Source organism: Prionailurus bengalensis, chromosome C1, assembly GCF_016509475.1.
Source record: "Prionailurus bengalensis isolate Pbe53 chromosome C1, Fcat_Pben_1.1_paternal_pri, whole genome shotgun sequence".
In the NCBI taxonomy this organism is placed as follows: domain Eukaryota; kingdom Metazoa; phylum Chordata; class Mammalia; order Carnivora; family Felidae; genus Prionailurus; species Prionailurus bengalensis.
Genome location: NC_057345.1, coordinates 102,572,737 through 102,644,567, shown reverse-complemented (window position 1 = coordinate 102,644,567; position 71,831 = coordinate 102,572,737). Strand labels below are relative to the sequence as shown.

The following is a 71,831-nucleotide window of genomic DNA, read 5'->3' as shown; positions in this document are numbered from 1 at the left end:
TTCATTTATTAGTTATAACAGGTTTTCTCAGTAGAGTCTTTAGGGTTTTTTAAATATTTATTTTGGAGAGATTGCAAGCAGGGGAGGGGCAAGAGAGGGGGTCAGAAGATCTGAAGTGGGCTCTGTGCTGACAGGCTGACAACAGTGAGCCTGATGTGGGGCTTGAACTCACAAACCCCAAGATCATGACATGAGCCAAATTTCGACACTCAACCAACTGAACCATCCAGGTGCCCCAGGGCTTATATATATATATATATATATATACCATATATATATATATATATATATATGATATATATATATGGTAAATATATATATTCTTCCTTACTGCTTTGGTTGACCTTTTTTCTTTTCTTGTCTGATTTCTGTGACTGGGACTTCCAGTACTACGTTGGATGAGAGTGGTTGAGAATGGGCATCCTTGTCTTATTCCTTATCTTAGAGAAAAAACTGAAAGCTTTTCAACATTGAGTGTGATGTTAGCTGTGGGTTGATCTATATGGCCTTTATTATGTTAAAGTATGTTCCTTCTATACCCACTTTGTTGTTTTTATCATAAATGGATGTTGAATAATTTCAAATGCTTTTTCTGCATCTATTGAGATATTCATATAATTTTATCTTTTATTTTATTAATGTGATGTATCACATTGATTGATTTGTGTATATTGAACCACACTTCCACCCCTACAATAAATCCCCTCTGATCATGGTAGATGATTCTTTTAATGTATTTTTTAAATTTTTTTTAATGTTTATTTATTTTTGAGGGAGAGACAGAGCATGAGTGGGGGAGGAGCAGAGAGAGAGGGAGACACAGAATCCGAAGCAGGGTCCAGGCTCTGAGCTATCAGCACAGAGCCCGACACGGGGCACGAACCCATGAACCATGAGATCATGACCGGAGCTGAAGTCAGGTGGCTTAACCAACTGAGCCACCCAGGCGCCCCTTAATGTATTTTCCAATTCAGTTTGCTAACATTTTGTTGAAGATTTTTTTGCTCTAGGCTCATCAGGGATATTGGTCTGTAATTTTCGTTTTTGTAATGTTTTTGGTTTTGGCATCGGGGTAATGCTGACCTCATAGCATGAATTTGGAAGCATTTCTTTATCATCCATTTTTTGGAAAAGTTTGAGAAGGTCAGGTATTAACTGGTCTTTAAATGTTTGGTAGAGTTTACGTCTGAAGCCATCTGGTTCTGGACTTTGGTTTGTTGAATCTTTTGTTTACCGATTCAATTTTGTTGTTAGTGATCAGGTTTTTTTAGATTTTCTATTATTTCATGATTCAGTTTTGAAAGATTGTATGTTTTTAGGAATTTGCATTTTTTCTAAGTAGTCCAATTTGTTGGCATATAATTTTTCGTAGTACTTTCTTATAATTCTTTGTGTTATTGTGGTGTTGGTTGTGACTTCTCTTTCATTCCTGATTTTATTTATCTGGGTTCTCTCTTTTTTTCTCGATGAGTCAAGGTGAAGTTTTATCAGTTTTGCTTATATTTTCAAAAAACTAGCTGCTAGTTTCATTGATCTTTTCTATCTCTCTCTCTTTTTTTAGTTTCTATTTTATTTATTTCTGTTCTTATATGTATTATTTCCTTCTTTCTACTAACTTTGGACTTTGTTTGCTCTTCTTTTTCTATTTCCTGTAAGTTAGATTATTTGAGATTTTTCTTGTTTCATGAGTTAGTCCTGTGTCACTGTAAACTTCCCTCTTTAGGACCACTGTGCCCCAAAGATTTTGGAATGTTGTGTTTCTATTTTCATTTGTCTGAAGGTATTTTGAAGTTTGCTTTTTGATTTTTTTATTGACTCATTGGTTGTTTAGTAACATGTTTGGCCTCGTTGAATTTCTGTCAGTTTTTTCTTATAGTTGATATCTAGTTTTATACCATTGTGATTGGAAAAGATGCTTGACATGATTTCAGTCTTTTAAAATTTATTGAGATTTGTTTTGTGGCCTGTCATGTGATCTATTTATCCTGGACAATGTTCTATGTGCAGCTGAAACCAGGAGATCATAAACCAGGAGATCATGACCTAGGCCGAGGTGGGGCAGTTAACAGATTGAGCCACCCAGGCGCCCCTCCTTATTGACTTTCTGATTGGAAAACTGTTTCCTTATTGATTTTTTGTCTGAATCATCTATCCATTGATGTAAATGGGGTGTTAGAGTCCCCTGTTATTATTATATTACTGTCAATTTCTCATTCTGTAGAATATCTGTTAATATACTTTATATATTTAGACGCTCCTACGTTGGATGCATAAATATTTCTGATTGCTATATCCTCTTGGTAGATTGATCACTTTATTGTTATGTGCTGCCCTCTTTCCTCTTGTTAGCATCTGTTTTAAACTCAATTTTGTTTGGGGTGCCTGGGTGGCTCTATCGGTTAAGCATCTGACTCTTGATTTCAGCCCAGGTCATGATCTCATGGTCATGATCTCATGGTCGTGAGATCAGGGCCCACTCTGGGCCCCATGCTGGGCCCCACATTGGACCCTACCTTGGGCCCTGCAATGCACTCTGTGCTGGGTGTGGAGCCTGCTTAAAATTCTCTCTCCCTCTTCCTCTGCCCCTCTTCTGCACGTGCTGTCACATGAACTCTCACTATCTGTCTCAAAAACAAGCAAACAAAAACAACACACACACACACACCATTATTTTGTCTAAGTATTGCTACCCTAGGGTTTTGTTTTGTTTTGCTTCCATTTGCGCAGAATATCTTTTTCCATCTCTTCACTTTTAGTCTGTATGTGTCTTTATATCTGAAGTGAATCTCCTGTAGTCAGCATATAGATGGGTCTTGGTTTTTTATTCATTTGGTCACCCTATGTCTTTGGATTGGGGCATTTACATTTAAAGTAATCATTGATAGGTATGTACTGCCTTTTTGTTCATTGTTTTATGATTGTTTTTGTGGTTCTGTTTATTTTTCTCTTGCTCTCTTCCTTTGTGGTTTGATAGCTTTCTTTAGTGTTATGCTGGCATTCCTTTCTCTTTATTTTTTGTATATCTATTATAGGTTTTTGGTTTGTGGTTACCATGAGGTTAACATATGACATCTATGAATATAGCAATTTATTTTACATTGATGTTTGTAAGTTCTCAAACACATTCTAAAAGCACTACATTTTTACCCCTCACTCTCTGTTTTATATATATGATGCCATATTTTACATATTATTATTTTGTGTGTTTCTTACCTAATTTTTGTAGATATAATTGATTTTACTACATGTTTTAACCTTCATACTAGCTTTATCAGTGATTGATCTATTACCTTTTCTATATGTTTGCTTTTATTAAATTGTTTCCTTTCATAATTTTCTTACTTCTAGTTATGGCCTTTTCTTTTCTGATGAAGGAGCTGGAGGCAGGCTGAGGGGCAAAGCACAAGCTAGTATTCACACCATGCCCTGCCCCCAGCTGGGACATATATGATATTCCTTGGACACTCCTGACAGCCCCAAAACAAGAAAGGACAAAAAAAAAATCTCTACCAGTTTAGAAGAAAAAGGCAATCCCTTCAATAGCCTAAAGTCCAGGAACTCCCCACTGTTTTAATGTTAATGCTTTGCTAAAGGGAAAGACAACATTAGCTTGACAATAGCTAGGCCTCCAGTAAGTCTTTGGCAGGTGGAAGTCTCTTTGGAAACTCCCTCTTGGCTTTATCTCCCCAGACTCCCCAGCTCTTCCTGCCCATGGATCCTGTCCCTGTGCTTTAATAAAATCACCTTTTTTTGCACCAAGGATGTCTTTAAGAATTCTTTCTTGGTGGTCAGCTCCAGACCCCATGAACTGCCCCCCCCCAATCACCCTAAAACTTCATCATTTTCCACATAAAGAAGTCCCTTTATTTATTTATTTATTTATTTATTTATTTATTTATTTTTAAGTTTATGTGTTTATTTTGAGTGGAGGGGTAGTGGGAAAGGGGCAGAGAAAGAGGGAGAGGGAGAGTATCCCAGGCAGGCTCCCCCCTGTCAGTGCAGAGCCTGATATGGGGCTCGAACTCACAAACTGTGAGATCATGACCTGAGCTGAAGAAATCAAGAGTCAGATGCTTAACCGACTGAGCCACCCAGGCACCCCAAGAAGTCCCTTTCATACTTCTTGTAAGGCTGCTTTAGTGGTGATAAGCTTCTTTAACTTTTGTCTTCGAAACTCTTTATCTCTCTTAATTCTGAATGAACCTTGCCAGGTAGGGTATTCTTGGTTGTAGGCTTTTTTTCCTTGCAGCATTTCAAATATATAATGCCCCTGTCTTCTGGCTTGCAAAGCTGCTGCTAACAAATCAGCTGATAGTCACATGAGGTTTCTCTTGTACATAACTGTTTCCTTTTTCTTGCTGCTTTTAAGATTCTCTCTTTATTTCTAGGTTTGACATTTTAATTATTATGTGTTTTGGTGTGGACCTCTTTGGGCTCATCTTGCTTCTGTGCTTCCTTGTCCTTCCTAGTTTGTTTCTTTCTCCAGGTTAGGGAAGTTTTCCGCTATTATTTCTTCAAATAAATTTTCTGCCTGTTTATCTCTGCCTTCTTCTCTGGAAACTTTATAATGCTTGATGCTGTCACAGAAATCCTTTAGCCTGTCCTCTTTTTTTTTTTTTATTTTTTTTATTTTGCTGTTCAGCTTGGTTGCTTTCTATTACCCTGTCTTCCAGACCACTGATCTATTCTTCTGCATCCTCTAATTTGTTGTCGATTCCCTCTAGTGTATTTTTAATTTCAATTATTGTATTCTTCAGCTCTGACTGCTGCTTTTTCATATTCTCTATCTTTTTGTTGATGTTCTCACAGACTTTATCCATTCTTCTCTCAAGTTCAGTGAACATCTTTATGACCATTACTTCGGACTCCTTCTCAGGTAGATTGCTTACCTCTGTTTCATTTATCTTTTTCTGTGGTTTTGTTCTGTTCTTTTGGAATGTATTACTTGGAACATATCTGTCTTCTCATTTTTGTCTGATTCTCTGTGTTTGTGTGTATGTCTTTGGTAGATCAGCTATGTCTTCTGATCTTGAAAGTCACAGTCGTATGTAGAAGGTGTCCTGTAGTGCCCTGTAGTGCCATAATGCCATACTCCTCATCACCAGAACCAGCTGTCCTCTGTGTGGGCTGCATGGGCCCACCTGTTATGGCTGAGCTGTGACCCTTGTAGGTACACTGGTGGGTGGGCTGGCCCTCAGCCTAGCTGTCTGTAATGACTGCCCCTGGTATGCAGGTGTGGAGTTAGCCAATCCCCCTTTGGGGCAGGAGTTGCTTTGGAGGGGTGCCTGTCCTGGCCAGAGTTGACTACTGGGTGTGGTGGGGCAGTAGTCACTTCAGGGCTGGGGATGCTGGTCCCGACTAAACCTGATCTGGTGTGACAGAATGGGAGCTTCTCTGGAGGGGCACCTGCAAGGGTTGATGGTTTGGGTGAGGTGAGTCCACAAAGGAGCACTGGGGTGGGGCAAGCAGCACTGGCAAGTAGATGGGGAGTGTCAAAACTGCCTCCCACATGTATCTAGGTATCTAGGTATCTGGGCGAGGGAGGGCAAGGAAAATGGCACCTCCCAGCACTTTGGTTCCTAGAGAGATCTCCTGCGGGTCCTTGACCCTCTGGCACATACCCTAAAATGGGTCAGTATGTATAGCCCTTTGTGTACAAGCTAGCACCTTTCAAACCGCAGCTTCTGTGCTGGGTCTTGGGCTGAGTGATAAAGTGTACTGGCTTTTTAAGGGTGAAGACTCAGTTTCCTAAAGCCCACTGCTCTCCAGGAGTTCAAGCCTTACTGATTTTCAAAGCCAGGCTCTATGGGGACTCGTCTTCCCAGTGCAGGCCCCCAGAGCTGGGGTGCCCACTGTGGGACTTGATACCCTTGTTCCTGCTGCTTGTGATGCCCCTCCCACCGTGGGTCACCGCACCAGGGCTTCGGTTTCTGACTGTGCCTCTTTCACCCTTCTCAATGTGGCCTTCTCTTTATGACTTCAGTTATGGGAGATCTGTTCTGCCAGTCTTCAGATCGTTTTCAGAGTGAGTTGCAATACGCGTAGCTGTTGCTTTGGTGTGTCCGTGGGAGGAAGTGAGTTCAGGATCCTCTTTTTAATATTGTAGATTTCTAGCAGATAACATTTCGTTGGGTCTCCTTTTTTGATTCACTCAGAATCTCTCTTTTTTAATTGGTTTGTTTAGACCACTTTTGCTTAAGGGGAGTGTTGATAATAGTTGGATTAATGCCTACCATATTACAAGAAATAACATGTGTTGGCAAGAATGTGGAGAAAACGGTGCAGCTGGTGAGACCGTAATGTTGGTGCAACCATTATGGAAAACAGTATGAGACCCCTCAAAAAATTAAAAGTAGAACTACCACATGATCCAGCAATTCCACTTCTGAGTATTTATCCAAAGAAAATGAAAACACTAACTTTAAAAAGATATGTGTGTCCCATGTTCACTAACTTTAAAAACACTAACTTTAAAAAGATATGTGTGTCTCATGTGTCCCATGAGCCAATATATGGAAACAATCTTAAGAATCCACTGGTGGATGAATGGATGAAGACATCGTGATACACACACATACACACACACACACACACACACACACACACACACATTGTTCAGCCACAAAAAAGAAGGGAATCTGGGGTGCCTGGGTGGCTCAGTCAGTTAAGCATCTGACTTCAGCTCAGGTCATGATCTCACAGCTTGTGGGTTCAAGCCCCACATCAGGCTTTGTGCTGACAGCTCAGAGCCTGGAGCCTGCTTTAGATTCTGTGTCTCCCTCTCTCTCTGCCCCTTCCCTACTCACACTCTGTCTCTCTCAAAAAATAAATAAACATTAAAAAAAAAGAAGGGAATCTTGCCATTTGTAATACCATGGATGGACCTCAAAGGCATTATCTAAATGAAATAAGTCAGACTGAGGGAGACAACTACTTCAAATCCTCTAATACGTGGAATCTAAATAACAAAAACAAAACAGCCAAGCTCATAGATACAGAGAACAGATTAGTGAGTACCAGAGGTGGGGGGAAAGGTGGGAGAAATGGGTGAAGGGGGTCCACAGGTTAAAAAAAAAAAGAATTAAGGAAGCAAAACCATAGACAGAAGATCAATAGTACAATAGCAGGTGAAAGAAATGACGGGGTCCTAGGTGGGAGCCAGTATGGAGAATTCGTCTAAGGAGCTAAACCATGCAAGTGTGGCTGAAATGCCAGAGCATGGAGACAGTGGAGTTAGATGAGATCGCAGAAGTAGCTGGGGCCAGAGCATGCACAAACTTGAGAGAATTTCGTCATAATGATTTTGGCTTTTCCCTAAGAGCAGAGTGAAGCCCCAAAGGGAATTTAAGTCATGCAGTGGCATGAGGAGAATTGCATTTTTAAAAGGTCACTCTGGATGCTATACAGAGAACAGATCAGATTAGATGCGATTTGATTGGAAAATCCAGAGAAAGAATTTTGAAAGTCTAAAAGATAGGATGGTAACCTGCGTTAAAGTCACGGTATGGAGGTGGAGAGAAGATCACGGGCTCAGGAGAGATAAAAGGAAAGATCACATCGCCCTCTTTCCAGACCACATCCCAGGCACACAGATCATGGTCCTACCGCCACTGTCTGGGTCATGATACCCCTGAAAGCCCATTGAACCTTCTGGTTCAAACTCACACCCCATATTCCATGCTGTGCTCAACTGATTTCATAAGAGGCAGGAGAAGAACAGCTGTGACATGTCATAATACGCATACTTTGCCCCCTGGAGCTGGCACACGGTGAGTGGTGTGAGGGTCCCTGATGGCCAGCAGGCCACACGTTTGAGGGAAAGGGCAGACACCTGCCTGATCTGCAGCACTCTCTCCCACTTGTCAGGACTATTACAGACGACCAGTCGGTCAGAACTTCTCGCAAACAGTTCCATGAAATGCCCCGTGTCCTTGAAAGAACGCATTAACCTTTTAAAATGCAGCACCCACAGCCCAACACAAAGTCCAGGGTGATAGTCCTCCAAATAATGATAATAAAGACAGAGTGGCAGGGATTATCTCGTATTAGCGGGACACCAGACAGGAAAGAGGAGAAAGAGCATGAAAACAGACGTTTTGTGGATTATGCTTAATATTTTAATTAATTGATTGATTAATTAATTAATTAATTAATTACTTTTCAATTTACACCCAAATTAGTTAGCATATAGTGCTACTATAATGAAGTCAGGAGTAGATTCCAGCTATTCATCCCCTGTGTATAACACCCAGCGCTCATCCCCACAAGTGTTCTCCCTAATGACCCTTACCCATTTACCCCATTCCCCCTCCCACAACCCCTCCAGCAACCCTCTGTTCTCTGTATTTGAGTCTCTTCTGTTTTGTCCCCCTCCCTGTTTTTATATTATTTTTGCTTCCCTTCCTTTGTGTTCATCTGTTTTGTATCTCAGTTTCCTCATGTAAGTAAGGTCACATGATGTTTGTCTGTCTCTGGCTAATTTCACTTAGCATAATACCCTCTCTCTCTATCTGCGTAGTTGCAAATGGCAAGATTTCATTCTTTTTGATTGCCGAGTATGCTTAATATTTTATACCATTCGTTACTGGTCTAAATTGGATTGCAGACTGTAACCTGCAAGCTAAGTCCAGCCCATCATCTGTCTTTTGAGTAACGTTTTATTGGAACACAGCCACGCCCATTTGTTCACGAGCTATGTCTATGGTTGCTTCCAGGCTACAGCAGCAGGGTTAAGTAGATACAAGACTGTATGGCCCACAAAGCCTAACATATTTACCATCTGGTCCTCTGGAGAGAAGTGTGCTGACCTTGGTCTATCTCTAAACAGAACTTGTTGAAGAGAGTAGTAGTCTTTTGTTAGGCAACTTTTATGCCCAGTTCGTGATGTCCATGCATATGGTTACTACTCATATGGCAACCTTTGAATACAAAGTCCATTTAGTACTAATAACAGGTGGAGATGGGATTGTGGCTTCTTCTTGAAGTCCAAAAAGTAGGCCAAGTGTTGCTCTCAGAGCACTTATTTTTGTGTGTTTGAATAGCCAAGGCTTTTACTTTAAAAAACAGATTATTAAATTAAGCGCTCTTTGAAATAATAATGAGCCAGGGAGAAAATTGTTTTTTGAAACTCAGAAAAGCCTTCTTTACCCCGACACTTGATAAACAAAGCTCTCAAAATTTCAAGCTCTGTCCAATTGCCTTTAGTTCCCCGCAAATGTACAGTCCTCTAACAGAAAATCTGTTAAATAGTAAGGAGCCCACTGTGGTCTGTGTCATTTCAAGTGACTATGTAATATCTGTTTAACACAAAAAACTTAGTTGTAATCATCCTGTTGCCCTAGGCAAATTGTCATTCCATTCCTACTCAACAGTCCAGTATAAAAATAGCTATGTGTGCATGTGTGTGGGTGCGTGTCTACATGTACACACATACCGTATTTATTGCCTCTGTTCTTTGTTCTTATTTTTGTCTTCCACTCTTTTCCTTCCTTTTGTGGTTTTAATTGAGCATCCATATTATTCCATTTCCTCAGCATATCAATTATATTTCTTGTTTTAGTGGTTGCTCTGATGTTTGTAATATACATTAACTTACGACTAATCCAACTCTACTTTCAAATAACCCCATACCATTTCATGGGTAGTGTGAGTACTTCACGATAACAAAATATTTCCAATTCCTCCCTCCTGTCTTTTTTGTCATTTCTGTCATTCATTTCACTTGTACACAAGCATATATATTAAAACAATGGGACACACTGTTACTATTGTTATTTTGAGCAAGCTCTTATCTATTAGATTTATTAAGAATAAGAAAAATGAAAGTTTTTATTTTACATTCACTTATTCCTTCTCTAATGCTCTTTCTTCCTTTGTGTAGGTCTGAGTTTCTGACCTATATTATTTTCCTTCTCTCTGAAGAACTTTTTAAAAAAGTAATCTCTATACCCAACATGGGGCTCGAACTCATGGCCTTGAGATGAAGTCTACCAACTGAGCCAGGCAGGCACCCCTGAGGAACTTTTTTAAAAACATTTTTTAAAGTTCATTTATTTATTTTGAGAGAGAGAGAGAACACAAGCGGGGAAGGGGCAGAGAAAGAAGGAGAGAGAGAATCTCAAGCAGGCTCAGTGCTATCAGCGCAGAGCCTGACATGGAGCTCAAACTCACGAATTGTGAGATCGTGACCTGAGCGGAAACCAAGATCCAAATGCTTAACTGACTGAGCTACCCAAGCGCTCCTTTTAAAACATTTTTTCCAGGGTGAGGCTCCTGGTAACAAATTCCTCAATTTTTGTTTGTCTGAGAAAGCCTTTATTTCTTTTTTACTTAGAAAAGATAATTTCACAGGGCATAGAATTCTATGTCAGTGCTTTATTTTTTCTCTCAACATTTTAAATATTTTACTCCACCCTCTTTTTGTTTGTATGGTTTTTTGTTTGTTTGTTTGTATGGTTTTTGAGGACAAGTTGGATGGAATTCTTATCTTTGTTCCTCTAGAGCTACTATTATGTGCCCCCACCCTGGCTTCTTTCAAGATTTTTCCTTTTAATCTTTGATTTTCAGAAACCGGAAGATAGTGTGCCTGCTGTTGTTCTCTGAGCTTTTTGGATCTGTGGTTTGGTGTCTGACATTAATTGGGAAGAAATCCTTAGCATGGCTTCAAATATTTCTTTCTTCCTTTTTCTCTTTCTTCTTTTTTCTGATAGTCCCATTACTCATACAGTATACCCTTTACAGCTGTCTCACCGTTTTTGGATATTCTGCTCTGGGTTCTTTTTTCAACATTTATTTCTCTTTGTTTTCTTGGTTTTGGAAGTTACTGTTGACATATCTTCAAGCACAGAGATTCTGTCCTCAGCCATGTCTAGTCTATTAATAAGCCCATCAAAGATGCTTTCCACATTGGTTAGTGTCTCTGAGCTCTAGAATTTCTTTTTGGTTCTTTCTTAGAATTTTCATTTCTCTGCTTATATAACCCATCTGTTCTTGCATGTTGTCCACTTTGCCATTAGAGTCCCTAGCATATTAACCATAGTTATTTTAACTTCCTGGTCTGATAGTTCCAACATCCCTGCCATATCTGAGTCTGGTTCTATCTCTTCAGATAGTATCTTTTGCCTTCAGTATGCCTTGAAATTTTTTTGTTCAAAAAAATTTTTTTTAATTTTTGAGAGACAGAGAGAGACAGAGCGTGAGCGGGGGGAGGGGTAGAGAGAGAGGGAGATAACATAATCCAAAGCAGGCTATAGGCTCTGAGCTATCAGCACAGAGCCCGATGCAGGGCTCAAACTCACAAACTGTGAGATCATGACCTGAGCTGAAGTTGGACACTTAACTAACTGAGCCACCCTGGGGCCCCAGAAATTTTTTTTGATTAAAGCCAGATATGATGTAATGATGGATGTGATAGGTAAAAGGACCTCTGGTAAATAGGCCTATAGTGATGCGGTGGTAAGGTATGTGTATGCGTGGGGGAGTGTTCTATAGTTCTGTGACTGGTCTCAATCTTTTGGTGGGCTCGTGCCCCTGAACTGTGACTTTTACTAGTGTTGTTCAGTCTCCTACCTTCCCCTTAACGTGGGGCAGGGTGGCTAGAGGAAGATAGAGTTGGGTATTTCGCACTTTCCAGGTTAGATAAGTTCTGATAAACCTTGGTAGGTTAGGATGTGGGAAAATGGTTTCTCGTGAGGGTAGGCTTGTTGAGAACATAATGTTCTGGCATATTGCAAAATGGTTGCTTTTTCCCTCCACCTGCTAGAAGCCCTAGGGGATTTTTCTCAGATGTTACTGTGAGAATCTGGTAGCGTTCCTACAGGTAGAACAAAAGTATGAGGGAAGGGACCTTTTTTTAACTCTTGGAATTGCCCACAGAGCCTCCAGCATTTCATCAATTACAGTTCAGGTTTTCCACCCCCAGTACTGATTTTCATGGAGGTTTCTGCTCAAATAAGTTGTGCTTCTCTGTATTTGCCTGTGTCTCTCCACTTTGGGGACAGCGGTTTTCCCTATGACCTCACTCTTCTAAGTTATCTAGGGGAATTGTTGATTTTTCAGTTTGTTCAGCTTTTTACTTGGCTAAAATGGAGTGGTGACTTCCAAGCTCCTTACACCCTGGACTGAGAATCAGAAGTCCCCCATATCATTTATTTTCACAGTGAGAATCCAAGAAGATTAGTATTATTTAATAGGTAAAGACAAAGACATTTTGAGTCTTACCAAACATCTTGAGGACAGTGGAGCCAGAGTCTGAGTCCAAGCAGCCTGGCCATGGAATGACCCTGAAGCTGATTCTCTTTATCAGGACACAATGCTTATCTCTTAGATACCCAGTATTCTGTTCAATTGTTCAAAGCTTTCCATTGGAGAAGGTTTATTTGCCTTCCTTACCCATCCATTTTGATGTAGGACATTTTGGGGGGTCAAGGAGTCCCTTGTGAGATTGAATATGCATCTCTTCAGATGACTATAGACATTCCTCTGTCCACGCTTCTGAGGCAATGAGAACAGCCTTTTGGTACTGTCTTTCTACTATCTTGCTCATTGCCCTTGGAATCTTGGATCTAGCTCTCTGAATCCAGAAGGAAAAGCAACCTAAAAAATAGCACACACGTGTCTGTGCAGTTATCACCAAGATGGATATACAGGGAGAACTTGTACTAGATTCTCTTGAAAAGGAAGCTACCTCCATTTTCTGCAGACCAAATTGCCTGAGTGCCATATGCCATTGTGATTTGTTTCGCTCTTCTCCCAAACCAATCTGGAATGACACAGCTAAGCCCCCAGTAGGTGATTTCAGGGTTAAAGAGATGATCTGGTCATCAGCACCAAGTGCCACTGTATCTGATGCTGAGTCCTAATGGGTGACAAGGGTGTGAGGGCTGAGGAATAGACCAGAGAGGAGCAAAATCTATCTGGGTGAGATCACATGCTACATGAAGTGGGTTATAACCATGTATAACATGGGTTATACACTTCTCTCATGAGTCTGCCTACAGCCTGCTCACCATAGAGTCCGTGTTCTTGGGAACCCTTGAATAATAGAATCTTTCTCAGACTTTAATCTCTTCAGGTGGTTTAGCTCTTTGGTACTTTATTGAAAAAGCCTGCATCTGTCCAGTAGGATTATATAATATGACGGAAGTAAAGATCTCTCTCATTTACTGGCAAAGGACTTCTATGGTCTTTCAAAACTTGTTTCCAGAGTCCTTAAATCTCTTGTGTCAAAACTCTCTTTATGCTACTTCTCCTGGAGGTCAGTGCACTGCCCAGAAAGACATTATTTTATGGGTTGGAAGATCCTGTAGTATCATAGGTCATGAACACAAATATTTTAGGCTTTTTTTGCTCCTCTGTTCTCTCATGTCTCTGGCCTTGGCTCTGTGAACTAAAAAAGTAAAAGAGTTTCCCAAGACCACTGGTAGCAGTAAATGAGTTGGGCTACACCAGGATCACCCCTGACCTATATCCCTGTTTGATATTGTGAAACTTACATCTTTTTCAAGGCACACGGTGCTACTCTGATCCGTGCGTTGAGGGTAATCTTGGCTTCCTGTCCCATAGTGAAACTGTGACTGCCAGGCAGTTGCCCCAAGACGTGCCACTTCCTTAGCGTGTCCCTAAACTTTCAGCACAAGCACCCCATCCTTGCTGTCAAATTAGGACTGCTCTTTGGCCTCAAACTGACCATCAGCACACCAGTGCAGGCGCCAGTTCAAAATTTTAACTGAATAAAAAGTTAGGGTCTAACACAAGGATCATGGTCAATTACCCTTTTTCTTTCCATTAATGACATTTAAATCAGCCGCTCAAGCCTCTTTTCAAAGACCACAATTCTGTAATGTACCTAGTACTCTTCTAAGTATTATAACTACATTTGCTTTAGTTTCTTTTTTTTTTTTAAGTTTTTATTTATTTTTGAGAGAGAGAGATAGTGCATGTGGGAGAGGGACAGAGAGAGAGGGAGACAGAGGATCCAAAGTGGTTTCTGCGCTGGCAGCAGTGGTCCCGATGTGGGGCTCGAACCCACGAACCACGAGATCATGACCTGAGCCGAAGTCAGGAGCTTAATTGACTGAGCCACTTAGGCACCCCACACTTGCTTTACTTTCCTTCTTTCATCTGGTTGGCCTGTCTTGCCCTGTTTGACAGACAGTACGATTTTTGTTGAGGGAATCTTTTCTAGGGATAGCTCTTCTGTCGAGAGTACAAAATTTCATAGTTATTTCATAGAGATATAGACAGTGTGCAAAACATCTGCTAGTAATTTCAATAACTGAAATAACTAGCAGATTATTTTGAATACCTAGCATATTATATTGATCTGCCTTTAAGATCTTTTATTCTGAGAAGAATCAAAGGGGTTGGTGATATGGGAGTCTGGGTGTTCATGTCCCTTGACTCTGGGTTCTGAATACAGCCCAGGGCAGGACTGTCTATTAACACATAGTTTATTTCCTTTCTAAATATGTAGGTGGCACATGTCTCATATATGTGGGTTAAGCAACAGCTATAGCATTAGGAGTTATGATCAGGGAGGTTGCTATGGGACCACTCTCTCTTTCAGTGTGTTCCCTGCCATCTAATGCTCCCTTGACTGGGCTCTTGGGTACGTGGGAGAAGTTGGGCAAAAGTGGGACTGTACTATGGCATGAGTTCTTGCAGAAATGTGTCCAGCCCAGAAATGAAGGGAAACTTTCCATGTCTTCCGGATTAGGTAGTGACCCATTCAGCTTGGTTCTGTCCTAACACACTGTCTTCCTTGGGGAGTGCCATCGTTCTCCAGATGTGACAATGCAGTTTGATCCAGCTTCTCCTTTCTGAATGAATTATTTTAAAAAAAATATGTACTCAAAGCCTGCTATGGCCTTGGGCATGGTTGGGGCTCTGGGAATGTCGTGGTGAGCAAGATGGATCCAAGTCCCTGTGCTGCTACAGATGAACAGTAAACACACAAACAAAGAATAAGTTAATGGCAGATTGCAGGGAGTGCTGAGAAAGGGAAGCCAGGGTGACATGGGTCAAATGGAGCTTGCTCTAGATAGGATAGTCATGGAAGTCTCACCTCATGGGGGAGGGGTGATATTTAAGCTGAGGTCTAAATGTCAAGAAAGATACAGCCATGGGAAGAGGATGGGGAAGAATATTTTATGCAGAGGGAAGAGTAAGTGTGAAAGTCCAGAGGCAGGGAAGAGTTTTGCTTGTTTAAGGAATAAGAGGGAGACAGTACGGCTGGGGCATGGTGAGCAAAGGGTAGAGTGCTGGAAGGGTCTGCAAGAACCAGACATGCAGTGCCCAGGGAAGAGCTGGGGATCAGTTTGCATTTCCACCAAATGAAATGGGAAGCCACAGAAAGGCTTTGAACAAGTGAGACAGAGGATTTGCTTGTACTTGAAAAACAATCTCTTTGGTTGTTGGATAGAGAACAGAATGTAAAAAAGGAGCAAGTGAGACCACAGAGAAATGAGTCTGGGGGCTATTTATTTACAACGTTGATTTCCATCCCTAACTTTCTTGAAGTCTACGATGTCAGTTCTTAGTGAGGTGCCCCTGCTTTAGGAGGCTATTTTAGCTGACTACTGGTGTGGGGAGTTACCCTGCGAGGGTATCTATTCATTTTTTTCATCTCTCCTTTCATTCATTTATCTTTAGTCTGTCCACCCATCCATCTGTCTACCCATCCATCCATCCATCTATCTTACAGGTATTCATCAAGATTCTGCCAAATGCCAAACCCAGTATCAAGTGTACAGCTTCTTGCCTGGAGCCATGTACAATCTACTTGTGGAAAAAGACATGCAACTAACTAACTAAATAAACAAACATATCGTATTGTAATAGGTGTTGTAATAGCAGAATGTGCGAAGTACAATAGGAAGAAATACCTAGAAAGTAGCCCATAGTAAGGATAGGTGACATTTGTGCAAGGTCTTGAAAGATGAATAGAAATTTGCCAAACAATAAAAGCTACCATTTCCTAAACTTCTACTGGCTGCTAAGCATTGCTCTGTAAGGTTGACACACATTATCTCATTTCTTTCTCTCGACCTCACCGGCTAGGTAGAGAGATTGAAAAAACTTTCCCATTGCAGAGCTGGTCAGTACCAGTCCTGACTGTTAAATCCAGGCCTGTGTGGCTCCAAAGCCTAGGTTTTTACCTGTATGGTTTCCTTATTATCTACACACAGGAGGAGGATTTTTGTGGGAGAACAGTTTATACATATAGCTCTTCTGTACAGAGTGTCAATTTACATAGTTGGTTCACAGAGTTATATAGAATACTCAAAAAAAAGAAATCTGCTAGCCATTTCAGTCATTATTGGCCCATGTTTTTAAGGTTTTTTTTTCTTTCAGAGGAGGAGTTCAGGCAAGAGCATATAACAAACAGTGAGGTAAAGGAGAGCGTGTCACCTTTGAGGAAGAGGAGGGGTCTGGGGCCTGAAGTACAAGGGATGGAGTGGTTGAAGGTGCAGGGGATGAGCCTCTGGGTAGGATAGGGGCAAGGCAGGAAGGCATCGCACACCATGCTGTGAGTTTGTCTTCTCTCTGTGGGCAACCTCAGCAGTCTGCTCATTGGCCTTCTTCCTTTACAGCCTGGAGAACTGGATCATGTCCTGATTGATCTCTGCAACTGACTGGCAACCTAAAAGAACAAAGCAGTTAAAAAGCTTATTTCTCTGTGGGGCACCTGGGTGGCTCAGTCGGGTGAGCATCCGACTCTTGGTTTCGACTCAGATCGTGATCCCAGGGTTGTGGGATCGAGCCCCGTGTGGGGCTCCACGCTGAGCATGGAATCTGCTTAAGATTCTCTCCCTCTGTAAAATAAAAAAAATTTTTTTAAAAAGGTAGATGAAGATACTGGATGAGTAATGTTATTCTGATTGCCTTGAGAATTATTTTGTGAGCCTGTGCCCGTGTCCTCTTTCAACACAGCCATGTCAAAATGGCACAGTAAAAATATGTAAACACCATTTTAGTATTTAAAAAATCAATTCATATGGGCCATAAATACACTTGACCTTTATCTGAGTGCTGATAAGGCTCATGGATATAGGAAGTATCTTTCAGGGAAAAGTATGAGTCAGAAATAAGAGATGGGATGAATATTTCATACAGCAGTTGCCTTCCAAGGGAAAGCTCTGCAAGATGAAACGTACTTCTTTAGTGGAGGAGCTTCATTAAAATGCAAAATTAGAACTGTAGATGAGATTAGACACAGGGAGTGAGTGAAGACAGTGACATCAGACAAGAAGCACGAGGAGCGGGGAGGAAGAGAGGGTAGCGTGTTGGTACAGACCGGGGAGTCGTGGCCTTGAGTAGAAGGGAAATCTCTGGTGATGATGAAGCAGAAGGACTTGAAGGCCGGGTTGTGTAATGATTAATTTAAGCTGTTTCCACATGGGCGATGTGTGTACCCTCACCTCTCAAAACACAGCTTTAGCATAATGTATCACCAAAATATCACCCATGGAAGGCTTTTCTCCCCCTAAAAAAGGAAACATAGGAAAAAGTTGGGTTTCACGCCTGGGTTGATTGTAGTGGACAGAAGTGTCAGGCATGGGATACATAAATAGCCCACAAACTGAACTCATACAGCAGAAGCAGGACCTCGGTGCCAGAGGCGGCTCTCCTGAGGATGGACAGTGGTCTTAAGAGCTTTGGGTTTCCCCAGAGCAGAGGATAGTGGGTCTCCACAGCAGGCAGACCTACTCAAGGAGCACAGAGATGCCAAAACAGAATCGCCGGTACGTATTGTAATAAAAATCATATGCAAACGATGTAAAAATGTCTCCATAGTTGCCTCAGAGTCATGCTGCGATTGCATTTTGGGACAGTTGGACACACAAGCTTTGGTAATGCTTCTGTACTTATCTCTCCTCAGATTGGGTTCTGGGTCTCATGCAGTACCAAGGGCACCGCCCTGCACTTGGCAGAGACTCCATGAAAGGTGGGGAGAGAATGCATATTTATAACTTTTTCCTGCTTTTTCATTACTGCAAATTAGGAGGCTATTTACACTAAAATGTTTCTGGCTACTTTAACCCGGAGTGAGTAATGACAAACAATAAACCTCAAGAAGGTTCATAGACTTTTTAATTCAGCCTCGCCGCCTTATGAAGGACGAGGCCTTAGTGAGGTCTGTGCAGCCTCGTGTTGGTGTGATTTATATGTGGACATTTTCCAAGACTGGTCCTGGTTCTAACCTTTCTGTAAGATAATTTCAGCAATTGGTCTCACGGTGAGAAAAACATGACCTAAAAAAATTTTTTTGTAGTTATTTATTTTTGACAGAGAGAGCAAGGGGGAGAGTGGCAGAGAGAGAGAGGGAGACACAGAATCTGAAAAAGGCTCCAGGCTCTGAGCTGTCAGCACAGAGCCCCAGGCGGGACTCAAACTCACGAAATGCGAGATCGTGACCTGAGCCGAAGTTGGACGCCTAGCTGACTGAGCCACCCAGGCACCCCAAAAAAGCGTGACTCTTAAACTTATTTTGCTATCAGTATAGGGTTCTCCTTCCGAGACTGTATGTTACAGGGTCATAAGGGAAAATATCGCACATCTCCAGGGGAATTGGGAGAGAGAAATCATATTAACTGATCCCTCCTGAGTGCCGGTTTTGTGTCAGGTGTCTCAACGCACATTGTGTGCGGAAGGGCTAGGGGGTGACAGAATCTAAGGGGGTTCACGCTGTGATTTTGCATTTTAGTGAGTTCTACCAAAATCCCTGCCCAAGATCCCTTCACCCCGGGGACTAGTCTGGGGGTCTTCTCTGGGGGAGGGACTCTTATGCAGAGGATGCCAATGGAAGCCCTTCTGCCTCAGTTTCTTATTCTTTCTCTTCTTCCTTCTTCCCTGTGCCACATTTGGTTGCGATTACTAATTTTTCTGTATCTACACTTAAAACCATACATTCTCATTGCGGAACAGTTAGAAGGAGGGGAATATAAACTGTCTGCCATAAACGTGCTCACAGTTTGGTGTCTTTCTTTGCCCCCTTTAAAAAAGGGTGCTCTCCACTCCATTTCAGAAGATTTTCCAGCCACCATTTCTAGCCCAGTGATTGTGAAGTGTAAACTTTGGGCAGAATAGAAGAGGTTTGTTATTGTGAATCCCCCCCAACAGGCTTCTTTCTGTTAAAAGAAGATCAGGCATCATTGGCAAGGATGGAAAAAAAAATTTGGGGGAGCAGTGGAAGTCATTTCAACCTCCCGGAATCTGTAGAAGCTCATGGGTCTTCCCATCTTTCACCCCCTTCCGTCCCAGGGGCAAAACACACCAATATGATATCTATTCACACTCGTGCCTCATGGGCTCATGCCCATGAGGAGGGATCTTGGTGACCCCATGTCATTTACTGACTTATCTTCATAGGCTTTGAATAGTATGATTCCAGTTCAAAGCTGATTTTTTTTTCTTGAATTAATCTGCTCAGCGGAAAGGAGGCTGGTGCTGGCGTTAATGCTGATCTAAGTTTTCTAATTTGTATCATTCAAGCCCAAAAGGTTGAGTCCGCAGCCCAAATGGGCACTACTAACACAACTTGTCTTGCTCGAGGGCAAGACACTTGTCTAAATATCAGACCAAAGCCAGACTTGAGAAGAACCTGGATGCCTTGCCTTGTGCCTGGCACACAACAGACGCTCCGTAACATTTATGGTAACAAGTTAATGAAAGAAAATGGTCTTGATTTCACATCAGAGCTCTTGATTGTTTCCTTAGCAAAGACAATCAAAGACAGAGCCTTTGGCCGTTGGCACTGGGTAGGTGGTTCTCTTCTGTGAGACCGTTCCAGGCATTTTAGGACATTTAGCACCTCTAGTCCCCCAGCACTAACTACCTGCAATACCCACCTTGCCATCTTGTGCCGACTAGAAAGAAAGAAACTAAAAACTCCAAACCAAATCTTTCTGAAGACAGCAGTCATCATCTTAGTTTAAAAACTACTATTTTATAGGTCACTGGGATCCCAGGCTCTGCTAAAAACTTGTACATTTCTATGAGCGCTGCTTTACAAGAACTTGGTTTTCGAGTGAAATCCACCCGCATGTAACTTCGAGACGTTCACGTTTGTCCAGCTGTGGTCACACAGGATGACACTTCTCCCTCTCCCCCCTTCTCTCCTCCTGTTGTATCTATCTCCCCAGTTCCTCCATGCCTCCTCCTGGACATAATTTCTCAACTCCTCACAGTTCATGAATATTACTTAAAAGATGATTCATAAACACACCCAACAAGCCTGATGTGACCTGAACAGGCCAGAGTATAATGGGACCCTCTTTCCCATAACCTGAAATTGCATCTGCTTTTGTAGCAAAGGTATCACGTTCTGCGTTTGTGCTCCATCTTTGGAACATCTCTTCCCTTCTCTCTCTTTTGGGTGGCCACTGGGCCGGGGAAAGCTAAGCCAGAAGGTGCCTGTTCCGTAGCCCTCATGCCTTCCGCTCCAAATCAGGAAAAGAATTGTAAAAGTTTGGGCACAAAAACGGACACTTAGATCACAGAACAGACTAGAGAACTGAGAAATAGACCCACAAACCTATGGCCAACTGATCTTTGACAAAGTAGGAAAGAATATCTGATGGAATAAAGACAGTCTCTTCAGCAAGTGGTCCTGGGAAAACTGGACAGCGACATGCGGAAAAATGAACTTGGACCACTTTCTTACACCATACACAAAAATAAACTCACAATGAATGAAAGACCAAAACGTAAGACAGGAAGCCATCAAAATCCTAGAGGAGAAAGAAAGCAAAAACCTCTTTGACCTTGGCCGCAGCAACTTCTTACTCAACATGTCTCCAGAGGCAAGAAAAACAAAAGCAAAAATGAACTATTGGGACCTCATGAAAATAAAAAGCTTCTGCACAGCGAAGGAAACCATCAGCAAAACTAAAAGGCGACCAACGGAATGGGAGAAGATATTTGCAAATGGCATATCAGATAAAGGGTTGGTATCCAAAATCTATAAAGAATTTATCAACTCAACACCCAAAAAACAAATAATCCGGTGAAGAAATGGGCAAAAGACACAAATAGATGCTTCTTCAAAGAAGACATCCAGATGGCTAACAGACACATAAAAACGGAGTCAACATCACTCACCGTCAGAGAAATACAAATCAAAACCACAATGAGATACCACCTCACACCTATCAGCATGGCTAACATTAACAACTCAGGCAACAACGGATGTTGGTGAGGATGCGGAGAAAGAGGATCTCTTTTGCACTGCTGGTGGGAATGCAAACTGGTGCAGCCACTCTGGAAAACAGTATGGAGGTTCCTCAAAAAGCTAAAAATAGAACTACCCTACGACCCAGAAATTGCACTACAAGGTATTTATCCAAAGGATATGGGTATGCTGTTTCAAAGGGACACATGCACCCCCATGTTTATAGCAGCACTATCAACAATAGCCAAAGTATGGAAAGAGCCCAAATGTCCATTGATGGATGAACAGATAAAGAAGATGTGGTATATATATATATATATATATATATATATACAATGGAGCATTACTCGGCAATCAAAAAGAATGAGATCTTGCTGTTTGCAACAACGTGGATGAAGCTAGAGTGTATTATGCTAAGTGAAATAAGTCAGTCAGAGAAAGACAGATATCATATGACTTCACTCATATGTGAAATTTAAGATACAAAACAGATGAACATAGGGAAGAGAAGCAAAAATAATGTAAAAACAGGGAGGGGGACAAAGCAGAAGAGACTCTTAAATACAGAGAACAAACTGAGGGTTGTTGGAGGGGATGTGGGTGGGAGGATGGGGTAAATGGGCAAGGGGCATTAGGGAGGACACTTGTGGGGGTGAGCACTGGGTGTTTTACACAGGGGATGAATCACTGGAATCTACTCCTGACATCATTATAGTAGCCCTATATGCTAACTAATTTGGGTGTAAATTGAAAATAAATAAATAAACAACAATAACAACAACAAAAATAATTGTAAAAAACTTACCTGTGAGGGCCATGGAAGTGTGGAACTCGTTTTTTATAATGTTCAAAAGTTCCTTAACACCATCTTCACCCTGCTCCCAAGAATGAGGGCGGGGGAGGGGGGGACACAAAAAGAAGCGTGAAGGAACATTCTGACCATGGGCTGAGTATCAGGTCTGGGTGTGCTCACAGCTGGGAGGGGGTTGCAGAACAGGGATGTCTGCGGAATTGGAACTATGCTGGGAATACGGGGCAGCAAAGAGGAAAAGATGGGGTGAGGGCGCCTGAGAATGTGTACCCTGTGGCAGAGGAGGCGTGGGGATCCAGGCAAGGGGGGACTGGCCCTCAGAAATCTGTGGCACCTTGAGAAACGGCTAAGCTTGGAGGGCAAACCACAGGAAAGTGTGGAAACAAACAAGAAGCCCAGTATCTTCTGGCTGGGTCTCACTTTGCCACTCTCACCTTGTAGGCAAGACCCCACAGGATTGGTCTCCCCAGAAACACACACTTAGCCCCAAGGGCCAGAGCCTTGAGCACATCGTTGCCAGTTCGGATCCCACCATCCAGGTACACTTCCATTTTCCCTTTCACAGCAGCCACCACTTCTGCCAAGGCGTCAATCTGAAAAAGAGACACGCAGGGCTGGAGGGAGTTCCGTTTTCACTCTTGGGGGTCATGGGACAGAGATGGCCCCTCACCGTGGCTTAGGAACAGGAAGTCCAAGTGTGGGTGAGGTCTACCAGTGTCTTCCCTTCCCATGCTCCAGCTGTGCTTCCCCTCCCCTCCCAGAGCAGTGCAGCTGTGTCCCCAAGCCCCGGGGACTTCCTACAGGCTCTCCTTCTTGCCATTTTCTGCCTTGACAGAGCACAGCTCCTCTCTAACTCGTTCAGCTGTCTGTAGCTTGGAAGAAACTCTTGGTTCCTCTTCACATCCTAAAGGAGACATTTCCATTTATGGTGTTCAGTTTAATGTTCTTTTTTTTTTTTATGTTTATTTATTTTGAGAGAGAGAGTATGTGTGAGGCAGAGGAGGGGCAGAGAGAGAGAGGGACAGAGGATCCAAAGCAGGCTCTGTACCAATGGCAGCGAGCCCGTCGCAGAGCTCAAACCCATGAACTGTGAGATCATGACCTGAGTCGAAGTCAGACGTTTAAACGACTGAGCCACCCAGGCGTCCCTTTCCTGTTCTTGTTTCTAAAGGACATTTTGACTTTTGATTTTCTTCTACCTTCTCTGTTTCTAGGGTGGCACAGGCAGGAGTGTTCTCCATCACTGAGGCAGTGGGTGTTGTTGGCAAAGAGAATGTGACCAGCTTTGGCCCAAGTGTCCGGACCCCAGGCTGTCTTGTGTAACTGGGCTACACCTTGTTCTCTGTACACCACACATGAACAACTTGTTCCTGGCTCCCGTGTGGGTTATCGGAGACATGGGGGGGTGGGGATGGAAAAGCAGCAGTACTGTAGAAGTAAGGAAAGGCAAAACTAAAGCAGCTTATCGGGGCGCCTGGGTGGCTTAGTTGGTTGAGCGGCCAACTTCGGCTCAGGTCACGATCTCGCAGTCTGTGAGTTCGAGCCCCGCATCAGGCTCTGTGCTGACAGCTCGGAGCCTGGAGCCCGTTTCAGATTCTGTGTCTCCCTCTCCCTGACCCTCCCCCATTCATGCTCTGTCTCTCTCTGTCTCAAAAATAAATAAATGCTAAAAAAATAAATAAAATAAAGCAGCTTATCACTTGGCCTGGCTTCTCCCCAGACTTTGTCTCCCACCTTGCCTCCTCAGTCCCTGGCCTCACCGACCCATGGTGCCCCAGACCGGGCTGCGCCCCTCAGTGCCTCTACGTCTAAGAGGAGGGGTAATGGGAGAGTCTGGGAGGAGGGTCCTTGAGGACAGCGTTCTGGAACTGCCTCTGGGCTCCTGTTCTGTGCCTCTTGAAGGGACAACTGGAGAGGAGGAGAAACTGGACGCTCGGGGGACTTCTGCTGCCAAAGGAATCAGTGGGAATTCTACCTCTATGAGATCCTTTGGCCTAGACTGAACAGAATATGAAATCAGGGAGGAAAGGACTTTGTACTCTAGTTTACAAGTGGAGAAGAACAGAATACATTTTATTTTTTTAAAAATTTATTTAATGTTTTTATTTATTTTTGAGACAGAGAGAGACAGAGCATGAGCAGGGGAGGGGCAGAGAGAGAGGGAGACACAGAATCCGAAGCAGGTTCCAGGCTCGGAGCTGTCAGCACAGAGCCCGACGCGGGGCTCGAACTCACGGACTGTGAGATCATGACCTGAGCCAAAGTTGGACGCTTAACCGACTGAGCCACCCAGGTGCCCTAACTGAATACATTTTAGACTTACATGTGCTAACTGGCAAGAATGCATGTCCAAATAAGGGGTATTTTTATAGCCCCAGTGTGGTATTATTTGGAATATTCCTATGATGTTGTGAAAAAGAGATAAATGTATCTGTGCAAACTCTTCCAATGAGCCGTATTGAACAATGGAGGTGAAGGAATTTGAGAACAAAGGAGTGAATTTGAGCCTCGGATACAGTATTGCTTTAGAGTTACTTTCAATAGGTCATGATAGGACATTCATTAGAGCCTTCTGGCTACAGCTAGCTTACCCTTTTCCCAAGTATCAGGAAGTAATACAAGGAGTGTTAGATATGGAACCTTCTAAAAATGGGAACTTCAAAGAGTCATACTCCTCACAGTGAGGCACTGGCCTCAGGCACAAAACTTAAGTGTGCCCAAACACTCAGATAAATAACATTTGAATGCAATATTTAAAAAATCAAATGGCAAACTTTGACCTGTGAACTGAAGGGCAGCGGATGTGTGTGTGTGTGTGTGTGTGCGTGTGTGCTTGTTTTTGTAAATAAAATTTACTGGATCTGGGGCCAGGTCAGTGGTGAGATGAGTGGAGGTAGGTTATGCAAATACAAAGACAGATCCTATCTTTATTTAAAATGTTGATATTTTAGGGACACCTGGGTGGCTCAGTCGGTTGAGTGTCTGACCTCGGCTCAGATCATAGTCTCATGGTGCATGGATTTGAGCCCCATGTTGGGCTCTGTGCTGACAGCTCGGAGCCTGGAGTCTGCTTCAGATTCAGTGTCTCCCTCTCTCTCTTGCCCCTCCCCTGCTCACTCTCTGTCTCTGTCTCTATCTCTCTCTCTCAAAAATAAACATTAAAAAAATGTTGATATTTTATTCACCATGGATTATTGGGCACTAATTTAAATGTTTTAAATAGTGCATTGAACTATTATTTATCTTACTAAGCTTTTCTGGCACCCTCTCAAATTTTGAGCCAGAAGTGGGTACTTCACTAGCTTCACACTAATCTCAGCACTGGCCCCCAATGACCTTGGTTTTGATTGTTCAGTCAGATGTCTTGGGAGAAGGACATGTGGATCAGCATGATGGGGAAGGAGAAATTCTCTCTCTGGCTCCTGCCTTTACCAACAGGCATTCTCTTTTGAGGAAGTGCAGTGAGAAGTGTAGCCTCTTTCACCACGTATTACTCAGTCCTCCCCAAGGAAGCAAGAGTGGCTAAATGATTCATGAGAGAGAGCCTACTGCATCGTATTTTATTAGAGTTATTTCAAGGGTGAACGTTCGACTCTATTTGCTGCTTGCTGGTGATGGGCTCTTTCTTGCTTTCTGTTCCTATCTATAGACACAATTGCGACTGCCCAGGACCTGCTATAATCTTTTGCAGCCTGTTCTGCCAGTTCCTGGGTGTGTGGGAGGAAACCTGTGGGCATTCTCACAGGAATTGGGTGAGAGAGCTAGCATGTGCTCTGCAGATCTACTTTCTCCAAGGGTCATAGGTCAAGATTTGGGATGAGAAGTAGGAGGCCCGACTATTCCCTTCAATCAGCTCTTACGGAGAGGCACGGCACACGGTGCCCCTTGCTCTCCATGTGGGCTTGCCATTCTGCGTCTGTTCTCTCTCAGTGAGAACCTGGAGGGTTCTCCCTTGGAAAGGAAGAAGGGGCAAGTGATTGGCACCTGAAACCTCCAAGCTTCACAAGCCTTGAAACGTACGGATTGGCTAATGAACCTTCTACATCTCCCGGAATTCATCTTCAAGACTGAGAGAGTGCTAAAGATTTAAGAACAGTGTTTGATGCTATTGTTTAAAATAGTGAAAGCTTGGAAGTCGTCGGATGTTCGATGATAGGCTGTTGGTTGTATAAATTGCCCATTCCTACTCTATACCATTAAAAATGAGAGAAACATATATATTGCACTGAAGTGATGCTCTTAACACATCGGTAAGTGAAAAGAGAAAAATTACAAAACCGTATGTAGCTTTTTAAACCCAAGATGCCATCTTTGCCTTAAGAAGTAGATGAAAACCATTACCAAAATATTGTCGCTAATGAGAGTGATGAAATTAGGGGTGATTTTTATCTTCTTCTTTTTGCATATGTATATTTTATAATTTAGCTGCAGTGAACATGTTTTATTTACATAATAAAAAGGCCTGAAAGAGAGAAAAAACCCTACTTCCCTTTCTTAAAATAAATCAAGTAGGAACAGAAGAATCTCTTGAAAAATATAAGTGATATATGTCCATGAAAGTAAATCAACAATTCATTCCCATTTAAAGATTCTTTCTCTGCCTGCCTCCTTTTCCTCCGTAATGGGCGTATATTCAAAAGATGGGGGGGGGGGGGGAATTACAGACTGTCACAGATTTTTAGAAGAGGGTTCGTATGGCATTTTTTAGTTTTACTGTAAAAGATGGTTATTTATTAGTTTAAGTGAGGCAGTGTTCCTTCCCAGGATGTGTGACATGAGAAAATATGTCCTTATACTCCATGCACACAGGCGGTCTTTGACTGAACACTTCTTCTAGAAGGTAGGAAACCTCAGCGCCTTTGGAACGTCTCTCCTATTGACATTTAACCACTAATTAACTGTGTGATCTTGGGTAAGTTACTCAACATCCTTAAGCTGCAGGATCCCCATCTGTAAAAGAGTGATAATGATCCTATTCTTGTAGGACCATTGTGAGATTTAGAGATGTCATATGTGAAGTTTGGAAAAAGAACCTGGTACACAGTAGGCTGTTAGTGATGAAAAGTCCTTGCAATTCACAGGTATATGCGGATACCTAGTAAGGGAGACGAGAGAGTGTAGGCCAAACTCCACAGGGTACCTTCCTGTGGGTACGCATGCACACACACACACACACACACACACGCCTCTGAAGTTACCCTACTTACAGAGGCAAGAACGTCATCTAGCTGCCTCCCACCATGGTTGGAAACAATGATGCCATGGACGTTGTGCTTCACGGCTAACTCTGCATCCTCTTTTGTCAAGATCCCTTTAAGGATAATGGGCAATCGAGTTATGCTCTGAAGCCAGGAGAGGTCATTCCAGCAGATGGATGAGTCAATGGGGGACATCTGGAAATAAGGCATTGAAGTTCTCTGTGGGGAAGAAATGAGAGCTTTGGTTTTTTTAATTTTTTTTTTTTGAGAGAGAGAGAAAGGGAGAGAGAGCAAGCGAGCATGGGGGAGGGGCAGAAAGAGGGAGACACAGAATCCTAAGCAGGCTCCAGGCTCTGAGCTGTCAGCACAGAGCCTGACGCGGGGCTCAAACTCATGAACCATGAGATCATGATCTGAGCCGAAGTCGGACGCTCAACCGACTAAGCCACCCAAGCGCCCCAAGAAAAGAGAACTTAGACCTGAGCTCCTTTAAGATTATTTGATCCATTCCAAAATGAGACAGTCAGATAGCCACCTTTCATTAGCCTTAAAAGAGGAGCCACAGAATCAACAACACTGCCGGCTCCTTTTCCTAACAAACTTTGTGCAAAAGAACTGCTATTTCAACTGCTTATTCATTAACCCTTAATTGTGTCCCTGATCAATAATTATGCTGGAATCTGCAGATACAAAGGCAAATAAGACATAATCCCTACTTTAAAAGAACTTAGAATATAGTAATGAGGTGGATAAGCAAAGGCACGTCTAGGCCTGTGTAACATGTTATGTTTGAGATAGGCACAAGGTTATAAGCACTAAGAAATACCTCAATAATCCTAAGTCAGATACTACCTCATATTTAACCTTGGCTTACCATGTGAATAAAATATCCATCAATCCCAATGTGTCTCTGAGATCTGATATAAGGGTTCCAGAAAATCCAAGGCTAATTTGTGGTGAATGAGTAGAACTGTTAACTCACTTGGCTCTGTATCACAGCCATTCACTAGCTGAAAAGCCCGGTATCATTATTGCTGATGCAGCCAAGGCATTCCAATGTTCCCATGATTTTCTGTATCTGGGGCACTCCGTTGCATCTGACTAGGATTTTTTTAAAAATGTTTATTCTTGAGAAAGAGAGAGAGAATCCCAAGCAGGCTCCACACTGTCAGTACACAGCCAAACGTGGGGCTTGAACCCACGAACCATGAGGTCACGATCTGAGTTGAAACCAAAAATCGGATGCTGAATTGACTGAGCCACCCAGGTCCCCCTGACTGTAGGGTTTTAATGGGGAAGTGGCCTTTGCAGTCACCTATTTCAGAGATTCCAAACAAGTGTGCTTTTGCAGCTCCAGGAATGAGTTCCAGGTGTAGAGAGATTCTGACCCTCAGTTCTTAAGGCAGCAGGGTGGGGCCTGGGCTGACTACACTCCATGGGCCAGTCACCCTGTCTACGAGCAGCCTCCTCAGGGGTTAGTTAAATGTGTCATCCAAAATTATCACTTTCTTTTTTTTAATTGTTAATGTTTATTTATTTTTGAGAGAGAGAGAGAGAGAGACGGAGTGTGAGAGAGAGAGGGCCAGAGAGCGAGAGAGAGAGAGAGAGAGACACAGAATCCAAAGCAGGCCCCAGGCTCCAGGCTCTGAGCTGTCGGCACAGAGTCCTATTCGGGGCTCCAACTCATGGACCCCGAGATCATGACCTGAGCCAAAATCAGACACTCAACTAACTGAGCCACCCAGGCGGCCCCCAAATTATTATTTTCTAAGTGTCCCATAAAGTAGAAAATGTAGGAAGAACTTATTTAATTTACTCTCCTATGCCATGAAGAAATCCTTTCCGATGCTTTCCTATTTCTTAGCGCCCAGCCCTGGCCTGACCACTTCTTTCTGGTGACAAGTGCATAGCGCCAGCAGTGAGGACATTGTGTGTTACGTTCTGTTCTCCTGGAAGCCCTGGACAGCAGGAAACGTGGCATCTGCAGCATCTGGCAAGAGCAGGCATTCCATGCACTTTTGTGGAAAGAGAGAAGGGAGGAAGGAGAAGAGGAAATCTGCCTCCTGTAATGCCTGCCCGTCAGATCTGGTATCTTTCCTACCTCCTTAGGCGAGTGAAGGTCTTTGAGCAGTAAGTTCAGCTTTAAGTCCAGTTGGTTTCGGATGTCATGTCGCCTGTTGCCCAGTTTGGGCACATCCACAGTGACGACCAGAGCTTTGAAACCCAGGGATTCCACCCTCTGGACCAGCTGTTTGCTGAGCTGCCGGTCTGGATGCACGTAGAGTTGGAACCACCGGAGGCCCCTGGGGGCAGTAGCAGCAATGTCCTCCAGGGCACAGGTGGCAAATGTGCTGGTGATGTAGCAGACCCCGGCTGCTTGGGCCGCTGCAAAGCAAACAGTACAGCTCAGGTGGGAGGGCAGGATTCTGGAAGGGGCTGAGAAGCCCTCCAAGTCTGTGCCGCTCTGACCAGCTTGCCCTGACAGTGAAGGTAAAGCTTGACTTCATTCTGCTTCCCGCTAGGGCAGGAGGGAGAGGGGGCCTTAGATCAGGCTGGGAGGCCCAATCCTGTCTGGGTCCCCTGCTGTATAACCTGTTTTCCAAACCCTGTTGTCCATGGTCGGTATTTCCAGTTGGAGGTGTCACTTAGTCCCCAGAACCATGTTGGACCTGCTACAGCTTTCAGATGGGAGAACGGGCTGCTCGTGAACTTGTTAAGGAAACAGAAGGGAACCAAGGGTGAGGAAATGTAATTCCAGTGGAGAAGGCTGAGCTTTGTCCTGGGAAAAGCATGCTATCTGAGTTAGAAAAATGTCGACTCCTCCCCTTCTTAGTTGTGTGGCCGTGGGTCTCATTTTCTTCGTCTGTAAAATGGGGGTGGGGGGGCTACTACTACCTCTCCTACAGAGCTGTTGGGATATTAAACAAGATACTAGACATGGAAGCATTTTTAAAATTACTAAGTGATGTGCTGTACATATGTTAGTGATGGGGTTGGCGAGGGTGGTGGTGACAGTGATTGTGACACTGCGGCATATTTCTCATTTCCTACTTTAATCATTGTTTTCAGTAGGATTCTCCAGCAGGTTAATGTCACTACCATTCAGCAGCCCACGGGCAGAGCATCTGGCCTAATCAAGATTTAATATTTTGGGGCACCTGGGTGGCTCAAGTCGGTTCAGCGGCCAACTCTTGATTTCAGCTCAGGTCACGATCCCACGGTTGGTGAGTTCGAGCCCCACATTGGACTTTGTGCTAACGACTCGAAGCCTGCTTGGGGTTCTCTTTCCTTCTCTCTGTCCCTCTCTTCCCTTCAAAATAGATGAGTGAGTAAATAAATAAATAAATAACTTTATAAAAAAGGTTTAATATTTTCAATCCCTAATGTCAACAGGAGATACCCACCCCATTCTTTTGCCCCACTCCAACAACAACACCACACATTCAAGCATGAGCTTTTGGGAAAGTAGTCCTTGTCCTGTGGGACATTCATATTTCAGCCTGGCCAGACTGGGTTCCTAACCAGACAGATGTCATTTGTGACTCTAGAATCCTTGGATTCATTACTTCCTCTATCACAGAGTCAAAGGAAAAGATCCCAGAGAGGCCCTGGGCAACCTGCAAATAAATTATTTCCTAGATTTGGCCTATAGTAAAGATTATAAAGGGAGTCATAAGACTATTTTTAGCCTCTCACCTCCCTTCTTCCTTCTCTTCTCTCTCTTTCTCTCTCTCTTTGGCAGAGAGGGATGAGAGAAGAGAATAAGGGGCTCCTAAGAAGAAGACACACCCAATAAAAGCCTTTTTGTCATATAAGATGATGAAATCAGTCAATGAGAAGGGAAGCACAACATTGGGGCAGGAACACCTGTCAGGGCCTTTGTTAGGACATCATGCCATGAATCCCTCCTCATCCGAAATCCAGAGACCATTCAGCTCCAGCCCTGACCCATGAGAGGTCAAAGAGAGCCCTGTCTTTGAAGTCACACTGAGAACCCCTTTCCCCACAGACTACGGTGGCCTGCACCCCTCCTTTGAAGGATGGCTTGCTCGATTTCCACATCCATTTATCCTTAGCCCCCTCTCTAACCACCCATTATTATGGAAATGGATGTTTTCTCACTCTTAGGTGAAATGTTATACAAACATAGCGTTAAGCATCCTTTTTCCCACACACTCCTAAATTGTGGCCAGATTGCTGTCCCTGAACTCCTTCTAAGAGAAATCCTGCTACTGCTCTGAAGGACACTTGCGTGCTTCGGGGCCCCCAGGGAAGGGAGCCTCAAGGTGTGGTTGGTTCATACCTCTGGCTGTGCTCATTTCTCCATCCGGCCAGACGAGGCAGTGGAAACCCGTGGGTGAGATGCAAATGGGGGCAGTGATTTCCTCCCCTTGGATTGTGGTCCGGGTGTCCACGTTTATCACATTTTTCAGGTACCGGGGACGGAGGCGGATTCTGTGCTCAGCAACAAAGAGTTTTCTGTTGGTGGGGTTATATGCAGGTGCTGCCTGGTGCCGGGCCTCCAGATTCCCATGCAGGAATACACCAGACTGGGACCCACCAGACTGGGACCCAAGAAACCTCTGGGGGTGGGGGGTCAGTGGGCTCATTAGGCCACATAGACCAACTTTCCTTCAGAAAGCCTTTCCCAACACCCTGGCCCACCTTAACCCCACTTTCTCTAAACCCCCAGTGCACCTATGGTTCATATTGCCTCTGACCTTGCTCTGGCACAGGTCTGTGTCTTTGAGTTTTGTCTGTCTGAGCAGACTCTCAGCACTTGGATGCTTTGGTTGATTTACCATACCTAGCAAGAATTAGAAAGGAAAAGAATAAGCAGGAAGGAGTTCGAGGATCTTCCCTCATGGGTTACAAACAAGCCTCTATAAAGTAAGAAAAGGTCACCGAAGGAGGACAAATCCCAGAGCACGATCATGGTGGAGGTATTGTTTTGTTTGTTTTTGTTTTTTGCTAGAGGCAATTCATTTGAATATTTGACTTGACTACTTCTTTAGCAGAAGGCGGGGAAATTCATAAATCATAAATATATAAAACACACTTTTAAGTCCAATAGATACTTGGCCTCAGGGTCCAAAAATGCTTGTTTTTCACAAAATATCATACACAAACGTAGAAAGGTTTGCTAGAAATACTGGTTGTACAAACTTGTGTTACTTCGTGAAACGGAAGTAGTAATCCAAATTTCATCATTGTCTCACGGAAGCAAAATGAGATAAAGCAAGGAAGGAGCCTAAAGGTAGTACTAAACAAGTATGAAAATACAGAACATCGTGTTCACCTTGTATCCCATTTTTCAGTTTTCTCCTTACCTCTCTACTACAGGGGTCAGCAAACTTTTTCTGTAAAGGGCCAGATAGTATTTTGGGTTTTGTGGACCATGCATCTGTCACAGTTATTCAGCTCTGCTGTTGTGATGCAACAGCAGCTGTGGCCAATACGTCGATGACAAATGTAATTTAAATGGTTGGTTCTAATAAAACTTTATAAACACCGAAATTTGAATTTCATATAATTTTTACATATCACAAATTATCATTCTTCTTTTGATTTTTTTCAACCATTTAAAGATGGGAAACAAAAATTCTTAGCTTGTGGACCATCCAAAATTAGGTGGTTGGGCCCAATGTGGCCTGTGGGTTCGTTGCTGCCCCGTGTTCTACCTGCTGCTGTTCTAGCCCAGTTCTTTTCCCTTGAAATCAACCTCCTTCCACCCCTAAGACTCTTTGGGTCTCCATATGTCCCATGGACATATTTCTCGATGTACAGTCTCTCCTTCCAGCCAGAAGTTTAGGAACTCAGGAGATTTAGGCTTACCCAGCCAGCTTCTCCTCTGGGCCCAGGTAACTGGGGACCCTGGACTCTTGTCCTATTTTGTCAGGTGGCAGAGTTGCTGGGATATAGAGGGAGGGTGACTCACGCTAGTTCTGCAGAGCCACTAAGATAAGTTTTCTCTCCATCCATCCTCTTCCCAACCACCTGCCCACTCCCCACCAAAAAAAAAAAAAAAAAAAAAAAAAAAAAATTAGCCTCTGACAAAGCCCAAAATGAATATATCTTGACTACTTTGTGTCCTCCGCTGGCAAAAAGCAGGGCTGCTATGCTCCAAGGACCTCTCAACTGGTGCACATGAACTTAACAATAGAAAGGATACAGAAGACCAGACCTTTTAAAGGCTGCAATGTTGTCATCGCGCGTGAAGCTGTCATCTGCTCCGCCTTCAATAAAATCCCAAGTTGACTTGGGCAGACGCTCCCGGGCAAAAGCCTGAAAGTCTGTCAAACAGGCCAAAGGCATTTCTGGACCTTCAGAAGAAAATCCAAAACCAAACAAAGACCCAGTCAGAATATGTCAGAAATAGAGGACAGGGTGAATGTGGGGGGCTCTGTATGGCCTGGTGCTATTTGGATTCAACATTAACTCCCTTGGATTCCTTCTTTCAATGAGGGTAACTGCCAAAGATGCCGATCCCCCTGCTTCTATTCTCCCACCCCCATTCCCAGCTGCTGATTGTCTGGCTTTCTAAATATCCCTCACGTCTGTCCCCTCGTCTCTACATCCGCCACCTCAGGTTCAGTTGAGGCCTTGCCATTTCTTGTAAGATTATTACAAAAGCTTCTTATCTTTGTCTCCTAGCCTCCAGATTCACTGTCTATCTTGTCTCCCTCCAGCTTCTGGGATCTTTCTGAAACACAAGTCTGATCAAGTGCCCCTATGATGGTGTTCACAGCTTTCTTGGACCAGCTCCTAACTGTCTCACCAACTTCATCTCTATGTGGCTTTTCCTTGTCATTTGAGTCACTATGAGCATTTCCTGAACTTGCCCAAGGGCTCTTTCCTACCTCTGTGCCTTTGGGAGAGGAGATCCATCAGCCTGGGGAAATTGGGGCTGAACTGATAACTATCACCTGGGAGTTCCCAGGCATCTCTGGGTGAACTAATTGCTTGGGGCTCTGCTTGACATCAGGGAGAAAGCTGACTGTTTTTGACTCCTTGGCTGGGTCACCGAACATGTTCGCTTTGAGACCAAGAAAACAACTATGTGACCTGCATTCAACCTATGTGACCCCCAATCTGCAGCAGACCTGGAACCCGGTGCTTCTGATAAACCCCTCACTCCCCTAAAAGAGGAAAGAAGGTAGGGTTTGAGGGTAAATCCCTCTAGTAGGGGCAAGGACAGGGGTAACTCTAGCTGCAGAGATGCTAAAGGCCCTGGTTGTGGTCAGAGACAGCATGTGGAGCTCCTTCATAAGAGGATTCCAGTAGGAAAGGCTGAGAAATCTGTACTTCATAGTCCTGGGCATCTCCTTGGCAGCTGGCAGTGGGGTAAAAGTTAACCAAAAAAGTCTGTGAGTAGAAATGGAATGACTTTTAAATCATTGACTGAGGGATAGGGATTGCCCCCAGGACCTAGGGCTTCAAACATGAATGGAGTGGTTCCTCTAGTGGACAAGGGGCCAAGGAGGCCAGATGAAATATGGAGTGTTGGAGATCTTGGTGGGGGCAGGGATGGGGCAGAACTGGCTGGAAGGCATCCAGGGCCACACCAGAATCTAGTCAAGTCAAACAGAGAAGTAGCCCCAAACATCTACCCAAGGGGCTAAGCAGAAAGAAGTTATGGCAGGCAGAAAACAAAGCCCCTGGGATGTGCAGTGGGTTCTGGATGGGGAGGATAGCAGCAGGAATTTGGAGCACAGCCATAGAGCTTTTTATAAGCAACACACTTTGTCAGTGGGTGGGCAGGGAGTTGTTGAGGTGCTGAGTTGAGTTTGATAAAGCACAGGAACCATATCTAATTTATCTCATCCCTGTCCGACCCTTCAAAGTCTCAGTGACTTTGGCCAAATGAATTAATCATTGTATTTATCCATCTGTATTGTGATCACTGATTTAAACCTCTCTGTGCACAAAAGAGTTAACATAACAGGCTCCAGAATTCTATCCCTCGAAAAGCCTGCTTGCAAAGTTAGACCTTGGTTGGAGTCTGGGAACTTGGATTTCAAGAAGGTTCCCAGTACTCCCTGATAAGAATGGCATGGCTCACTGTGTCTAAACTGTACAAACAACATGGTTTATGCTGAACATCTGCTTTCTCTCTGAGAGTCTAGAGTTTTGGCATGAGTTTGGCAGAGAATGTCAATATGACCAGCCCCCAACAAAAAGCCTCGGGCAATGAGTCTCTAAAATGAGCCTCCCTGGTGGTCAATGCTTCATGCATGTTGTCACAACTCACGGCTGGAGGAATTAAGTGCATCCTGTGTAATGCCACTGAGAGCAGACTCTTGTAAGCTTACACCTGTTTCCCTCTAGATTTTGCCCCATGAGCCTTTTCCCTTTGCTAATTTTGCTTCTCATTCCTTCTCTGTAATTAATCATAGCTTCAACTACATGTTATGTCTTATGAGTCTTCCTATCAAATCACTGGATTGGGACCCCCTCCCCCCACCAACATGCTTTGAATCCCCAGGCATTAGGATAGTATGTGACAGTGAGTTGCTGTTCATGAATGTTCATTACTTGAACTTAACATTCCCCTGTCTGTCCTTTCTCTGCCTTGTTGGATGAGAATTCTCCACCAGGTTTCTACTCCTGATGTCTCAACAAATCCCCCATATTCTATATATTACACACTCACAGAAATGCTCTTCTGCAGCTTTCTAGCATAAAACCCCAACAACACTTGAGTCTAATCCAAGAGAAATGGCTTGGACTCACTCAGAATTACTTGCCTGGAATAGTGGGAATTAAAGCATCTGGAAGCTGCTTGGAAAGAAAGAAATAAGGCAGCATCTTTATAGATACCAAACACTTTGTTATCACATTTCTGTTTGCTGTTTCTTTTTCTACTATTTTCTTTCTACTTCCCTGTGAAGTAGACAGAGAAGGTATTAGTGTCTTCATTTTACATTTGAAGAGAATGAGGCCTAGGATATGGAATAAATTCTAAAAGATCAGGCAGTAAATTATGACAAGGGAAGGGTCAGAGTCATGCCTTCCGGTAGCCCCTAAAGATAGACATTCTCCTTTTTTGCTTTCATGGTGCCGGGCAAAATAGTTGGTTCACATAAATTACTTGTTTTATTGAATTTACAATAATTTTGTAGGGTGAAATTTTTTACAGCTTAGTAAAGTACTGAGCCCATTATTTTTATTAGAGGTCCAATATAAGGCCTGTAGTTGAACAGAAGGGCAACTTCATTGTTCAAAGCTTTCCCCAAAGTTGGAAGAAAGACTTAGCACTCCATGTTTTTATGTATCTCCGTTTGATCAATACCAGACTTAAAGCCACCAGGAATTCAAGCGAGGATCCAGGTTATCTAATGGTTTTCTTGTATTCCCATTTTATTTGATCTCTGCTGCATTATCTTTTCTTCTTTTCTCCTCTATCCCAACTGCCCAAGAGGAAGAGAAAGCAGAGGAAGCATAAAGAGGGTAAAAGTCTTTGGTGTACTGACCAAGAACCTTAGCTCCTTGTAGTTCATGTAATTTCTTCAGGCTTTTTGTCTCTTGGTAGAAAATCATGAAGTACAACTAGCATATGAGTGATAAGAAAGCACAAATATAAAAGCAAGGACATTCAGTGGTACCCGTTGCTAATGACTTGAAGTTCAAACAGCTTTCCCTGACGGGGGAAGAAAGAATGACATAGACTATAACCAGTAGGCGTTTCAAGGCAGATAATTGCCATTTGATCTAACGCAGTTAGGTTAGATAAACAAGTTGTCTTTCTTTGAAGATTTTAAATGATTCATAATACATGTTGATGTCACTTGAGGATTCTGGGATATCAGAGCTTCTATTTGTGTGAGAAACCCCTAGGTGTTCTTTAAGAGATCTCGGGGCGGAACTCACAGGGCAGGTCATTGAGATATAAGGGAAGCCAAGTCTGCCTCTGAGGGCCCAGCTCCAGGTGCAAGTGCTTGATGCTGAAAGGTGGTGTCCTTCAAGACCCTCTGGCTTGGTCCTCAAGCCAGAACTTAAGCCAAGTTTTTCATTGGAATGGTAGAGATAGCATCAAGGCTACACTTTGGGGACCTTGCCTGAGAGATTACACCAGTCAAGGTTGGCTGAAAGTGCTTTAATCACTGTATATGAAGTGACAGCCTCAAGGAGAGTGGCTGCAAAGCCTACAGCCATCACCATAGCAACGGCAGCCCTGGGAGGGGAGCACAGGGCTGGGGCCACAGTGACGACAATGCCAGTAACTGAGGCACATGAGTCCCCAGGGAGTCCTCCAAATGGGGCAGAAAGGTCAGGGTATAGGAGTTGGAATTCTAGAAATATCTGGTCAGATATCAGAGTGTCCCTAACCCTGGAGTGGCCTAAGGAACCAAGACTTACATCTGCGTAGGAGTGAGGGGACACGGGGCCAGCCTAGTTGTTTCTGTCAGCCTGGGATCAGTTCTGGCCTTTCCCCTGAGCCCTCACACAGTATGAGTGAGGACACAGGACCCCTTCCAGGCCACAGTGGCCCAAACATCCTACTCCCCATGGTGGAACATGACTACAGGCCAGGAGAAGTTTAATCACTGAAAAGGAAAACCGGCTAATAGGAGTGGTTGCGGGGTGGTGGGCTGAAGAAGAGAGATGATTATTGCAAAAAACCGAACAGAGCAAAACAAAAGGCCACCATGACCTGGAAGGGGTCTGAGCTATTGTGACCTAATTAGGTCATTAGTGACTCACTGGCCCACCTCCCCAGGCCACAAGGACCACAGATCCTGCCTGGTGAGGATTAGTAGACAGAGCGGAGAGGGACTTCAGAGGGAGGAAGAAATGTGAGCAAGCTCATACCAGAGCAGAATTGAAAAACAACCTAGGTCTCCTATCTCCGCGCTCAGTGCCCTCGCAGTCCCTTCCGGATAGTCTGGCAGTGGTACCTGGAATTCACTTCTTATTTGAGAACTAGCTTCTCAGCCTAGACCTAAGCCTTCCAGAGACTGATCTACCCTGGATCGTTCCAGTTCCTCCTGTTCTCCTTCTGCCCCGGCTTGGTTAGCCCACAGCGGCCCGAAAGAGCTGAAGTTCGAGGTGTAGCACAAATCAGACTAGTGGCCAGGTCAGGGAACTAGTGTAGTGGCTGCAGCAGACTGAGACTAGGCCTGCTTTGGGGAGGTTACTGACACTTACTAGTGATATGATCGCCAGCAAGTTACTTCCTCTCCCTGGGCCTCAGTTCCTCATTTGAAAGCTGTAGGTTTTCATATGTTCCCATTTAATCTCTACCAGCTTTGAAGGCACCAGAAATTAAAGGTTGGGCTGAGGTCCTTGGGGTTTTCACATCCTGTGCTTCCCTGGCCCTTACATGCAAAGACCTGGTTTAGATGTGGCTGTTAACATTCTAGTTCACCATGTACTTCATAGCAGTGAAGTACAGGATGGAATGAGCCCATCATTAGGCTTGTTTCCTAACACCAAGTAGCTGGGTACTCACAGCCTTCCTTCCCTCTTGCCTCTCAGCCTTGATGCCTCTCTTTTTAGAAGCTGTTCTTCTAAATAGCTATCATAGCTATTTAGTAATATCTATCTTACTCCATATGTATACCTCTTCCTCCTTCCTCAGTGTATCCAAACCATTGGCTGATTTTTTTTCCCCAGGGAATCATTCTCACTTCTTCCCTTTCCCTGATCTTTCCCATTTCCTTGACGTTTTCTGTTTGCAAACCAAAAATAACTCCATCGTGGTCAATAAGATTAGTGCTACATAGTCCCTTGGATCATGAACAAAACAGTTTGGGGCACCTGGATGGCTTAGTCAGTTAAGCATCGAACTTTGGCTCAGGTCATGATCTCGCGGTTCGTGAGTTCAAGCCCCACGTCAGGCTCTGTGCTGACAGCCCAGAGCCTACTTTGGATTCTGTGTCTCCCTCTCTCTCTCTGCCCCTCCCTCACTTGATCTCTGTCTCTTTCTCTTTCAAAAAATAAACATTAAAAAAAATTTTTTTTAAGTTTAAAATTTTTGAAGTCACATTAGACCAAATAAAGAGCCTTCAAAGCCTTTGAAAACACCCTCTTCTTTCTCTAAGTAAGCTTGCTTTCCTTATTGCCATCATTTATGAAAAATAAAAGAAACTATTACATAATATTCTTAGTTTTCGGTTTTGGCCAATGACTAGCAATGCAACAGCATTGCTTTATACTCATTTGCATTGCAAATATGCCTATTTTCTGCTACTTTGCAAATCAAGTGGGTATTTCCAGTGACCTGGGAATCCAACCACTATTTTTTTTTAAATTTTTTTTCAATGTTTATTTATTTATTTGGGACAGAGAGAGACAGAGCATGAACGGTGGAGGGGCAGAGAGAGAGGGAGACACAGAATCAGAAACAGGCTCCAGGCTCTGAGCCATCAGCCCAGAGCCTGACGCGGGGCTCGAACTCACGGACCGCGAGATCGTGACCTGGCTGAAGTCGGACCCTTAACCGACTGCGCCACCCAGGCGCCCCTCCAACCACTATTTTAATAGCATTCTTTCTGTGGGAAAATATGTGTTGAGTCCCAAACAAATGACTTCCAAGTAGAGTTTTGGAGCACAGCCATGTTGTACGTTGTGTGCTTTCTATGGGGTGTTGGAGACTGTTGAGAGCACACGGGGAGACATTGATCCAAGTGCTCATACGGTGTTTTGAAAGGTTGGGGATTTTCTAATTCTGTTAAGCAGTGGGATCATTTGATTACACAAAGACCCTTGGAGACAGCATGATGGCTCCTTGATAATAAAATGTCGATCAAATTGCAACTGTTTATCACGTGCTTCATGATGTCATGCACTATATAGATTGTTTTATGTGCGTTAGTATTTCACCCCTTACGATAATTCCCTAACACAAATGTTGTTATTCCCATTTCATTGATGAGAGACCAGAAGCTCAGAGAGATTACTTAGTTAATACTTTGCCCAACATCACTCATGTGGTAATGTTCTGACTTCCATAGCCTGGAGCTTAAACATCATGAAGAGAAGCAAATGTGTACAGCCAAGTGTGGTTTATAGAGTGAGAGAGTTGGCATTTAAATGCCATAGGTATATGTAGCTTTGCTCCCTTCCCTCAACAAGATGCAATTCAAGTAAGAAAATTCCAAAAAAAAAGAAAAGAAAAGAAAATTTCATTATTTAGCTGGTCATAAACAATAACGAGTTAAGCAGTTAAGCAGTCTTACCAATCTAAATGCACTCTTACATATACTATTCCATTGGATGCTCACCATAACCCAGTGAGATCATGATAAGAGAGTAGATGTACAACAATCCCATTTTATAGATGAAAAAGTTAAAACCCAGGGGGCGCCTGGGTGGCGCAGTCGGTTAAGCGTCCGACTTCAGCCAGGTCACGATCTCCCGGTCCGGGAGTTCGAGCCCCGCGTCGGGCTCTGGGCTGATGGCTCAGAGCCTGGAGCCTGTTTCCGATTCTGTGTGTCCCTCTCTCTCTGGCCCTCCCCCGTTCATGCTCTGTCTCTCTCTGTCCCAAAAATAAATAAACGTTGAAAAAAAGTTAAAACCCAGAGGATCCAGGTGAATTACCTATGCTCACACAATGAGAAGAACAAAGTCTGACCATGAATCCTTTTGACTTGCCGTGGCTATAGTGGTGCTGCTGTGGAGTGTTAGTGGTGCCTTAGGAGACATTCAGGTCTCTGTCTTGCAGGGTTGGGAGAGCTGCATAAAGTAGGCTTGGCCACAGTTCCCACACAATCTAGGCTATCGGGAAACGTGTCCCGGATGGAGATCACTGCTCTCACCTTTTCATTTGTTCAAACAAGATGGAGGGTGCAAAACAGACAGATCTCAGAAACTACACAAATGATTACAATGAGCTCTGACCTCTACTCTTTTCACCATGGACTTGAAGTGTCGGAGGCACATTTCTGTCTGATGGTGGTAGTCCCTGGGAGGAGGTAGCAGGAGAGAGATGAGAAAGGACAAGGCCATTGGAAATGGGGAAAACCAGCTATGGAATGGCCCTGTCTCTCTTTGCCTTCCTCCTAGCACTCTCACTGGGGCAATGATCCTGGACTGGAATTCTGAAGGCCATTGCTTTCAGTTGCTCATGATGTTCCGAAAGGCATTCATAGTAGAAGGAGTCCATGGAGTCGAGAAGATAGACTTTCATAAGCTTTGAAACTTGGCCCACGGGGGCTCAAGCCTCAGCTCTGCTACTTGCTCACCGTGGTTCCATGACAAAGTTATTTGTGAAAGAAGAATATTAAGGCCTATCCCATAGGGCCCATATGAGGACTAAACACCACAGTCCGTGTCAAGTTCTTGTGCCGTCACAAGTGCCTTGTGTAGAGTAGTCATTAATAAATGGTAGATCCAAGTGCATTACTCTCCATGTTGACAGCATGTGCATTCTCATCTGAGGCTCTGGAGGTGAAAGTTGCTTCAGTTCTGTGACAGCATCATTTAAACCCTGTGTCATGTTTACTTATCAGTTCATCCAACAAGATTCACTGAGTACACACTGTCAGCCAGGAAGGCAGAGATGTTTACTACTCATCATATGTTCTCTGACATTTCCTTCCCAGTTGCTAAAAGAGAGACTAATTCTGGCCAGTGGGTTGGGGCGGAAGTGACATGTGTCAAATCTTGGGCCAGGAATTTAAGAACCGATGTATTGCCCCTTCATCTTTCTCTTCTTCTGCTACAACAATGTGGAGGCCCTGTTCCCCAGAAGACATAGCTATAAAATAAAGGCAGCTTGGGTCTCTGAAGCACCATTTGGACAGGAGTATCCCTGTAGATCAGTTGATTTTATATGAGCAAGACATAAATATTTATGTGCTAACCCACTAAGATTTCAGGGTTTATTCTCTATGACAGCACAACAAGCCTAACTAATATATCCAGGTGATGTGCTGAACAATAGAGATTGAAAAATGTACATGATGTCAATCTCTGCTCTCAAGAAGCTTACAGTTGAAGGAGACAGATTTCAATAGCTCATTCTTGGTTAGTTGCTATGGCATAGAGGGTAACAGGAGTCCTTTTCTGGGGGAAGGGTAACTATCCGGGGATTTAGGAATATTCCCATTTTTTTCTCAATAATATTTCTCAACGTCTCACAGATGATGTCCTACTACCATTTAGTTTAGACAAGCTCCAATTCTTGGCTATCCATAAAATGAGGATATGACTATCTTAATAGAGATCTTGTATGACTAAAAGGATCTTATAAAATGCAGAATAGCCTAGTGATTAAGAGTCAAGTTTTGGGAGTTTTGCTTCCTGTTTGGATGTAGAAGATCACAAAAAGCTATTTCTCCTCTGATTCTATTTCTAGACTCTCTAATTTGTTCCACTGATCCATTGGTCCATCTTTCTACCAATACCATGCTGACTTAATCACTGTTCTTGGGCAGTTCCCTCCAGATTGATCTATAGACTCCGTGTGACCCAATCACACTCCCAGAAGGCTCTGCATTGGAGGGAATTGGTATCTAGTTCCATGCAAGCTTATTTTTCAAAGAAACTACCCTGGTCCAGTTGTTTGAGAAGTTAACTTCTTTGCCTTTTAGAAGTGTTAGCCATGTCACTGGTTTCCTCTGCTGGTGGTCAGGAAGCAATGGTCAAGTTACAAAGTACATGCCCGAGGGCTGAGACTTTTCCCTCTTAAGGACACCCATAAATATTCCATTGAGTTAAGACTTAACTTTGCTAAACATATCCTTCTCTGTAGTGTCTTTGAGGCAAAGCCTTCCTTTGATAGTTCCCTGGAGTCCCTCTACCTACCTGTCTCTACACAGCCCCTTTTTGCTGGATCATTCACCTTGGAAACTCACAGTCAGCACCTATGATGCTCACATAGTCTCTGACCTCTCTCCTAGATCTCCTGCGACTTCGTCTCCTTCTCCTGTTGCAAGCACACAGAAGACACCCAGTAACAAACCTGAGATTAGCGTCTTCCAGTCCTTGGGAAGAGTGGTGTCCAGAGGAAGCTGGTGGGAGCCTGGCTTGCTGCTGGATGTGGTAGGGAGCAGTATGTCACTACCTATAACTCTATGAGTTCAGAAGAGGTTCAAGGCTACAAGTTAATCTTCCAGCTTGGAAGTAAATGAACAACTAGGCCAGACCAAGGTTAATTTTGAAATGAACTCTGGGGGCTTTGCAAGGTCACTTCCAATTTAAGTGAGTTCATTACAAAATTAATAGACTGCAAAATAAAATAGTTGCCTATTTGCTCCCAAGCCATGTATGTTCCCAATTCAAAGATGGTTCAGAAAAGGGAGCAGGTGATTTCAGGTGGAGAATTACAAAAGCCTCTGTGCTGTAAAGGAAAGGCTTGGTTGGGGAAGTTTACTGAAAGTCAGTAATTAAGTCCAATTAATAATTGTCCAGGTCCTTCCCTTTGGGCCAGTCCCCATCTCCTTGTCACATCTCCTTAGTACCGTAACAACAATGAACATTTAAGTGCTTACAATGTTGCTTGACATGTTGCCTGCATTATTTCACTTGATCCTCACCACAGTCATATGGGCAGATGTTTTTTTCCCCATTTTTTCAGAAGAGAAAATGAGGCTATTTAACTTGCCCTGTTATCCATAGTGAGCAGAGTTGGGATTTGACTCTAGCCTGCAGCCACCGTTCAGTGACACGTGGAAATTTCAGGCAATTCTGTGGACCAGGGCAGTGGGATTTGTCTGTCTTCTAGGGTCTTTTAGACCTCTTTTAGACCTCTTTTAGAGCAAAAAAATAACTTCCCTGCTGATTTGCTATACCTTGCCCACCGGCTCTTCCACACTAGATTTGCTTGGAGAGGAATTGCTATCAGTTGTCTTACCACCAGATGGCAGTGTTACCTCAGAAATGCTTTTCAAAGAGCCCATACCCTGGGATCTGGAAATTCCATAGCAATTTTTACTCCCCCACAGTCAGCCTCTAGGCCATGCCCACAGTCAGCTCTTCCAACACCTGGCCTGCTCATTGTCCCCTGAGCCGGACTTTCCATTGCGGTTTTCCAATCTTGAATCACGTCCCTAACTTCCAGGAGACACTAGCGTAGTGGTCAGAACACAGACACCGGAGAATAATAACCAAGCTCAAATCGGTGATCCCTTCCTTCATTTCTCTGTGTTTCAGTTTCCTCGTAACATCTCCCACACTTTAGTAAGAAGTAAGTGGGTTACTGCTTTTCAGGGTCTGTTAATAGATACAACATATAGGTCTCATAACTAGATTTGTAGTTTGAGTCTAGTTGAAAGTGGATTTTTCAAGTTTGAACCTAAAACAGAGTTTGGGGGACATTTTGAATTTGATCACTGAGCTAAGGAGCCTCCTCTTTTCCAAAGTGACACATGGTCATGTCAGCTTTCACTGCTTTAGCCTAAGAGCATCAATCTCAGTGGAGGGCTCGAGGGCCACATGTGAGATGATGCAGGATTCTACCAGCAGAGCACTGAGGGGAGAGCCATTGGCATCTTGAAGAGGGTTTGCATCCTTGGGAAGGTTTATGTTGATCAAGGACCAACCATAACTTACATATGAGTTAGGTGGCAGGGGAGGGATGGTTGGAGCTGGGAAGTTTCTTCTATTGAGAAAGCAACAATATCCTCCCTACGGTCACCTCGTACTGTGACATCCTCCTGCTGAGACCACCAGAGGGCCTCATAGCTGACCTGTGATACGGTGTGCAAAGGGCCTGGCACTGTGCTTAGTACTAGTAAGTGCCCAATAAATGGTAGTTAGTATTATTGTCAATAATAGTAATAAAACATTTACAGAGTATTGGCTATATGCCTGACAGTGTTCTAAGGTATTAACTCACGAGGTAGGGATCATCTTTATCCCCATTTTATGGATGAGAAAACTGAGGCACATAGAGGTAAAATAAGTTGTCCAAGATCACATCGCTAACAAGCAGCAGCACCAGGATCCAAAGCTAGACAATCTGGGCTCAGAGTTCACGCTGGTAACTATTTGGCTATTAATTAATCCAAAGACAGTAGCTGAGAAGAGACCGGAAGAGAAAGAGAGAGGTTCTGGCTGGGGTGACCAAGGAAGTGAGTGATCTGAATAAACAGGAGTTTCAGCTGGCCCTTTATTTTTTATTTTATTTTTTACATTTTTTACTTATTTTGAGAGAGAGAAAGAGAGTGGGGGGAGGGGAGCAGAGAGAGAGAGAATCCCAAGCAGGCTTCATGCTGTCCCCACTAGTGAGGGACTCTTAGAGACCGGCCGCGGTACCAGGAAAACGTTCATGCCTCACTGGCTAACGTTTGCCTCTACTTGCACGAAAACACATTGTTTACATGCCTCTGCTATTCCTTCTTCCTGGAATATTCCCATTACTCCCATTTGTCCTTAAGACTGAATCGGTGGGGGCACCTGGGTGGCTCAGTCAACTAAGCCTCCGACTTCAGCTCAGGTCATGATCTCATGGTTCGTGAGTTCCAGCCCCGCATCGGGCTCGCTGCTGTCAGCACAGAGCCTGGAGCCTGCTTTGGATCCTCTGTGTCTCTCTCTCTCCCTGCCCCTCTCCCACTCTCATTCTCTCTCTCAAAAGTAAATGAACATTAGAAAACAAAGACTGAATTGATGTGCCTACCTATCCATGAAGCCTTCCCCAGTGCTTCCAGGCAGAGCTGGCTGCGTGCATGTGCGCGCGTGTGTGTGTGTGTGTGTGTGTGTGTGAAACTCATCACACTGCACTCCAGTTGGCCCACTATAGTGGTGGCATTTGCAGGATTTTGAGTCCCTTGAGGCCAGAAACCATGTTGTATTCATTCTTGAATCCCAATGCCCAGCACAGAGCCTGGCACACGGTAGGCACATGACGATTATGTGTTGTAGGATTGGGGAACAGACATTACAACCTGAATTCTCAAAGACGCAGGCAAAGAATGCAGTCAGCATCATTCGTGCCCATTCCTACCCGCTTCGCCCTCCTCTTCCTCCTTTCTACCACGGGTCCCACTGGAGGAGTGTGGCCAGTTTAATGCAAAGGTCAGGATATCCTTGGCTCCTGGACTGCTGACTGATGTTCACATTCCTGAACTTGCAATAACCTCGGTAGATCCAGGGGCCAAATTCCAAGTGAGCGCACCAGGTTTTGTTGATGCAATCGGTTTCCTGGGAGGTCGCTTTATTAAGTCCGAAGGTTCTGATCGGCCCCCTGGCCCCTCGCTCACATACCACCACACCACTGACTCCCACTGGAGCCCACCACGGTGACGCTGAATGAGCCGCATTAGGCCTGCCACGCCACTATGGGTAAGAGGAGTCTTCGGTGCCTCTGGAAAGCGGCTGCCTGAGACTGCCCTTCTCCCTCCACTCTGCCACACTGAATTTGCAAGTGCTCTTTCCCTGAAAGTGTTCTGTGCCTGTGGCTCCCTCTGTGAAGTAGGGGAATTCAGGCTCCATGAGTGTGCCACCTGGCTGTTCTGCTGGGGGGGTGACAGCAAACATTTGTTGGGCTTTGAACCTCTTTGGTCCACAAGCTGGATCTGCTTCGTAGAATCATGGGTTGGTTATCGTTTTAAACATTAAGCTGCAGTTGTACCCCAATGCCCCAGGCCCCCACCCCAACGATTTCCACTAAGGATTGACTGTGATTCTTGGTCCCTTAAAGCCTGAGGCATGAGAAAAGTGCCAGAGAAAGCAGGAGCAGAGGTAGACACAGCTGTGGTCTCCCAGTTGCTGAAACAGTCTTAGGTTTCATTTTTAAACATTCTAATATAATTTGCACATAATAAGACAAACTCATTTGAAGCGTGCATTTGGATGCGTTTTGACAAAACTGGTGTAACCACTGACACAATCAAGATGTTGGATATTTTTGTCACCACAGAAGATGTCCTCTTTCTTCCCAGTCAGTGCCCTCCCAGCCACAGCAGTGAGCTGTGCTCTGATTTCTATCACTTTGGTTGAGAGTTTTGCCTGTTCTAGAACTTTAATTTATTGGAATCACTGAAACGAGTATTTATGTATGTTTAGCTTCTTTCACTCAACAAAATGCTTTGGAGATTCGCCTCTGTTGTTGCTTGTATGAGTAGTTTATTTTTCTGTTGTTGCTTAGTGTTGTTCTGTTATATTAGCATACCGCACATATGCTGTCCATGACCCTGTAGGTGGGCATTTGGTTTGTGACCAGTTTGGGGGTTTATTATGAATGGAAGTGCTATGAACATACCTATACAATTCTTTTTTAAAATTTTTTAATGTTTATTTTTGAGACAGAGAGAGAGAGAGAGAGAGGGAGGGAGGGGCAGAGAGAGAGGGAGACAAGAATCCAAAGCAGGCTCCAGGCTCTGAGCTGTCGGCACACAGCCCGATACGGGGCTCGAACTCAAGAGCTGTGAGATCATGACCTGAGCCAAAGTCAGACGCTCAACCGACTGAGCCACCCAGGCGCCCCCTCACCGCCCCCCCATACAATTCTTTTTGTGAACATGTTTTTACTTCTCTTACATAGATGCCCAAAAGTAAAGTTGCTGAGTTACAGAGTAGGCGTATTTTTAACCTTGTTACAGAAACTTCTTCCAAGTGGTTATACCATTTCACATTCCCAACCCCACAGTATGAAATTTTTAGTTCTTCGGCTTCATATAGGCTTTGTTCTGCTAGTGCACAGTTACCACTTGGAACTGTTCAAAGAACCGTAACATTGGTTCTTATAAACAGATTTCAGAGTGTTCTGTCCCCAAGAGATGCTTCATACTTGTTAGGAAAAGGATTTGCCACTCTCTTGGACCTTAGAAGCAGCATGCAAAATTAGGAAGGGTATCCAAGGGGCAATAAAGGAGGAAGGCAATACAGCTTAGCCCACCATGCGGGATCAAACCCAACAAGCAATTTGATGACAGGTGTTCAAGCCAGATCACCCTGAGATTCAAGAGTGGCTTTGCAACAAGTCACTATCCCATTCCTGGGTAATCAGAGAAATTTATTTGCAGTCCGTTAGCTAATTGTTCCCATACTGAGCACGGATCTTAACGAAATGCCCTAAATGACATTTACATTTCTAGTCTGTTATGAAACAGTGGATAATTTACCGTGCTCATATCCTGCCAGGAGGGTCGCTTTAATTTGCGGCTGATTTCTGACATCCCTAAAACAAGATGTTGGGTAAAGATCACAAGGTGATAGGTAAATGGAAGGTACAGACTTTGCAGTCAGGATAGAGACGCATCGCACGCCAGCTGCATGGCATTTAGCACGTCATGTCTCTTCTGGCGTCAGGTCCCCCAAAACCAAAGTGGGAACGGTGATTCCTATTTCCACCCACCTTCCTGCTAGGACAGGTGTGAGGTTCAAATAAGATACAGCTGCATTCAAACCCTGACTTGGCCACGTCCTACCAAACCTTGACTGTGTTCCTTATTTAACTTCCCAAATTTGGGTTTTAATCTCTGTGAAGTGAAGATAACAAGTGACTACCTGGCAAGGTAGTTACAAGAATCAGGTGATGTATGGAAAGCACCTATTTAGCTGCCTACGGGCGCCCTCAACCAAAAGGCAGCTTTCTCAACCGGCACAGCCACTCAGCCGACAACTCGCTGTCCAACCAGGCACGATGTCCTGCTGAGAAGGCTCGCAAGGTAACAGCCACAGTGCCTGGGGTGTGATGTAACCCGAGTCACATGCTGCCACCCTCTTTCCAACTCAAGTAGCAGATAAACTTGCTCTTGGCTCCCATCTCCATGAGTGGGGAGTTCTCATCCCTCCCCTCTCAGCTTCCGTGGGTTCTCAGCACCTTTCCGTTTCCTTCTGGTTCTTCCCGAGTTCTTCGGTTCTTAGGTTCTTCGGTGGCTTCTGCTGAATTCTCAGACTTCACTTGTGTCTCCCCTCCTGACACTGTCCCACTTTCATTCTTCACTGATCCCAGCAGGGATTTTACCGTCTCCTTTTGTCTTCCGTGAAAGTTATTTCCTCTTATTACATGCAAATAACCAGGTTGGTCTGCTGTTATTTATCTGAATACAAGGTTTTATTCCAGTGTGCACCTGTATTTTTGCTCTTGTATTTTCCTGCCCTTCTCATAGAGAGTGGCTTCTGATATTCTTACTTCTCTTAAATTCACAATCATTTTACGTAGGTGCATGCATGTGACCCAATGATGTGTTCTAGTTTGTTTGCCTGTGGATACACACATATCGAAACACAGTTTTACAGGTCACATGCTATCATGTTTTCATCGTTACGTTAAAGTCAGGACATCATATTGATTTTTATAATAATGTGCACAGGTAGGTATATTACCTGTGGAGTTAATTATGGGATGGGAAAAGGGGGCAAAAACCAAATCTATATTACAAAAAGGGGGCATTGGTTCTGACAGTGTTGAGAACCAATGCTGTGGGTGTTGTCTGGGTGAAATGGAGCGATATCTTTCCATGCCTATGGCTTCTGGTAACTGCTCTGGTTAGAGTAGGGGTGTCGGATGTAAGCCCCACAGCACAGGGTGAGGTCTGGTTGGGACCCTGCGTGAGCCCCAAGTATTTCTGCATACCGGCCACTTCCTGGTCTTCCACTAGATGCCAGCAGCACCCCAGGAGACTGGATGGCTGTGCCGTAAGGCTCTGGGAGTTTCCAAAACAGCACAAGGAAAGTTGCTCTGGCTGGCTGGCTGCTCATAGCATCTCGATTGCCCAGTTCCCTACCTGCTCCGGTTCTGGAACAACAGGGTCAAGCTTAGGCACACAGCAACACATCAAGTGGGATCCAGAGGGTAACCACCGCCGGGATCCAGCGTCTATGCCGATGGCCTTGCTGACCCACCCGCTCCCTCACCCACCCACAGAGTACATCTGCTGGAGACTGACCATAAATATTTACCTTTCATTAAACATGTCGTCACTGCCATTCACTCAGAGTATCAAGAGCGCCACGCATAAGCCAGGGCTGGAGCTCTGCGAGGGGAAACGTCGTGATCCTGCAGTTCCTTCTAATGGCTAGAAAGCAGTCCTCTGCATCCTGACCCCAACCAGAAGTTGGGATGAGGCTCTCTGTCTGTTCCGAGACCCATCTTGGCCTTGGGTTTTGCTGAATGGAATCAAAAAAAGGATGAATACTTTCTAGAAGTAAGAATACCTCCCTCTGGGTTCCTAAGGATGTGATGATAATATGACCCAGAGACCCAGAAGGACACGGACAAATGATATGGAGGAGTGCTGTCTGAGAGAACTTTAGTGATGCTCCTATAGGAGCCACCAGCCACAGGTGGCGAGTGGGCACCTGAAGGGTAGCTCGTGTGACTGAGAACTGAATTTTACGTTTTACTCAATATTAACTAATTAAAATTTAAATAGCCATCTGTGACTGGTGGCTACTGTATTGAGCATGTAGATATGAGATAAAGGCAAAAATCACAGGACTCCACAGTGTCAAATGCTATACTGGATGTGTAGATGCCTATGTGTATGTATTTTATATAATACATACGTAACTCACATATGTGTGATTTGCATGTAATTTAAATATATGTAAGTGAGAACCCGACCCTCAGAGAGGTGGTTGAAGTTGGACCTGGAACTAGAAGAAGCCACAATGTCATTGGGAATGGATAGGCTGACAACGAGGGGAGGAGAAACTGCCGTAAAGAATATGATGAGCCAACTGGTTGGGGCCAGGAGTTTCCTAAGACACAGAGATTGAAAGGAGTCCCTCCCCACCAGAAAGAGAGAAGTCAGGATGTAAGTGCCAGAGAAGGAACAAAAGGAGGTGACCAAAGAAAGACAACTGAGGTTATCAAGGCCCCTCCTCTCCGTAAGGATGGTGGATTTCAGGGATAAGTGGAGGGGCAAACATACAGCAAAAAGAGCTGGGGGCAGGCAGTCCAGGAAAGGAAAAAGAAGGAAGCCCTCCTTCTGGTGGGAAGATGGGTGCCGTGGGGGCAGCTGGGACAGACATCAGTGGAAGCTGCTGCATGCGTGTTCACTCCTTCAGCACCTGAGTGAGATCAGGCATGCAGAACTGGGCAGCAAGAGGAATTTTCAAAGACCATTGAAATCTACTGGCTTAATACATCTCCCATGTAAGTTCCTTTTAATTACAGTTATTTTAATAATTCTTATTAGGAGAGTAAGAAAGGCAGTCGGACCATACCGATTCCAAGTAATATACAGGGTACTCTGGGAGGGAATCCATCGGTGAGGTCAGAGAAGAAGCACCTCGTTCAAAAGTCACATGGATTGTGCCATTGGATCTCCAGAACAACATTCTGTAGTGGGTGTTATGGGTTTCACAGCTGAGGAAACTGAGGCTCGGAAAAGATAAGAAGCTTACTCAAGAGCATGCAACTAGGAAGAAGCAGACCTCAGTTTTATACCAAGATCTTAGTATTTTGTGTCTAGTGTTCACATTCAGTGGAATTAAACACATTCTAAACATTTGCACATTCTTGCTTATAATAAACAAATAGTCACATGATTGGAGAAGAATATGAAATTAAGATCTTATAGACATTGGGTTTTTTTTTCTTTTGTTTGTTTATTGAGGTGTAATTGACATACAATGTTTATAGACATTGTTTTTTACAACCCCCTTGAGTAACTTTTAGATATCAAATAGTTTTTCCCCCTAGGTTTTGTTTTATATTTAAATTACTTTTAAATTTATATTTAAATTTATATTTAAATTAATTATATTTAAATTTATATTTAAATTACTTTCGAAATAAAGTTGGTATATAACATAAGTTTCAGGTGTTCAAAAATATGATTTGATATATGTATACACTACCAAGTGATCACCGTAAATGTAGTTACCATCCGTCACTATATAATTGAGCCCCTTCACCAGTTTCACTCCCCCTCAATCCCCTTCCCCTCTGGTAACCACCAATCTATTGTCTGTGAGTTTATCTTTGTTTTGTTTTGTTTGTTCATTTGTTTTGTTTTTTAGATTCCACATATAAGTGAAATCATACAGTATTTGTCTTTCTGACTTATTTTGCTTAGCATAAAACTCTCAAGGTCCATCTATAGTGTTACAAATGGCAAGATTTCTTTCTTTTTTATGGCTGAGTAGTATTCCATTGTATATATATCATAACTTCTTTATCCATTCATCCATTGAGGGACACTTAGGTTGTTTCCATATCTTGGCTATTGTAAATAATGCAGCAATGAATATGGGGATGCATATATTTTTTTAATTAATGTTTTCATATTCTTCAGATAAATACCCAGAAGTGAGATAATTAGATCATATGGTATTCCTATTCCTAATTTTTTGAGGAATCTCTGTACTGTTTTCCATGGTGGCTGTACCAATTTACATTCCCACCAAAGGTATCTAAGGGTTCCCTTTTGTCCACATCCCCTCCAACACTTATTTCTTGTCTTTTTGATGATAGTCCTTTTAACAAATTGAGGCAATATCTCATGGTAGTTTCAATTCACATTTCCCTGATAGTGATGTTGAACATCTTTTCATGTGCCTGTGGGCCATCTGTATGTCTTCTTTGGAAACATGTCTCTTCAGATCCTCTACCCATTTTAAAATCAGGTTGTTTTTGTTATTGAGCTATATGAGTTATTTATATATTTTGGATATTATCCCCTAATTAGATATATAATTTGCAAATATCTTCTTTCAGTAGACTGCCTTTTATTTTGTTGATATTTTCCTTCACTGTGCAGAAGCTTTTAAATTTTTTTATAGTCTTATTTAAACATTTTTTGCTTTTGTTTCCTTTGTCTTTGGGGTCAGATCCAAAACAAAAAACAAAAAACAAAAAACATTGCTCAGACCAATGACAAGGAGCTTACTACTTATGTTTTCTTCTACAATTTTTATAGTTTGAGGTCTTACCTTCAACTCTTTAATCCATTTTGAGTTAATTTTTGTGTATGGTGTATAGGTAGTGGTTTGTTTTAATTCTTTTGCATGTAGCTGTCCAGTTTTCTCAACATCATTTACTGAAGAGATTGTTCTTTCCCCATTGCAAGTCCTTGGCTCGGTAAATTAATTTACAGTATTTGTGTGAGTTTGTTTCTGGGATCACTATTCTGTTCCCATGATCTATATGTCTGTTTCTATGCCAGTGCCAGTGCTTTGATTACTATAGCTTCATAGTATGTTGGAAATTTGGGAGCATAATACTTCTAGCTTTGTTCTTTCTTAAGATTGATTTGGCTATTTGGGGCCTTCTGTTGTTCCATAGAAATTTTAGAGTTATTTCTTCTAATTTTTTGAAAAATGCCATTGGGATATTGATTGGAGTTGCACTGAATCTGATTGCAATCTATCTGCATAGATTGCTTTGGGTAGGACAGACATTTTAACAATGTTAATTCTTTTAATCCATGAACATGGGAGCTCTTTCCACTTATTTATGTCTTCTTCAATTTCATCAATGCTTTATAGTTTTCAACGGACAGGTCTTTTAGCTCTTTGGTTAAATTTGTTCCAAGGTATTTTATTCTTTTTGATGGAATTGTAAATGGGATTATTTTCTTAATTTCTCTTTCTGATAGTTCATTATTAGTGTATAGAAATGCAACAAATTTCTGTATATTGATTTTGTATCCTGCAACTTTACTGAATTCATTGATTAGTTCTAATCATTTTTTGGTGGAGTCTTTAAGATTTTCTATGTATAGTATCATGTCATCTGCAAATAGTGACAATTTTACTTCTTCTTTTCTGATTTAGATGACTTTTATTATTTTTCTTGCCTAATTGCTATGGATAGGACTTCAATACTAAATAAATATTTATGTTTAAATATTTAACTATGTTTAAATATAAATGTTAAATAAAAAACGGTGAGAGTGGGCATTCTTGTCCTGTTCCTGATCTTAGAGGAAAAGCTTTCAGCTTTTCACCATTAAGTACGATGTTAGTTGTGGGTTTGTCATATATGGCCTTTATTATATTATATTTATTATATATATGGCCTATACTATATTATGTCATATATGGCCTTTATTATATTATAAAGGTCATATATGGCCTTTATTATATTATTATAAAGACCATATATATATAGCCTTTATTATATAACAAATATATTATATTTGTTGAGAGTTTTTATCATGAATGGATGTTGAGTTTTGTCGAATGCATTTTCTGCATCTATTGAGATGACCATTTGATTTTTATTCTTCATTTTGTTAATGTGGTGTATCATGTTGATCAGTTTGTGGGCATTGAAACATCCTTACCTTTCTGGAATAAATGTCACTTGATAATGGCATATCTTTTTAATGTTGTGGGGGGTATTTTGTTGTTGTTGAGGATTTTTCAGTCTATATTCATCAGGGATATTGGCCTGTAATTTTTTTTTTCTTTTCTTTTTTTTTTTTTTTTTTTTTTTTTTTTTTTTGTGCTCTCCTTGTCTGGTTTTGATATCAGGGTAATGCTGGCCTTGTAAACTGAGTTTTGGAAGCATTCCCTCCTCTTTAAATTTTTGGAAGAGCTTGAGAAAGATAGATATTAAATCTTCTTTGAATGTTTGTTAGAATTCACCGGTGAAGCCATCTGGTCCTTGACTTTGGTTTTTTGGGATGTTTTTGATTACTGATTCAATCTCCTTACTAGTAATCAGTCTATTCAGATTTTCTATTTCTTTCTGATTCAGTCTTGGCGATTGTATGTTTTTAGGAATGTATCCATTTCTTCTAGTTGTCCAATTTGTTGGTATGTAATTGTTTGTAGTAGCCTTTGTATTTCTTTGGTATTGTAACTTCTCCTCTTTCATTTCTGATTTTCTTTATTTGAATCCTCTCTCTTTTTTGCTTAGTGAGTGTAGCTAAAAGTTGGTCAATTTTGCTTTCCAGAGAAAAGCTTTATCTTTTCAGAGAACCAGCTCTTAGTTTCGCTTTCTTTTAGTCTCTATTTCATTTATCTCTACTCTGATCTTTATTATTTTCTTTCACCTATTAATTTTGGGCTTTGTTTTTTTTTCTCTTTTTAGTTCCTTTAGGTGTAGAGTTAGATTGTTTATTTGAGATTTTTCCTGTTTCTTGAGGTAGACTCATATTGCTATAAACTTGCCTCTTAAAACTGCTTTTGCTGTATCTGATAAACTTTGTACTGCTAAATTTCCATTTTCATTTGTCTCTGAGTGTTTTAAAAATATCTCCTTTGAGGGGTGCCTGGGTGGCTTAGTCAGTTGAGCGTGATCAGATGATCATGATCATGATCAGATCATGATCTTGTGGTTCATGGGTTTGAGCCCCGCATGAGTCTCTGTGCTAATAGCTCAAAGCTTGGAGCTTGCTTCAGATTCTGTGTCACCCTCTCTCTGCCCCTCCCTGCTCGCACTCTGTCTCTGTCTCTCACTCAAAAATAAAATAAATATTTTAAAAAATTCTCCTTTGATTTTTTTTGTTGACCTAATGGTTGTTCAATAGCAAATTGTTTAATCTTCACATATTTGTCATTTTTTCCAGTTTTTCTTTCTGTAATTGATGCTTGATATGATTTTAATCTTCTTGAATTTATTGAGTTGTGTTTTATGACCTAACGTGATCTATCCTGGAGAATGTTCTATGTGAGCTTGAAAAGAATGTGTAGTCTGCTGCTTTGGGATTAGATTTTCTGTATGTATCTATCAGGTCCATCTGGTATAATGTGTCAGATGGCTGATGTTTCATTATTGATTTTCTCTCTGTATGATCCATCTATTGATGAAAGGAGGGTATTAAGGTCCCCTACTATTACTGTATTGCTCTCAGTTTCTTCCTTTAGGTCTGTTAATATTCACTTTATATATTTAGGTACTTTTACGTTGGGTACATAAATATTTACAAGTGTTATATACACTTTTTGGATTGACAGTTTTATCATTATATAATGTCCTTAATTTATTCTTACAGTTTTTATTTTGAAGTTTATTTTGTTTGATATAATTGTAGCTTTCTTTTCACTTCCATTTGCATGGAGTATCTTTTTTCATCCCTTTACTTTCAGTCTCTGTGTGTCCTTGGGTCTGAAGTGAGTCTCTTGCAGGCAACATACAGATCAGTCTTGTTTTTTTGTTTTGTTTGTTTGTTTTTTAAAAAGTTTTTTTAATGTTTCTTTATTTTGAGAGAGAGAGAGACAGAGCGTGAGGAGGGGAGGGGCAGAGAGAGAGGGAGACATAGAATCTGAAGCAGGCTCCAGTCTCCGAGCCATCAGCATAGAACCTGACACAGGGCTCGAACTCACCAGCAAGATCATGACCTGAGCTGCAGTTGGATGCCCAACTGACCAACCGAGCCACACAGGCGCCCCTGTTTGTTTGTTTTTATCCATTTAGCCACTTTTATGTCTTTTGGTTGGAGAATTTAGTTCATTTACATTTTAAAGTAATTTTTGATAGGTATATACTTATTGTCATTTGTTTGTTTTCTGGTTGTTATTGTAGTTCCTCTCTGTTCCCTTCTTTTGCTCTCTTCCCGTGTGGTTTGGTGATTTCCTTTAGTGTTATGTTTATATTTCATTCTCATTGTCTTTTGCGTATCTACTATGGGTTTTTGTTTTGTGGTTACCATGAGTTTCACATATAACATTATATAATATTATATATGTATCCATTTTAAGTTGATAGCACCTTAAGTTTGAATGCATTCCAAATTTTTTTTACTCTCCTCACCACTTGTTTTATTTTTGATGTCATATTTTACATTGTTTTATTTTATCTTTTAAATATAGTTAATTTTATCACTTTTGTTTTTAATCTTCTTAGTCACTTTGTGGTGGTTAATCCACTACCTTTATTATATATTCACCTTTACCAGTGAGATTTTTACTTTCATATGTTTTCTTGTTATTAGTTAGTACCTTTTATTTTAAGCTTAAACAAGTCCTTTTAACATTTCTAAAGCTGGTTTAGTAGTAGTGATGAATAACTTTAGTTTTTCTTGTTTGGAAAACTCTTATACAATAGTTTTTTTAAAAAGCTTATTTATTTATTTTGAGAGGGGGGGGAGGGGCAGAGAGAGAAGGAAAGAATCCTAAGCAGGCTCTGTGTTGTCAGCCCAGAGCCCAACATGGGGCTCTCGATCCCACAAACTGTGAGATCATTCTGAATGACCTTACCAGGTAGAATATTCTTAGTTGGAAGTTTTTTCCTTTCAGTCCTTTGAATATATCAGGCCAATACCTTCTGGCCTGCAATGTTTCTGCTGAAAAATGAACTGGTAGTCTTGTGTGTGTGTGTGGGGGGGGGGGGCTTTTAATATCCTCTCTTTAACTTTTGAAATTTTAATTATAATGTGTCTTGGTGTAGATCTTTTGGATTCATCTTATTTGGAACTTTCTGTGCTTCCTAGAGTAAAATGTCTGTTTTCTTGCCCAAGTTAGGGAAGTTCTTAGCCATTATTTCTTCAAATAAGTTTCTTACCCCTTTTCTTTCTTCTCCTTTGGGACCCTTATAATGCAGATGTTATACTGCTTGACATTGTCCCACAGGTCCCTTAAGTATCTTCACTTTTTAAAATTCTTTTTTATTTTTGCTGTCTGTTTTGGCTGATTTCCATTGCCCTATTTTCCAGGTCACTTATCCATTCTTCTACTTCATCCAACAACAATCTGCTGTAGCACAGTTTTCAGTTCCATGATTTCTGTTTGGTACTTGTTTAATGTTTTCTATTTCTTTGTTGATGTTCTATGTTCATTCTTTCTTTCCCTGAGTTCAGTGAGCATCGTTATGACCACTACTTTGATCTCTATCAGGTAGATTACTTATTTCTGTTTCTTATTTTCTGTCTTTTTTCTGAGGTTTTGTCTTGTTTTAATTTGGAACATATTTTTCTGTTTACTCATTTTGCTTGACTCTATGTTTCCACATATCAGGCAAAACAACTATCTCTTCTAGTCTTGAAGGAGTGGCCTTGTGTAGGAGATGAAACTTACCCTTCAACCATTTCCTACCTTTTGTTTGTTTCTTGAACTTTTGTGATTATCTAAGTCACCTTATTTGTCCTTGAGAGGTTGCAGTTGTTGAAGATGTGCCAAGATCCATCAGTGTTCCAAAGGGAAGGATCACAGACAGTGCTTAGTTTCAGGTTAATCATAAACCAGATCCTCAGGCAGAAGCTTTTAAAGTATGCCCTGTGGGCTGGCAATTAAACACTGTGCTGACCTCCAGATCAGGATATCTGAAGGTGTCCCCTGGGTGACAGCTGCAAAAATCATGGCTTTATACATATGTCTAAGCTCCTTTTGGGAAGTATCGGCGAGCTGCTGTGAGGCCAGGGGAGGGTGTTAATATGGTGTCTTTCTAGTTACCTCTGTAGTCTGAAGGCAAACCTGAAACTGCCCCTCAGGCTGATCACTAAGACAAGAAATAGGCCTTTTTCACATGAAGAATGAGGGTGTATTTCAGTCTGCTGTTTGTGCAGTGCTTAGGGCACGGTAGCCTGCCAAAAATTGTCTCTCTGATTGTTTCAGACCCCTGGGGCCCAGAAATGCAATCCCCCTGGCCACCAGACGTATGGTGGGCTGTGTGTGCTTGCTGGCTGTGGCAGCATGGGGGAGGGGATCTCAATTGGTCCCTGCGGTGGGACCAGCAGTGGCTGTGATGCATGGGGGGCTGGGCACTACCACTGGAGCTGGCAGGCTGGGTGGATGTGAGGAGTATGAAAATGGTACCTACCAGTGCCAGCATCAAAAAGGCAGAGGTGAATGCAAAATTGGCACCCATCAGTGCCTAAGTCCTTGGAGAAAGTCCCAGTAGGTTACTGTCTGTCTTGCAGATGCTTTTAGTTAAGCAAATGAGTGTCCTTTGCATATGGTGTAGTTGCCTTTCAAACTCTTTCTTTTGCACTGGGCTTCTGGGGTGAATGAGTCTGTTCATGAGCCCTTTAAGAGCAGATTTCCTGTTTCCTATACTCCTGAAAGTAAGCTCCACTGTTTTTCAAGGCCAGACACTTTGGGGGCTTATCTCTCCCGTGTGGCTCCCAAGGGTTGGGGTGCCTCACGTGGGACACAAAACACTCACTCCTCAGAGATGAACTCTTTGTTATGAGATCCCTCCCAACTGAGGGTGGCCATTCCTGGGGTGGAGTTTCTTGCAAAACCGTGTCTCCACCTCTTCTACCTGTCTCATTGTAGCCCTTTTATCCTTTGTTGTGGAGACACTGTTCAGCTATATTTCAGGTCCTTTTCTGAGGGAACTGTTGCATATGTACCTCTAGATTTGTTGTGTTCTTGGGATGAGGTAAGTTCAAGATCCTTCTACATTGCCATCTTGAACCCTCCCCTCCCCCTAGGTTGTAAATAGTAGTAGTAGGGAATAGTTTGAGCGGTCAGCCTCTGAGTCATGGGCCCAGCACCTTCCATGCTCCATTCTACAGCGTGGCTATTTATCAAATGATAATGATGATGTTAATTAAATTACAATATCACAACCATTGACAGTTCCATATTCCAATGAGAAAGATACAGCTATGCCCCTACCTAACCAAAGCAGAACTATTATCAGTGCAACTGGCTTTTTAATAAAATGTTTGTTTATTTTTGAGAGAGAGAGACAGAGACAGACTGAAAGCAGGGGAGGGGCTGAGAGAGAGGGAGACACAGAATCTGAAGTAGGTTCTGGGTTCTGAGCTGTCAGCACGGAGCCCCAGGTGGGGCTTGAATTCACGGGCTGTGAGATCATGACCTGAGCCAAAGTCAGAGGCTTAACTGACTTAGCCACCCAGGTGCCCCAGTGCCATTGGCTTTTGTTTTAAAGAGGGGGTTGCTTATAGCCTCGTTGCTCAAGCTGAAGCAAAGGAAAATGGAGTATCTTAAGGTGAGCTGTTCATACAATAGGTGCATCCTGGGTGCCTTTGTGTGGCCTGTAGTGTTGTAGGTGTCATCTACATTCTTGTCATTCTAGTACTCAGACGTCCTTCAGAGCCTCCTGGGAATTTCACACTCACTCACTTGACATTTAGGATTCTTCGTGTCTAGCCCGGACTTGCTGGTGAGGGCCACCACATCTGTCCCTAGAAGCATGATCCTGGCTGGTTTGGCTTTGCTACCTGGCTACATGGCCACCCCTCATTGCTTCCTAGACATCCTTCTTGCAGCTGTGCACTCAAACACCCCAGAAAGTGGGGGACCACTCTTTCATCAAGGGTACACATGTACAAAGCTCTCTTATATGTAGAAATCTTCTATGATACCTAGTGGCTTTGGCTGTGGAAAAGTCTCTGAGAAACCAAATTTAGGAAAAGTCCACGAAGCCTGTTGAAGCTATTGTCAGCCATGTGAATTGCAATAAACTCTCTGAGAAGCTAATGGAAAATAAAAACATTTTTGGTAATTACTAGTTTGGTAAATTGATCTTTTAACAAATTAATGATTTTACAAAACTGATTTTCTTGGCTCATTTGTTTTCAGCCACTTGGGTTTGTGATTTTTTCTTTTCTTGCTGGTTTTGCGTCCCTGTTCCTAGGAAGCAATGAGGCAGTGTAGAAGAATTCTGAACTAGAGGAGAAGCAGTTTAGAATTATGATGATGTGTGCAGAGTCAACTAAACCAAGGACAGTGAGATTCAAGTTCACAAGGGGGCGTGTTTCACCTGCCCTCCCCCTCATCCCTTTGACTTCTCCTTTCTCTGTTCCATATCTGTCCTGTTTATGGACCCCTTAGTATGCACAGTGAGTTCATCTCTGATTCCCCGTAACACTCATACCACTGTCTTGAGCAGAATAGTGTCTGTTGATTAAACAGACAGAACTTTCTTTAAGGACCCATTTTTATCTTCAGTCTGAATCCAGGCTGAAAGTTTTATTCTGGTGTAAATGACAAAGGGGCTTGGGTAAAATGACTGAACCACATCAGCCTTCTTTCCAGAAAGCATTAATGTGAAGAGAAAAGAGATTTGAGAATGGAGACATATGGCTTCTCTCCCTGACTCTGTCTGGTTCCACATTCTGGAAGATACCCCCAAAGTTCCCTGCCTTTTTGGGGGTTTGTTTATCATGTAAAATGAGACTGAGTGGGGCGCCTGGGTGGCTCAGTCGGTTAAGCGTCCAACTTCAGCTCAGGTCATGATCTCATGGTTCGTGAGTTCAAGCCCCACATCAGGCTCTGTGCTGACAGCTCAGAGGCTGGAGCCTGCTTCAGATTCTGTGTCTCCCTCTCTCTCTGCCCCAATTCCACTCACACTCTCTCTCTCAAAAATAAACATTAAAAAAATTTTTTTAAATGAGACCGAGCTTGCAATGAACCAGGACCTCATATAACAAGTAAACAGGGAATCAGAACTAGAATGCTTGGTATTTGGACCAGCTAGGGGTAGGGAGTGAAAGCGCTAATACCGTTCTTCTTTTTCTTAATTATGGAAATCACACAGTCAGATAAAAATACTTGTTTCTGCTTCTTCCCAATGAAGATTTATGAGGTTATCCTAGGGGTTGTTTGCTGGAGTGCTGCAGAGAGAAATACTAATTTTATAAACTGATACAATGTCTACAGCTCCATATGAAAATGAATTTAGGGACCACCAAACCTGGACAGGCCCCAGAGCTGTAGGGAGCCCTGATAAATGAATAGAACCACATTATAAGGTTCTCCAGAGAGTGGGGACAAAAGGAACCGATTGTTTTTCTGAAATACACTAGCAAGAATGCAAGCCTTAATTAACGAAGCTCAAGGTTAATTTTTCTTGCTGGCTTTTTCTCTAAAAGACAAATAAGAAATGAGTGAGGTTGAAAGCAAATGAGAACCATATTTGTAAAGCAAAGCATAGTCAAACTTTTGGCTGGGATGGTTGCGAAGAGCTAAAGTTCTTTAATCATCTTACTCAAGATGTAGCCAAAAAATGCAATTTGAATCCCTTTCTTTCTCTCTCTCTCTCTCTCTCTTTCCCTCTCTCCCCCCCCCCACTCACACACACACACACACACACACACATTTCCACACCATACCCTCCTCCTTTTTCACTGCAGATGAATCAAGATGGTGGAGACAGGATATGATGAGAACCATCCCTGCTCTTCACCTACTTTATAAAAGCCTTTGGCAATTGGTAATCTTTGCTGCCATGGTTTGGGGAATCCATCTCTCAATTCTTATTCTTTCAACATTCATTGTGCATTATGAATTGGATGCAAGGAGCTAATAAGCAGCCAGAATAGGTAATGTACTGTGAATATGCAGAGATGGCAAGTTATTTAAGATCCAGATTCTTCTCACGGATGGTTTTTCTAGAAGAAGATGAACCAGTTTGGGCCTAAAAGAACACTAATACTCATCACCCATCTTCTACTCCTGAAACCAATATTGCGCTGTATGTTGGCTAACTAAAAACAAAAAGAACATTACTACATTTGAAGGTGGGGTTGGGACGGAAAGTGACAACTTTACTAGAGTTAAAATAGTGTCTTGTTAGCTAACAAATTGATGAAACACAGAAGGTTTCCCTGTGTCAGACAGAGTTAGCCAGGTCTACTTTACACGGAAGCAGAACTGATGGTTGAATATAGTGGTGGGATTTCAGGATGGTTCAGTAGATACTCCATCTTACCCCACTCTACGGTACCTCAGGGTTTGTTCTAGGTTTGACATATTACTACTGTCTTTGTTAACATAGAGACAGAGGACGTATCATTCTGGCTTTATGGATGTGGGGTAAGATATGAGCCCTGCTAATGAAACCTAACTTAGACTGATATCAGATAAATCTGATGTAGAGGAACATTTTTGCTCGGCTCATGGTGTTTCCGTTTGTTAAAGGGAGCTCATTTAGTGTAACTCCTGGGTTCTTTCAGTTCATTACTCATACTTCCCCCAGGGGGGATGGAGTCTCTTAACTGCCTGATATATCTGGGCATGCTCAGCTCAGTGCCACCCATGTTCCTCTTGGACTGAATTGTTCACACAGAGGAAGCATTTTATTCTGCTCTTCTAGGAGAGGGATTATTTTCCTCACTGGGTCCGGTGTTGGCAGATCCATTTGATCTGCCACATCCTGCAGACCTGGACCCTATTAGAAACAAAGGGTATTTTTATCTCCATTTGCCAGTTAATCTGTACACAGCATGGACAGAAAAGAGGGTGCTCTATATTGGGCTCCCTCAGATACCCCAGCATGGCTTAAATGTCCAGAAACATGAATGAGAACTTGAACATTTAGTTCTGATCCTGGCTCTGTCTTTCCTTACATGTTTGAAGTTGGGCAGATCTATAACCTTACAATGCTTCAGTCTTATTGAATGTGAAACCAGCTCATAAAATCATGACCTCGTAATTATATGTGTAATTGGATGCCACTCCAAGGCTTATGTTTATATAATAAGAGACTTTTTTCCAGCCAGAGAAGCTTCCAGGGCTCTGTACAGGCAGATCCTGAAGAATGTCTCTGTTAGTTACATAACAGATGGCTGATTAGGTTATCATTTTCTGAGAGGATATAATTGGACCTCTTTTGAGCCTTCATAAAACTGCCTATCTCCTTGGAAATGGAAACTCTGGCAAGGGTCTAGAATTATTTGCAAAAGGATCTCAGGGACCTTCTGAGAAAACAAGGCCTGAGATCTCGACCCTGTGTCCCAAGGATCAAAGTTGTAGTGATCTACCAGAGGTGGACCAATTAGCCATAACCAGAGCCAGGGATGGGGAAGGTCTGTGAAGTCCCTCAAAATGAAACTATACTGGGGAAAGGAGGAATGAGGTTGCTCACCTGAACTCAACATAAAACCAGTGATCCGTGGGTCAGTAAACAAGGACCACACTATTTCTATCTAACAACCACAAAATATTGGTGGAAAAACCAATAAGCACCATTTAGGTCAGGAGTCTGCTGGTTGATTAGGGGCTAATGATCTATACTGGGCTCAGCTGTGTGGTTCTGCTGATCCCCAGTAGGCTTGTTCAAGTATATACTGGTTTGTTGGAGCTCAGCTAACCTAGACCGGTCTTGGTTGACGTGGCTCAACTCAGTTCCACAAACATAAACGCATGAGGTTTCTTATGGCCTAGTCTCAGAATTGGTATACTATCACTTGCTCTTTATTTATTGGCCAAGGCAAGTCACATGGACAAATCCAAATTTAAGAGGCAAATTTAATAGACTCTGCCCTTTAGTGAGGAAAACTCCCAAGATACATGGCAAAGGACATGAATATGAATGTAGGGAGAGGTGGAGACTTGGGACCAATGATGCTGTCTATCCGTGTTGGGGGGTGATTTGGGCACATCCTGGTAAGGTTCATACTGGGAGCACCTCCAGACACAGTGCTCTAGCACCAATGTTTGTGATCTGGAGACTGACGGATGAACAAGGCAATGTGAGCTCAAAAGAGTTGTAATCTTTACATAGAGGACAAGTAGCTGTCAAGTCATGAAGAGCCACCAGTGATTGTGGTGGATGCCAGGTTCTCATCCCAGAAAATAATTACAAACCTTTTTGCAACTGTGTGAGCACCTGGAACTCTTGTGGGTGAGCTATTGGGGGAAGGATTGAAAAATATTCTGGGCTCCCCGGTAACACAATATGCAACAGCTTCTGGAAAATTAATAGAGATATGGCCATGAATGTACACTGAGTTGATGATGCAGATAATTTCATGTACAAAAGAAAACCACTCACACATGGATCTGCCTCATCCATCTGCCACTCTCCTCTTCCTCCCTGCATTTTCTTATTTTCTTCCTAATTTTCCAAAGTTTATAGATAGTTACAGATATTGAGGAAGGGGTTATGATTCCTATTTGGAAAATGATCAGTGTTGTGGATGAGAGAAATTAGAAGTATCATTGTGTTCCCTCCCCTTCCTAAAATCAGTTTTAGGATAATCTCCTGGATAGCCCACAGTCAAATATGTGATGAAAAATCTAGCCCTGAAGTCTTCGTTCAAATAGGGCAATGGTTTTGTTTCCTGCTCCTTGTTCAAATGAAGACTCTGTTCTTTCTACAAGGCCGTGAGCAAGCTGACAGGAACCCGGTGATGCTGGCTGGCTATGTGTCTAGAGGAGAAAAGGATAGGAAAGGATATTCTTCTGCCTGCACCACCCTCCCTTCCCCAGTACATGGGGTCTTCCGGGGTACCTCTTCCATGCCCCACCCTGTCCAAAGTCTGGGGTCACATAGGTTAATGAGCAACATTTTTAACCAGCAAGGAAAAATTTCAAGCCCATCAGACCTTTGATGGGGTCCGTGTCTCCAAAGTTTAATGGTCTTGTTTGCTCACCAGGGCATGAGGCCATCCCAGCCCACACTGCCGGCTCACCCCTGTTTGAAAAGGGAAAGGACAGCTCTGCCCAGCTGGAGTCTGGTTCTCAGGGGTCAGTGCCTTATGGACAATTATAACAAAGAGCTGGGAAAGGAATTCAATGGTTGGTGAACATCAGTGTACTTTTGTGCAGGAAAGACATAGAGACTGGAAAGTTGTGTCAGAAAAAAACACGTGAATTTCAGTTTTATTATTTTAATTATATTTATTGTTACATAGGTATCAATACAGTCACAGGGCTTAAAATTCAAAGGTACAAATGTTATCCTGGATAAATTCTTCCCTCCAATTCCAAACATCACAGAGCTGTTACGATTAAATGAGATGATATGTGTAAAGTAGTTGGCATAATATTAATGCTCAATAATCACAAATAAAAGCTAATGTAACTAACGCCTGTTCATTTCATAAAACACAGACTCGGGTGGACAAAAAAGTACCTTTCTTTACTTTTCCTGTTTCTAGCCTGACTTCCTATCTTGAGTCCTCATTCAAACTGATACAGAAAAGTTAATGTAATTATTTTGGGGGTAAACACAGTTAAATTCAGTGATCTCCCAGCTATCATCCGCTATAAGCGAGTCACAGTCAAGAGTTCCTTCTCCCTCTTTCTTCTTGTCCCTGGTTGGTCTTTGTTCCAGTAGGGAGAGGGCTGTCACACTGACTGGCCCCTGTTACACTTGCCAACTTGGTATTGTGGGCTGGGTAACCTATGTATTCTCAGTGGTTTGCTCTGGTGCCCTTATGACCTGCTGCTTCAGATGAGCTCTGTCCTGTATCCACCCAAGATACTCTCCCCCACACCAGCCATCCTCTGAGATACAGCTGCATCCTTCCAGAACTCCAGCGGTCCTGTACATGGGCTGCTCACTTCTCATGTGTTCTCTTGCTCTGGTCCCAAGTCTCCACAGGCTTGCTGTCTCCCATCTTTCGTGTCTCACACAGGAGCCTTGGGTATTTTCAGATGGCCATCCACAGCCCTTTGGGGATACAAAAAAACTCAGGGTAGCATTTGTCTCCATTGTACTTGGCCACCACTTCTACTCCACCGTTGCTACGTAACAATGGATCGTGCTTGTAGTCTCCCTAGACTTCATGCAGCTAGCAAGACCCGGGTCTTCTCCATTCTCAGATCCCTGATTTAGAAAGGGTTTTTTTGTGTGTCCCTACCAGACACAGCCGCACCTGTGATTTGGCTATGGGAGTGGACAGATTGGAAGGATGCACAACTTCTATGCTGCACCTGCCCTCCTATTTTGTCATCAGCTCTCCTCTTTCTACTCAGCTTAGAGGCTCCTCTGTTGGCTCAGAAGTGGAAGAAATGGGTGCTGCCTGCTCACAGCTTCTTTCACATATTTTCTGTCTTATGCCTGGATAAATCTTTCTGAAGCCAAGGGGTCTGGTGTCCTTGCTCCCTGTTCCCACAGTGTTTGGATTATGGAAGCTATTGAGGGTACAAATGAACAATGTATAGGAGGATATGCATGGGAGAACACGTCCATTAGTACTAGAGGTGCCGTCCCACACTCAGTTTCCTGTCACTGCCCGTGCGTCTGGTTGATGTTTGTTCTAATGGGGAGCATGCTGTTCAGTAGTCCTGAAGAGTTTGTTGTCTCTAAAAGGCAACTGTGGATTAAGGAGAAGAGCATTGGTTTTGACCTGAGATGACCTGGGTGGAGTCCAGACACTGCCTCTTCATTGTTAGGTGATCTTGAGCACTTAATCCCTTTGCGCCAAGGTTTCCCATTTCAAAAGAGAACAGGACCCTAATACTTCCCTCTCAAGGTTGTGACAAAAATTGTTAGGTAATGTTTCTGAAAGTGGTTTAGTATCTGGAAAGCCCATTAAAATCTCAACTATCGTTTCCCCCCAGTCCTCCACACAGTTAAATTATCTTACTATTGAAGGTCACGCAAATGAAGTGGGAAGAGAAAAGTTAACTGTCCTTCCAGACATCCTGATGAGATTTCTCAAGTGATTATAGACACTGAAACAATGGCTGGTAATGAAGCCAATATAAATAGGCAATTCACAAGGAGAATAGTCCTGTGCGTTTCTGGGGTGTAAAGCTATATCAAATGAGATTTCAATAACAAATAGCAGACCCTTAGGCAAAGTTGGAGAAACTTAGCTGTGATCTGATATTTGACAAAATAATTTTATATACTTGCTATGGACCTAATTGCATCCTGCCGAAATTCATATGTTGAAGCCCTAACCCTCAGTGTTATAGTATTTGGAGATGGGGGCCTTTGGGAGACAATTAGGTGTAGATGAGGTCATCTACAATCAATCAATCTCTCTCTCTCTTTCTCTCTCCCTCTTGTGAGGATACAGTGAGAAGGCAGCCATCTACAAGCCAGGAAGAGAGATCTCACCAGAAACTGACCAGGCTGGCACATCGATCTCAGACTTCCAGACTCTAGAATTGTGAGAAAATAAATTTCTGTGGTTTAAGCCACCCCGTCTGTGGTATTTTGTTATAGCAACCTGAACTGACTAATACAAATATCCTTATAAATCCTCTGTTTCTCCACGGTTGGTTCCCTCCCATCTGCCCTAGGCGAAGCCTGTTTATAGAGCTTTCTGTCTGCTACATTAGAAAGGCAAGCAAACATTTATTCTCATCTATATACATTTTCATTTCCTCCACCATGGAACTAAAATCCATCAAAACTTACCACAACTTTACACCCACCTTCAACCAATACAGTCTTTTATAGAAAGAACGTGTGCAAGCTTCTGCATTTTCTAGTATGCATATGATAAAGAGGTTTTTTCTTTTTCTTTTCTCCTTCCTTCCTTCCTTCCTTTCTTCTTTCGTTCGTTCTTTCTTTCTTTCTTTCTTCCTTCTTTCTCCTTTTTTGGAGAAACCCAATCAGTTCTCTCATCCTCTCTGGTAAATCATAAATTCTTCGAAAATGACAACAACATTATCCTTGTTTTTGAATGAATGATATGCAGCTTCTATTTTTTTTTAACATTTATTTATTATTGAGAGACAGAGAGAGACAGAGCATGAGCTGGGGAGGGGAAGAGAGAGGGAGACCCAGAATCCCAAGCAGGCTCCAGGCTCCAAGCTGTCAGCCCAGAGCCTGATGCGGGGCTCGAACTCATGAACCATGAGATCATGACCTGAACTGAAGTCAGATACTCAACCCACTGAGCCCCCCCACCCCCCAGCGCCCTCTGGATATGCAGCTTATCTGGATTTTCATCCTAGTCTCTCAGTTGCTAGTCCATCACTTAGTTACATGAGTTCGGTTTTCCATAACCTCCATGAGCCACCCAGTTTTCTCATTCGGCAAGTAGGAAATGGGCCCAGCACACAGGCTTCGCGTGAGTGTGAAAGAGAATGTGGGAAAGGCTTCAGCACATGGCTGGATTCTCAGTACACCCACATGTAGAAGGGACTGCTGATCTACCACCCCCAAAATGCAATCCCAGAAAAGTTCCGCATCTACACCTCAGGCGGTATAGTTGGCGAGAGGGAACAGGGCTCCCCCTGGGGCTGGGAGGCTCTGAGAGCCTGTGCAGGCCCAGACCTGGACTTGGTGGGAGCACAGCCACCCCCAGGGGAGAACTGAGGGGGCTCAGGGATGTTCAGGGACTAGTGGGACCTTGAGTCAGGGAGGTAAGAGGTCAGCTAGAGGGCTGGAGCCACTTCTACAGAGCCTCTTGAGTCCAGGAGGGAGTCACCCACCATCTTACCAGGATGCTGCACTCACTCAAGAGCTTGGGAGTCCCTTGTCCCTCTCCTGCCCCACACATGCCTCAGGCACCCAGGCAAGGGACTCAGTGCTGGGGCATGGTCATGAAAGAGGGAAATGAAGAAGCAGATTCCTGAGAGAGAGAGACAGAGAGAGAGAGAGAGAGAGACAGAGAGAGAGAGACAGAGAGAGAGATAGAGAGAGAGCATGCATGTGCCTGGGGTTGAGTCCATACCCAAATCCTTGAGAAGAAAAAGCAGGGAAACCACACCACACACACCAACGCCAGGTCCCAGGGCAGAAGAAGCAGCCTGAAAGGAGAAGCCATTTGAAATTGGGGAGGGGTGGGAGCAGCTCCAGAACGAGGCAGGGAGGCTTCCGTAGCTGCCGCAGGTGACTGGACAGCTCTCGGGCTTCCTGAGATGCCAGCCGGAATGTGGGACATGCACGCGGGCTGCTTCACGCCAGGTTGGGGGCTGAAATTTTATCTCTGGAGCCATCCCCATGCTGTTCCTCCAAGTGAAATTTCGTCTCATCTTGGTTCTTTTATACAGCTTCCATCCCTGCGCATTGCAGTGATTGAAACTTTGTTGACATTGACTGAAAGTCACGGTCCAGGGGGCTGGGATTCTCTCGGAGCCTCCACGGAAGATCTGCTTCACCTCGAATTACGTTCAGAACAGCAGGTAATTTTCCAAATGCATTTCATAGGAGCAGGACAATCATTTTAGTGTCCTGGATGCGGTCCAGGGGACTGCAGTCTAACTTCTCCATTTCATATGTTCGTGTTTCTAACATTGCCCAGGAAGGTCATTCCCGGGTTACCAGGGATTGTGAGGCAGGAAATGAGAATTCATCCTCAGCCCCGCCACCAATGCCTGTGGTTCCGGTCCCTGAGCAAGCTCTCTCCGGACTCTGCTCTCAGTTACTCCACCTGGGAAATGGGAATAAAAAAATTCCCGCTGGAAAACATGAAGACGGATTAGAGACGATATTTTCAAAGCGAGTTCTCAGCCAGGTAGGAGAATGCTGCATATTTCATCGATGGTCCGGGGAACAAAATCACGCACAGGGGAAAGCCACTTCCTTTCCCCTGTAATCGAGAAGAATTGTAGAACTTGAAATGAGCAATTCATTGTTCTAATGTTTGAGAGGGTGTGGCTAGTAATCTAACAAACTGATCATTCCCAGCTAACATCAAGAACGGGTAGGGGCTCGGTCGGTTAAGCATCTGGCTTTGGCTCAGGTCATGATCTCGCGGTTGGTGAGTTCGAGCCCCGAATCAGGCTCTGTGCTGACAGCTTGGAGCCTGGAGCCCGCTTTGGATTCTGTCTCCCTCTCTCTCCGCCCCTCCCCCGCTTATGCTCTTTCTCTCTCTCTCTCTCTCTCTCTCTCTCTCTCTCTCAAAAATAAACATAAAAAAAAAAACTTTAAAAAAACAAAGAAGGGGTAAATACTAGTGGAATCAGTTGGCCTTGGAAGGAGGCAGTAAAGCCCCCAGTAAAAAGCTCACTACACCCTGGCCTTGGCTCGTGCTCAAATCCCCATAGTAGGGCTTTAAAGTCTGATGAGAAGTTTTTGCTGTTACATTTGGCAGCATCATCACCTTGGGGGCCAACATAACCCTCTCCCCCCATTCACAGGACAGCTCCAGCTCACCATGCAGGGAATGTACCCACTGTGTGCTCTGCTGGTCAGCCCAGGGCTCAGCCAAGCTGGGCACTCCACGTAATGTAGTCTCCTCAAGTCTAGCTAAGGGCCTGATGCATCTTGGGTACTCAGTGCTATGAATGAATGAATGAATGAATGAGTGTGCCAGCTCTATACAACTGAAGGTTAGGGCAGATCCACTTACTATCCCCCGAGAGATGACACAACAGAGTGCATACTAAAGGGACCTTTGATGGCTTCCCAAAGCTGGGCAGGAGCCCTCAATAACAATATTAACACTTACTTAGTGCTTGCTGAATGCAGCAGTTACGGTTATAAGCATTTTATACATTTTAACTCACTTCATATTCACGACCATCCTAGGAGGTATGTTCTAGGATCACTCTTCCCACTTTTCTAGATGAGGTCAATACGGCCCAAAGGAGGTTTGTAATTTGCCTAATGGTTAGGATGCTGGGGGAGGTTGTCTGGATGCAGAAGGTCTCCTTCTAGATCTTGCCCCCTTAATCACTCAGTTACAGTACACATCGACCTATAGAAGGCACAGCTCTCTCCTGCAGAAGGCACAGCTGTGCACCGTGTCATCACACTCAGACCATGGAGCACCACTCAGCCTCGTGACACATCAGGGAGAATTGGGCCCGGTGTTTCTTTTTTCTAAGGGGGTACGGAGATGCAGGGCAATCAGGTGTCTCACTCGTTATCCCCAGGCTCTGCTTGGTAGAGCAGTGATCAGAAAGCAAGTCTGCTGGCCTCTGCCATGCAGCTTGGGTCTCTTCAGGCCAGTCATCTGCACCAGAACCCCCACCGAGGATGCTTCCTAGCTGCCGCCCCCCCCCCCCCCCACGGTCAGCAGGCTATTTTGCCCTACGGTGACCAACTGATAAACACCCGCTATGAGTGAGGGACCTCGGGCACCAGATCCAAAGCCAGAAAAGGTAGAGACTTTAAGGAACGTTCAACCCTTCATTTCAAAATGGGGCACATGGGGCACAAGACACCCCATGTAGTTTTGTTACTCTGTCACACTGTGCTGGGCAGTGGCAATGGATCCTTACTGACTATAGAGCTTCTCTGGCTCTAAGGAGTCCCTGCAGGGCTGAATGCAACCTTCTCACTGCACCCTCGCCATATGGGGTAAAGCACCCAGCCTTG

At 43.2% G+C, this 71,831-nt stretch overlaps 1 protein-coding gene across 3 annotated transcripts; it reads right to left on the bottom strand.

The window, feature by feature from the left end:
* Positions 1 to 15,463: 15,463 nt before the first annotated feature.
* HAO2 (hydroxyacid oxidase 2) lies at positions 15,464 to 43,216 on the bottom strand. Of its 3 annotated transcripts, XM_043575971.1 has the most exons (9): positions 43,089 to 43,190; positions 35,929 to 35,959; positions 33,366 to 33,504; positions 31,485 to 31,660; positions 29,283 to 29,566; positions 27,191 to 27,400; positions 22,418 to 22,576; positions 21,978 to 22,047; positions 15,464 to 16,642 (listed from the first exon to the last, which is right to left on the bottom strand). In XM_043575971.1, exons 3-9 carry the CDS (start codon positions 33,494 to 33,496, stop codon positions 16,587 to 16,589), a joined length of 1,086 nt encoding a protein of 361 aa, XP_043431906.1. In that variant the 5' UTR covers positions 33,497 to 33,504; positions 35,929 to 35,959; positions 43,089 to 43,190; the 3' UTR covers positions 15,464 to 16,586. The 3 variants fall into 3 exon arrangements, with proteins under 3 accessions (XP_043431906.1, XP_043431905.1, XP_043431907.1); XM_043575970.1 differs by lacking the exon at positions 35,929 to 35,959 and having other exon boundaries at positions 43,089 to 43,216; XM_043575972.1 differs by lacking the exon at positions 35,929 to 35,959 and having other exon boundaries at positions 31,485 to 31,636; positions 43,089 to 43,216.
* Between the last annotated feature and the right edge of the window lie 28,615 nt (positions 43,217 to 71,831).

Coding starts and splice junctions, on each gene's coding strand:
- HAO2 (XM_043575970.1), bottom strand. CDS start 33,496: ATGCCTTTGGCCTGTTTGACAGACTTTCAGGCTTTTGCCCGGGAGCGT. Junction 27,401..29,282: donor ACCTTCACTCGCCTAAGGAG/GTAGGAAAGATA, acceptor TCTTCCCCACAG/AGAACTTCAATGCCTTATTT. Junction 22,577..27,190: donor TAGATGACGTTCTTGCCTCT/GTAAGTAGGGTA, acceptor TCTCTTTTTCAG/ATTGACGCCTTGGCAGAAGT.